This window comes from Euphorbia lathyris, chromosome 9 (genome assembly GCF_963576675.1).
Source record: "Euphorbia lathyris chromosome 9, ddEupLath1.1, whole genome shotgun sequence".
NCBI lineage: Eukaryota > Viridiplantae > Streptophyta > Magnoliopsida > Malpighiales > Euphorbiaceae > Euphorbia > Euphorbia lathyris.
Genome location: NC_088918.1, coordinates 58,467,465 through 58,539,553, shown reverse-complemented (window position 1 = coordinate 58,539,553; position 72,089 = coordinate 58,467,465). Strand labels below are relative to the sequence as shown.

Here is a 72,089-nt window from a genome sequence, read left to right as displayed (position 1 = left end):
AGTGCTTGGGTTATACCCAAGAATGAATCTGGCGAGGAATCGGACGGTGGAAAACGACAGAGATAATGCAGTTCTGTTTTTAAAGATTCCAATCATTTATTTTTATTTTTATTTTTATTTTTGTTTCTTTAAGAAAATGACAATTACGAACAAAAACGAGCGGAGGAAATGTCCAAAAGAGACAAACATCTCTCTCATATTCAAAACATTGGTTGCTTAATTAGACCTTTCATTTAGTTCAAAGGTCATCATCTAACATAGAGGAAGATAATGTGATTCTTAATTATATGGACTGCTTTTTACTTTGGATAAGACATAGAGGGAAAGCCACGGAGGTTCAGGAACGATTGGACAGGACGTTCGGTTCTGATAGTTGGAATTGTCAATTCCCTCAAGATTTTTGTTATAATACTGTAGCGCCTACTTCAGATCATTCGCCTATAATTCTTCAGACGGACAGGCAAGCTTTATCTTATTCGGCAAGAAGGTTTATGTTTGAGAATAAGTGGTTTAAAGAAAGTGGATTCTGGAAGGAGGTGAAATGTATGTGAAACAAATATCTGTTGCTTCCTTTAACTGATCGAATTAACTGTTTGGCTGATCTACTTTCTAAGTGGAGCAAAAATGTATCAGCTGATTTTAGAAATGAAGTAAGTTTGTGTAATCAGAATCTTGAGCATGTTAGAGACTCGTCGGCGGCTTCGGCAGCAGTCGATTACGAGATGGAAAAGGACAGATTGATTAATATTTTGCGGAAGGAGGAGATTCATTAGAAACAAAGAGCCAAGGCTCATTGGCTTCAGGAAGGTGACAGTAACACAAAGTTTTTTCATGCTTTAGCAAGTGGTAGGCGTAAGAGAAATAGGGTGAAGAGATTGCTAAATGCGAATGGGGAGTGGGTAATGGACAATGATGAGATGTCTCGGATTGCTTTTGACTACTTTACATCCTTATTCTCAAATAGCAATGGTAATATTCAAAAAATGGTTCCTCTAATCTCTAAAAAGGTAACTGATGATGATAATGTGAGACTCCTTACTTGCCTATCCAATGACGAGTTCAAAGAACCTCTTTTTCAAATGCACCCGGTCCGGATGGTTTTAACCCAAGCTTTTATCAACAATTTTGGCCCATTATAGGTGATGACATTTTCAAAGCAGGGGTCCAATGGTTTAATCAGGGTAATTTTTCTATGGGTTTAAATGATTCGATAATTTGCCTTATTCCTCCTAAGTGTGTGGATCCTCAAACTATGGAAGATCTTAGGCCAATTGCTCTTTGCAATGTCCTCTATAAGATTTTCTCTAAAGTGTTGGCAAACAGGCTCAAAATTGGGCTTTATGTGTAGTAACAATGTTGCCTCTGAACTTCATATAACTGTTTCGGCTTTACTTGGGGTGGACAAGCCTATTGATACGAGGCGGTATTTGGGACTTCCTTCTATATGGGTAGAAAAAAAGGGTTATTTTGCTCATCTTCGGGATAAACTGTGGAACAAATTACAACTTTGGAGGGGTAAAACAATGTCAAAGGCGGGGAAGGTTGTGCTCATTAAGGCGGCTGCTCAAGCTATTCCGGTTTATTATATGAATGTTTTCCTTTTTCCTATTTCTACTGCTGATGAGTTACAAAGGATGCTCAACTCTTTTTTGTGGGGTTCGAAGAAGGAGGATGAACGTAGTCTAAATTGGTTGAGTTGGAAGAAGTTATGTATTCCAAACAATAATGGAGTACTCGGTTTTCGTGATTTCACGGCTTTCAATTTGGCAATGTTGGGGAAGCATGGATGGCATATGTTGTCAAACCCAAATTCTCTTGTAAGTAGAATTTTTAAAGCAAAATATTTCCCTGGTGGGGATTTTCTTCAAGCTCGTTTGGGTAATTCCCCGAGTTTTGTATGGAGGAGTCTTTGGTGCTCTCAATTGTTGCTAAATGAAGGTTTTAGGTGGAAGATTGGAGATGGAAAATCCATTAATATTTGGAATGATCCTTGGCTCCGTGACAAAGGAAAGTTGAAGTTGGAAACGCCAATCATTAATGCTCTTGAAGATTTGAAGGTTGGTGATTTGTTTATTTATGGAACTTCTGACTAGGATGTTGAGTTGTTAAGGGGGCTATTTTTGGAGAGAGACGTTAAGGAAATTCTGAAACTCCCTCCTCGAGTTGGAATTGCGTCGGATAGTCCAATTTGGAATGAAAGCAAGTCGGGTTTGTATACGGTAAAGAGTGCTTACGCATTGGCAACGGAGGTGGTGGCTCCGAATAATCATCTGATTGTTATGGGTGATTGGGATAAAATTTGGATGGCAAATATTCCTTACAAAGTTAGATTTTTTGTTTGGCGTCTTGGTAGAAATTGTTTGCCATTGCGTTTTAATTTGTGCAGGAAAGGATTATTGATCTCGGATGATAGGTGTGTTGTATGTGGTAATGATCTTGAAGATGCTTGGCACCTACTCATTTTATGTCCTTTTGCTGTTAGTGTTTGGTAGGATGCGGGTTATTGTTGCTTTTGCAACATTTGGCGGAAGCGGCTGATAGTTTTTTGGATTTTATTTTTGCTGCTATGACTGTTTATCCAGGATTAATGGGGAGAAATTTCTAATGATATTGTGGAGTTTATGGAGAAGCGGAAATAAAAAGTTGTGACAGAATGTAGCAGAAAGTTTATTTCAAGCTATTACAGTGGCTGCCGAGGTTCTGAGGGACTGGAGAAAGGCGAGAGCTGCTGCAAGGGGTAGTATTTTGGGGGCAGCAGTGGGTCTGTCTGAAGTTTAGTGGCGAAAGCCGTCTTCAGGCCTAAAATGTAATATGGATGCGGCCTGTTTTGGAGATACCATGCAGGTTGGGATGGGCGTTGTTTTAAGAGACAAAGATGGAAGGTTTGTTGCAGCAAGAACCGCAACTGTGGTTGGATTACCGTCAGTACAAGAGTGTGAGGCTTTGGCACTTTTTTCGGCGTTGAAATGGGTGACGGGGGAGGGATATAGCCAGGTAGTTTTTGAGTCGGATGCGAAATCTGTGGTCGATGCTATTAATTCCAAAATTGACGATGTATCGGAGTTTGGTTCGTTGGTGTCCTGTTGCCGTTCTCTTCTTCTTACAACAATTATTCTTTTTGTTTTGCAAGGTGACAAGCGAACGGGGTGGCTCACTCTTTAGCGAAGTCTTCTCGTTCTTATTCTTGTCCCATATTTTTTGATGTTGTTCTGCCTTTTTTGCAATCTGTATATAACATTGATTGTCCGGTAGAGGCTTATTAAATGCATTCTTTTCGAGAAAAAAAATTATATGGACTGCTTTATTAATGATTGAAATTTAACTCGATTTACAAATAGGATATAATTATACCACATCTTTAAAGGTAAAATTATTCTTGATTTAGTGTTCTTTCTTCACCTTGTACTTTTTTAAATTATTTATCTTCTGATCATGCTAACCATTTTGTATATTTTTCATTTAATTTATAAATTCTAAGGATATCCTTGACTGTTTAGAAAAGTGCAAATATACTTTTAATATAAGAAATTCCTTATAGTTTTTAATTTGGAGCAATTTTAGACCTAATTAACACAATTCATAAACAAGATTTTTACATGGGGTTAAAGACGGAGGAGACATTGCTTACATCTAAAATTGCTCTACGATAAAAAAAAAACGTAGAGAACAAAAATTTATCATTTCTTACGTTATGGATATATCTGCACTTATCTAAAAATGTAAGGAGAAAATTTAAACTTTATCTTTAAAGTTATTATTAATGTCAGTTAAGATGTGGTTTAAAGATTTCTTGATGGTCTATTTATGGTTATGATATTGGATCAGTTTAATCATTCAACTAGGATTCAAATCTGAAAATAGGAATGCATTTGTTATTAAATACATGATAAGAGAGTTTGTTTTCCGATAGAACCTATCCAGTTCAAATCTAGATTAGTCTGGGTTATTCACCTAGGATAAGGGATGGAACAGAACATGATATTGGGCTCCTCTCATTACTTAAAAGCTTATTATTTCATGTTCTATTTCACTCCCCGACTGGGGTTCTTTTCACCCTTCCCTTACGGTGTTATCGGTCACCATGGAATTTTTTTAGCTCAACATGTTCTCTTCGCGGACTCAGTATTCTTTTCGTATCAAAACTAAAGCTACGTACAAACTCTCGATAAAAAAACGCGCAGAAAAAAAACATTTTCGATCTGATCTCTCCGTGCAAACTCTTATCTCTGTAATCGGACAATAATCTACACTCTTCAGCATCATTCGACTTCAAATAGAGATTCAAAACAAATTCCAAAATAATCCAGTAAAAAAACTCGAAAAACAAAAAGACATCAAAAAATAGAAGAAATCGCAATTCTCATATATTATAGAGGTACTTGGACCGAAGAAAAAAAAAACTTCATCAACTATGACATCATAAATACTTTGAAATCATTAAGAGTGAGTTGTGCAACAGAATGTAACCCCTAATTATGTCATTTTATGTAAATTCTCCTATCAATTATCAGCAAAATTTTAAGCTTTTATTTTTATATGTAAATCATGGTGTGAAATAAAAAAAAACAGATGTTTCGTGAATGGTTAAAAGAAGTGAAATATAAATAATATGAACGAGAAATACCAAAGCTGAAATCATTTTTGTGGCATTTGTGTCATGGTTTAATAACTCGAATTAGCAAATGAGTTGATTCCATATATCAATTTTCATGTATATAAAGGCAATCCTTGTGTGAGGAAGTGAAGAACATAAACACACATGGTCTATCAAGAATCCACAACCTTGTTTATGGGGTCACCTGGAGAAATTAGCAGTTGGACCTTGAAAAAGGGGTAACATCATTATATTTCATTACATAACAGAACAGAGCAGAACATCTATCCCACCTCTACAAGAGGCTAAGAAGAAGAGGACTTCTACAATGTATACATATAAAACTAGAAAGAAACTGATTCAGATTCTAAGTACAGAATACAATCAATCCTACTAAATAATTTGAACAAAATTCTTCATCTGTAACCTTTCTTTGGTCTTCTTCTCTCCAGAATACCTCCAAGAGTAGCCAATGCATCTTGGAACTTCCGGATTTTGATAAAACCCCTTACCATTCTCACTTCATTTTCTGTGAATTTTGCTTTCTCCATCACTATATCAACAAGCTTAATCAATGTTTCTTCCATTGCTAAAGCAGATAGTCCCTCAGCAAGCATATAGAATGAAGAGAACTCCGGTACATACCCCTTCTCTGTCATCTCAATCACAAAATCAACAGCTTCACCAATTGGTCCTCCCGAGTTGCACAGCCCCCGGAAAACAATCTTGTAGGACAACGCGTCCGGAGTTGCAGCCGTTTTCTCCATTTCTCTGAAGAGCCTCATAGCTTCTTTATTCCGTTTCTGTCTAAACAGTGCTTGAATTACAGGGTTATAAGCATGAGGAGTTAGAACCATGCCTTTTATCTTAAGGGATCTAAGGAGTCTATTTGCTACCTCAACTCTACCCGCCTTGCACAGCCCCCCAATCAGGGTACCGTACGTGACAATATCCGGTTCACATCCATTGGAAGTCATGGTTTGGACAATATCGGCTGCTTTCTTAATATCTCCCTCCCGGCAGAAGTGAGTAAGCATAGAATTGTAGGTGAATTTGTCTGGCTTCAACCCTTCCATGATCATCTGGTCCATTAGTTGAGCAGCTTCTTCCACCCTCCTGCTCTTAGAAAGACCATCAATAAGGGTATTGTAGGTAATAGAATTTCTCGAAACTCCGTGAAGTTCCATCTGGTCAAAGATCTCCTCTGCTTCTGCAATCTTCTTGCTTTTACAGAACCCATCAATTAATGTATTATACGTTATCACATTTCGTGCACAGCCGCTAGATTCCATTTCTTTAAGCAAGACTAAAGCTTCCTTCAATTGCCCTCTACAACAAAGACTGTCAATCAACATATTGTAGGTGAACTCATCAGGTTGGCATCCTTGATTCTTCATATCCTTAAAAAGTTCCAACGCAACAGTATAATTCCGTGTCAAACACAGACCTTGTATGAGAGAATTAAAGGTACAAACATCAGGTAATATACCCTTGTTAGTAAGAGCATGAGCCAGTTTCGTAGCCTCTTCTACTCGATTCTCCTTGCACAAAGTACTAATAAGCGTGTTGTAAGTAACTGTGTTTGGAGAACAGTCCCTCGAAACCATTTGATCAATGATCTCTACTGCCTCTTCTACTTCACCCATTTTACACAACCCCGAAATCAAAATGTTGTATGTATATAGATCGGGATCAAAACCCTCCTGAAGCATCATATCCATAACTTCTAAAGCATGCTTAACATGTCCAGCCTTGCACAATCCATTCACAACGGTATTAAACGTAAGCTTATCCGGACAAAACCCTTCATCCGACATCTCATCAATAAACTTGAATGCTTCTTCAAGTTTTCCCTCTTTGCAGAATCCATGAACCAAAACATTGACAGTTACATGGGAAGCAACACATCCTACACTCGCCATTTGTTCTTTCAGTCTCAGAGCACCATCAAGATTTCCTTCCTCAATAAAACCCTGCATTAGAGTAGTGAATGTTTTCTCATCAGGAGATAAACCATAGCTTGGCATCTCCTCCATCATCAAAATGGCAGGCCTAATTTGATGAGCTCTACACAAAGCTTTTATCAAAATATTAAAAGTCGAAACATCCGGCTTAATTCCTCTGCTAACCATGTTAGAATGCGCAGTTTCAACTAATTTCAGCTTGTTCCCATCAACAAGCACATTCAACAAGAAATTAAAAAGATAAGTGTCTGGTTCTATCCCGAATTCTACTTCCATATTTTCAACAATTCCAAGAATTTCATCGTATAATTCAAACTTGGTATAACTTTCTACGAAAATCAACAAAATACCTCTATCAATCTCGCAACCAGAACGCTTCATCTCTTGCAAGACGTCCTTCATAGAATTAAAGGAACCGACTTTGCCAAGTTTACGAAGGATTTCCTCGTAAATTGATGAATCTGGCTTGAAATTGGGCTGCTTGGATGCCCAATCAAACAAGCGAAGAGCGGCGGTTTCATCGTTTTGGCGACGAAGAGTATGAAGCAGCTGATCTGGAGTGAAGTCCGGAGAGAGAAGGATTGAATTGGAGACAGACGATTTGATAGCGAGTTCCGAAGAGTATTGGTATGTGGAAGCGAAAGAACGAGTGGAATTGGAGATGGGTTTGTAAGAGAAAGAGAAAGAATGATGTGGGTGAGGTAGAAACCAAGGGTAGGAGCACTTGAGGCACGAAGAGAAAGCCATTGAGGCAATACAACAAACAGGAAGAGTGCAAAATGAGTGTGGTCAGTATACGCAAACATATAGAAGGTAGCTTTATGCACTTGCTATTGAAGTTTCCATAGCAATATTCTGAAAGTAGTAGAAAGCAGCTAACGAAGGGAGCAGAGAAGAGCTACTTGCAGTAGATATGAATACCCCCCAACCCAAGAAGAGAGAGTTTTTCACTCAAGATTGAAGGGCGCTAAGGATAAATGCAAATCAAAACCCCAATACGACACCACCTAATCAATTTTGATCTTTTATGTCTACCAAAGAGGATTTCTTTATTGTGTTCCTACTAAGGTTAAAAAAGAAAACATTTAAACTTAAAATTTTAAATTTTAACGTTATCAATATTTAGCAACTATAATTCATAGTTATTAACACCATGTTTGGTTTAAGCATTAATTAGGTAAGATACGATATGTGATATGTGTAAATTGGGATGACAACGGATACGAGTTTCGTGGGTGCTCAATACTATCGGATCTTAATGAGATTATTTGAACCTTGTGTAAAAAGATATGGGATGAGTTGGGATTCAAAACATTACCCGTGACAGGTATGAAATTACTCTTCCAAGAAACTGCTACTTGGTGCTCGTCATGTACTTGGAACAAACGAAGATTTCTCGTTGTATCAAAATGAACTATTTATTTTTTATTTTTACTGTGTTTTAATTTTATGATAATTTGAGTGTTCTCTTCTCCCTTAAACTTTTGGAACAAATTTGCACCTAAAAAAATTAAAATATTAAGAGTAGTACAATCTAGGGATATAATATCAATTATTGAGGCAGCTTCATGATGATATATCTTAATATTTGTTTTCATCTACCTTCTTGATAGTTTTTATAAGAGCAACTCTAGTGGTTGGAGGGTTGTACACCCTCCAACCACTACACCTCACTAATTTCTAACAACTCTTTCCACAAAACAATTCCAATAAAAAATTCTCTCTAGTGGTTAGTCACAATCACGGATCCCACACGTCATATAATATTTATTTTTCTTTACTTTTAATCAATTAACTTATTTTATAATAATAATAAAAATCATTAATGAATTAATATTAATTAAATAAAAATCTATCAATATTTAATATTAATCGAATAAATATTTATAATTTAAATCATTTATTTAATTAGATTTAAAAATTAATATGCAAATATAATTTATTTTCTCAGAATTTTAATTGATTTCAGTAATTAACAAAAGTGCATTACATTAAGGAAACATACATTTGAAAAAAATGAACAATGTAAATGCCTTAAATTAAAAGGAATACATGATTGAAAGAGTAAATTTTTCGATGTTTAAGTAGTAAGGTCGGTGATTCCGAAACGTTCCCAAATGTGCTCAACTAGATCCAATTTTAGTTGATCGTGCATGTTTCTATCGCGGATTTGTAAATCCCTTGCGAGATAAGCAGCAAAATCCAGAACATGTCCATGTTGAATGTCATCAGGAACTATGGGCTGAGAAAATTCCTTAGTTGGAAAGTTTCTTGAGTAAGTGTGCCTCTCATTTTCAACAATCATGTTATGTAATATTACACAAGCATCCATAATGTCGTTGAGTTTTTTTTTTATGCCAAGTACGTGTTGGTCCACGTACTATTGCAAATCGGGCTTGAAGTACCCCGAATGGTCGTTCAACATCTTTGTGTGCGCTCTCATGCCTTTGTTTGTAACATATTCGTTGAGGGTCATTAGCATGTGGAAAGCTTTTCATAAAAGTAGCCTATTCGGAATAGATACCATCAGTTAGATAATAGCCCATATTATATGTCTTGTTGTTAACAGTAAATTAAATCGTCGGTGCTGTTTCTTTTAAATTATCTTCGAACAAATTAGATCTGCTCAAAACATTAAGGTCATTATTAGACCCAGCAACACCGAAATATGTGTGCCAAATCCAAAGTTCTACTGAAGCGACTGCTTCAAGCATGATTGTTGGATATCCATAATCTCCTCGGGTATATTGCCCCTTCCATGCAACTGGACAATTCTTACATGCCCAATGCATGCAGTCAAGACTGTCAAGCATCCTAGGGTACCCATGGTATTCCTCGTGCATCTGAATTAAACGTTGTACATCGGCAGCATTAGGCCTCCTCATATACACAGGCCCATACACCTCGATAATAGCACGATAAAAAATTTCCACACATTCTAACGCTATGCACTCACTAATTTTAATGTATTCATCAAAAGCATCAGTCGGAAATCCATACGCAAGTATGCGCATAGCTGATGTACATTTTTGGAGTGGAGATAAGCCACTTCTTTTTACTGCATGACCCTTTGTTGGAAATATTCTGTGTGATTTTTAACGTCTTCCACTATACGTATAAACTTCAGCTTAATAAACAGGTTCATGAGCAAAGTAGTCATTATACAGACGTTCTACAGCAACTTCTCGATCACGTCTTACATATTTTCTCCTTCGAGGTTCAGCAGTGTGGCCGACTTGTTGTTGTACTTGTTGAAGTAAATAAAGATCAAGTTCATCATCCTCTTGAATCATTTCAATCGCACTCTGTATCATTAGCTCGTATTCTGCACTACTATCAGAAGACATTTTGGTGAGATACTGATGATATTTTAGATTATGAGTTTTTGTTTACGAGGAAAGTATCCCGACATCATTGGTCGATTACCTGCTGCATTCACAAGAGGGAACTAATCGTCGGGATTATAGTACATCGGTGGACTCGAAGCATATGACATATTAGGATCATATTGAAAATTATGCGGAATAGGTCGGATTGAAGAACTTTGAGATTATAAGTATTTGGGGTCGGGTTTTGAGAATTTGGATTCGATGCGTTTTGAGAATTTGGAACGTAAGAGTAATATTAACTGTATTCATCATTTGAATCCATTTCAAATAAATGTGCTAAGAGTAGAATAATGTTTAAATTGAATGTGATTTTTATGGGTTAAATGAGATGTTTTATAGTATATAAAAAAAATTACTGTTTGAATTCTACCGTTATTGGAAATAATAAAAAAACAATTAAAAACCACAACATCAATATTAACATTGGCTCTCAAATAATTTTGAAATCCAAAAAAAATATTATATTAAATAATCATTTCAAAATTAGATACAACAACTTTTTAATTATATTTTATATTATAAAAATAAAAAATTGAGATACATCATGTTGGAGACATAGCAAAAATGGAGGGACCTACCACTCAGTCCTATGAAGTCAAATAAATCGGAGATGGATGCGCCAAATTGATTTCGTGAATGGGACATTGCTTGGAGATAGGCGGTGTAGAGCCATTTCTTTGCTGCGCGTCATCTCATCTTTCAGGCTTTTTTTCCTAGAGAGTCGCTGGATTAGGCGACTCGTCCAATCCCAACGACAACAAATTTTTCATTTCTAGTGGTTGAAAGTGTCTAGTTAATTACAGATTGGTCCAATTCAGCACCACTAGAGATGCTCTAAACATCTCTACATAAATTCATATTTAATTATATTATTTAACACTTTCAAGACTACTATACTGAAGACCCGAAAAACCTTCTTTAGCTAACTACTCATTTCTTCTGTAAACAATTAGGAAAAGTGTGTAAGCTTTTTCTTTAGTGCTTCAAGTTTAAAGATGTCTCTCCGAATACAAAAGTTTCTGCAGATTGAATAAAAATAAATAAATGTGATACATGTGAATTTATAGAATGAAGTGAACTAATCATACTTATGCTCTGGCCAAATCTTTCATTTGATGCCCAATTGAAATCTTTGTTAGTATTAGTCCATGTTTCATTTTTTCTATTTAACTATATAATTTACAATTGGTACATATTAGGAAAGCAAACAATCCTTTGAATTGATACATATTAGGAAAGCAAACACTCCTTTGATATTCATTCATTGTTGAAATATGAAGAAGATTCACTTGAAACAGAATTCCTACAAATGAATATACCAATGCATAAGACCATTACAATATGAAATATTAGAATCTTGAAATATTCAAATACAAACCAAATATTAAAATACAAATCAAATATTAAAATATTAACTGATGTCATTGGAAATATGCTACTGTTTCTTTTGGAGAAATTCTTTCAAACCAAACATTGCTTTGTTAAATATATCAAAGGTAAATACAGAGCTAATCATTCAATATGGATTATCTAAATCGACCTACAACAATAATAATCAAAATTGTTGCTAAGAATCACCCCTAAACTATATTTTCTTATTTTCATGCTCTTTGATTGCTCTTATATGAATTGGGTATTTGAAATTTCTTACCTTCAGTTTTGAAACACTTATTTAATTTTAATTACTTGTTCTACCAAGTTACAATCAAAAAGTGAAACTTTGTTTGTATTATTATTTATAAAACAACAGCTTATAAGCTTATAGATGAATAGATATAAAAACTCAATCCCAAAATTATGATAGGTAACAAAACATAATACATTCAACTTTTGTCTTTATGGAAGATTTAAGGTTGGAGTTTTATCAAGATTATATATTTCTATACTTGATAAATTACATACAAACTTAGCTCTATGAATTTTATTGCATACTAGAGATATGATCTTTTGTTAATTAGATTTAAAATTGACTCATGGTAAACTTTAAGATTAAAATTTTATTGTTTTGTAAGTGGATAGAGCTAAATTTAGATAATAAAAGATGAGAAAAGATATCAAGAAAATGAATACCCATTTCTTATTGCACAAAAAAAAAAAAAAAAGGAGTTTTGAAAAGAATATGAAATAACATTATTTCTCTACCCTAAGTGTAACCTACAAAGAGTTCAACAACTTTTAAATTGATAAAATCAGTGATATTTTCATCTAAAAAATAATATATATGCAAACCCACCTACCATATTTTTTTAAATTCTGTCAAGTCCCTAAGCATTTTCCTTGGCAATTTTCTCTGCCTTTGCAATGACTTCTTCTATGCCACCAACCATGTAAAATCATTACTTAGAAAGATCATCATATTTCCTATACAGTACTCCCTATCAAATGTTAAACACCATAAATAATATCATATGAAAATTGGAACTTAGAAGTAAAAGAGAAATAAAGAACATAGCTAAAAGCCTTACTCATCGCCGTCCAATGAAACCCAGAAAAGACCTACGTCGTTGGAGAACGATCACAGATTATCGCTTCTTAGAGACACCAATGGTCTTTCCTCTACGTCCAGTAGTCTTAGTGTGTTGTCCATGAAAACGGAGACCCAGTAGTGATAAAGGCCTTACTAGTATCTGCAACAACAATTTAAAGCCAGAAATTAATCTTATCTTAGGATTAGTTATGAGTAATTTTCGCTGAAAGGGATAACTTGAAGAATCAGATTAATTAGAAATTATAAAAGATATAGATAAACATAGAGTCCCAATTGGAAAAGAAATTGGAAAGAGGGAGAGAGATTGATTCCGTTAGGGTGGAGATTGAGAAAATGAAGGATGATCAGTTATGAGTAATTCTCGCTGAAGGAGATAAAGTGAAGAATCATATTAATCTTTTTTCAACTTAATAAACAGAGGTTAATCATGTTATTAGATATTCATTTCGTATTTATTTTGGGGGAAAATGGGAGGAGTTTGTTGCTATATTTACTCTTCGGTTAGGTTATTGGATATTGGATATTCATTATCACATTTTACATCTAATATTTTTTCGTGATCTAATATTTTACATCTACTATTTTTAATCAATTTTTTATTAATATTAGCAAAAATGGAAGAAAAAAAAAAGATAAATAAAAATATTATTTTTAATCAGTAAAAATCGAGGCGTTGGCACCTCAGTTCCATTATATTATGGCCCTGTTTTGGAATTAGCTGTTAGCTGTTAGCTGATTACATTAGCTGATAGCTGATTACATTAGCTAATTTGACTAGCTGTTTGTGTAGACCTGTTTGGTAAAAATTAGCTGATTGATAATAGCGATTTGTGCAAAAAGACGAATAAGGGCATTAATTTTGGCGTAGGAGAAGAGGGAGTCTATCTATTAGGGTTAAAGAAGTCCATTAATTTTAATATTGCAAAACGCTAATTGAAAAAGCTCCTTTTAAGAGATTTTTCTAAATTAGCGTTTTCATCCCAAAACTCTCTCCCAAACGTCTCTCCACCAAACACTCCAATCAGCGGTTTCAGTGGTCAAACCTCTAAATTTGGTCAAAACCGCTCTTTTTATCCCAAAACGCTCTTTACCAAACAGGACCTATATATTAGATTTGTTGGATATAAATAAATATATGTTTTCATATTTATCTTTTATTTAATAAGATATATATCTTTACAAATATTGTCTTAAAAGTATTATCTAAGAAAGTATGTTCTCAATAAGTTGAGAATACAAAATAAGTTTTCTTGTTAATTGATATGCTTTAAATTTTCATGTTCATAAGAACTAATAAATGTGCACTATTAATTTATAAATCATTACTTCTATTCATCTTCTTACAGGGTGTTTGTTAGAGGCGGGATAGGGATAAAAAAAACTGAGACGAGTTATCCCATGTTTATTTTAGAGATAGGTTAGAGAGATAAGAGCGGGATATAAGTCTTATCCCTCAAATCATATACCCAAGAGGGGGTAGTATAAGGAGGTGAGATAAGCTCATGCGATTTTAATAGGATTGAAAAGTCTATCTTATCCCTCAAATTAATGTTATGTAGTTTAAATAAGGTTAAAATAGTAAAATGTATTATTTTATCCATATCTCTATCCCACATACCAAACATTGAATAATAATTCTCGACTATCATATTTTTATCCTTATCCCAACCATTTATCCTTATCCTAACCTATTGATGCGCGCTTTACGTATACGTGCATGTGAAGGCAAGTGTACCTTAGTCGTGTATCAAGTAATAAAGTGAAAGTAGAGTATCATTCCCACGAGGATGGTGATTATAAGTACTAATCTCTTTGCTTACTATCTATTATTTAAACAATCAAAATGTAGAGTTTGTTGGACAATCAAGCTAAGACTTAAACAAAAAGTGAGATGAAAATTGTACAAAATTAGATAAGAGAATACTTATAATGAAAGAAACTAAGGCTTCTAGCTTCACTTAACCTCTTTGCTTGGTAATAACACTTAACCCCTTTTAAGTTGTTTTATCCTTTTTAAGATGACGATTTTTCTTATTAACTAATAGTTCTCGAGATTGGTTTTAAACTCTCGACTAATTACTTTCCCTTGGTACGGCTTAAGTAATTAATCAAGATAAGCATTAAGTTTTCTTAGTTCCAAACCTTCGATTTATTACTTTCCCTTGGTCCGGCTGAAGTAATAAATCTAAGATTTGTAATAAGATTTAATCTAAACCTTTTTAACCTACTTTACCTTGGTCCGGCTAAAGTGATTACTTAAGATTCAAGAAAAACCGCTCGAGTAATTAGTTCTAAACTTTCAATTAATTACTTTCCCTTGGTCCGGCTCAAGTAATTAATCTAAAGAAGCATTAAGTTTTCTTATTTCCAAACCTTCGATTTATTACTTTCCCTTGGTCCGGCTCAAGTAATAAATCTAAGATATGTAATAAGATTCATGAAAAACCTTGGAAAACCAATAAGCCACACTAAATGGTCATTAGGACCAACTTATGAATTTCGATTAATCAATTTAACTACGGTCAATATAAATGATTAATTATATTCAAGTAGAGAGTTGGCCCATCTCCTACAAGCATTAAGAATCATAAGTTAGTTCTTAAAAAGGATAAAGATAACTTAAATAGGTTAAACGTAATTACCACATAATTAAAGTTAAGATCCGCTTTTAGCCTTAGTTAAGGGGGTTTTAGCCCATGATTAGATTAAAACACACCTTAGAAAGATAGATAATAGAATTCATATTAATAAAAGAGATTAAAGTTTAGAAGAAACCGTGATGACGATTGCCGAACGAACTTCTTCCGTAACTTGAAACTTACTTTTATTAGATGAACTTTTGCACAAACAACACTTTAACAACAATAACAACACCACAAACAACTGATTTTTAAGGAGAAAAATCAGCAAAATAACATTATAGAGGGAGGAATTAAGCCTAAGTTTGGTGTGTCTTCAAATGGCACACAAGGTCTCCTTTTATAGTAAAATGGCACACATAATTCCAAAGACCAAGTCTCCTTATGGCCTCCCACTCCCTTATCTTCTGAATTTAGCATTTAAGAGAGCATGGTGGAAGATTTTAATAATTTAGGAGTTAAAATGTGTAAAGGTGTGAAAGGAATCTTAGGCTTCAACATATTCATCAACTTTGGATAATTTTCTGGGCCTGATACACTTCGAATTTGGAGATGATTATTATTAGTCATTTGTTTATCTTTCTCTTAGCTTTCCAACGCATTTTGAATCGCCTCAATCCGAGTCCGTATGAGGGAGATAAGTTGAAAATACGAAAATGTGTCAAATCTGTCCTAGTGTGAACAATTAGACTTTTATCTTACAGCACCTATCCGTGACGAAGTGCACACTAGGTGTCACTAAAACTCCTTTTTTTGTCCCTTTTACTCCCGAGTTGCCGCCTTAAGTCCCGACTTGGTTATTTATGTCGAAAACCTTGCGAAAGTGCCTAAAAAACACACAAAGTGGCTTAGATACATAAAATAAAGAAAATATACAAAAACCATTATTAAAATTTATTAAAATGATACAAAATAACTAGTAATTAAATACTAAAAATGCTACAAATTACGATGATAACACCTATATCCTTATCCTTATCCCAATAGAATATCAAACGCCCCGTTAGAGAAATAGTGAATCTCATACTACTTGACATGAGATATCAGATGCATATGTAGATACTCATAGAGATGAGTTGATTGAATTGTGATTTTAAACGATAATAGCATGGAGTTTCTTGACTTGTCAAACATTTATCATTTAGATCATATTGATACATATAATCCTTTGATTTGAGGTGACTTACTTGTCCGTTCATAGGAGAATAAGGTTTATTGTTGCTTAGCACCATGTTATCCATATGTAAAGATTCGGCATGTAATGGTCTTATTCTATTATGTAGTGTGACGAGAAATTAACTAAGAAAGGAATTCATTACTGTGTAAGAACAGGATAAGATCTTATCACTTCCATTGATTAAACCCTTGAACTTTACCTATTTTAAGGATCAAGTCCCTAATCAATTATTTTTCCACATTGAGCCATTGATCATTGATTTTGTTATAGATTTGACCCTTATTTAACTTTTCTGTCGAGCTTGGAGAGGAGAAGATCGATTTGGCGATTCTAATACTGAAAATCATAAAATGGGAGAGGAGAAGATCGAGTTTGGAAGAACCTGCTGAAAATTAATTTCTATAATTTCTTGTTACTTTTTACTCTCGATCTATCCTAGTCAATAAACTCTTATTTTTATTTGTTATTGTCAATAAGACGAATTGCCCTAACGATGTGTACCATCCAAACTCGATGGAAAAGTTAAATATAAGGACCGAATCCATAACAGAATCAATGATCAATGGCTCAATATGAAAAAATAATTGATCAGGGGCTTAATCCTTAAAACATGTAAAGTTGATGGGGCTTAATTATGCTTTTTGCCTTATTTTTATGAAATAAAGCTTGACTATGTACAGGAGATTTTAGAATAAGTCTTATCTCATTAGGGAATTACAATTAAGGGTGAAGTCTTAGTATCTTGACAGTTAAGGTTTTTATAGACTATGACCCTAATCAAGATCGAGATCTCGTAATGAAAAGGACTTGGGTATTTGGTAATTATGATTTTGGTTCATTATAGACCTTAAGTTTATTCATTTTTAGTTGAGTATGTTAGGACTTATTTGGGTTATAGGCCGAATAAATAACCCGCTCGAAATGGAATCGGGCCAAGCCCTTACAAAAAGATGGACGATTAGGGTAAGGGTTTTATAAGCTAAACCTAGATTATAAATAGATAGCCTCCTAACCCTAATCACAAGGCTAATCAGAGTTGATCCTAGAGAATACACAATTCTCATGTGAATCTCCCTCATCGTGCGTCACTCTCTCTATCTATCTCTAACGTCTACTTTATGGGTCGTGCATTTTAGTATGTAAAATCGAATGTTCTACACCAAAGTGTGATATGAGGCAAAAGTTGTACATGATGTATGGAATTTACCAAAAAGGTTGATGATAGTATCAAAATATACAAAACTCGTCTGATTGCTAAGGATTATACACATTAGGAGGGGATAGACTTTAAGGAGACCTTCTCAACTGTTGTGATGTTCATATGAATGAGACTAATTCTAACTATTGTTATTATATATTGATGACATCAACATAGCTTCAAATGTCATTGTATATGTAAACCAAATCAAAGCTTGGTTAAGTTCACTTTTGGAATGGATTACAGGGGTTAAGCAACATATGTTCTTGGAATTAAGGTTTCAAGAAATTGTTCAAAGAAATTGTTGGCCTTGTCTCAATAGACATATGCTAACAAGATTCTTGAACAATTCAATATGCGAGATTCTAAAACCGTAGATTTCCCAATATTCAAGGGGTATGACCCGTAGCTTTGAAATGTGTTCCTTAACATAACAAAAAGGATAGAATATATGAGAAATGTCCCATATGCTAACATTGTAGATAGTTATGATGTATGTTATGAAGTGTACAAGAATGGATATCTGTAATGTCATTGTGATAGAGAATAGATATGAGTCCAACTCAGCACAAGCGTATTAGATTTTTGCAAGAGAGTACTTAGATACCTTAGAGCAACTGCAATTTACTTTATATGTTATCTAAAAGGATCTTAAATTATAATAATACACAAGTGCAGATTAGATAGAAGACTGCATATGAGAAAATCAATGTCTATTTGAACTTTCTCATTAGGCTTAAGTGTGATACTAATTAAGCAGTGAGAAAAATGGGGAGTCTTTATCTGCCATAGGAATGGAGTATGTGTGATACTCGTCTGCAGTACAACAGGTAGTATGGTCAAGTTGGTTTGCAAACCATTTAAGTATTAGCACCTCATATATATAGTCTTGTAGTAACTAATAATGATAGTGAATCTACTATGAGCTTTTGCTAAGGATCAAAGGATCTATAACGATCCAAAGCACATTGAGATTAAGTTTTGTTAAAAGTTTAATTGCACGTAAAGAAGTCAATATATGAAGTATGTATCTACTCATAACAAGGTACCAGATCCACTTACCGAACCTGTCATATAAGATGTTAGTGTGAAACATGTTAGATCCCAAGATTTGTGTTGGATCTAAACATACTTCTATTTCATGTATTTTGAAAACATGATTATTCAATTAAGGTTAAATGTTTAAAATACACAAGTGTGAATGTCGTTTTTTTATATTTGTAGTTATTCTATTATGCATGTGAGACAGAGAAGTAGCCCACACACATGAGTGTTTACCCTTATTTTGTTATAATGGTGACAAAGGGAGTGAGGATGATGCTTTTTTTATCAAATTGAGAGCTTGTTCAATAAATATAAGTCGTCTTGCATAAATGATGAAATTAGTTTCCTTTAAAGCGCAAGAGGGATATATACCTATGATCTAACATATAGACATATAAAAGAGTTATATGATATCAAGATCACAAGTTAAAAGTAACTTGAGATATTTTGTCTTTACAGACAGAAGTATTCTTTGTGTGGTGTAGACTGATGTTTAGATGTACTGAAACTTTTGTATGGTGTTATTGAGATAGACATCTCTTATTTCAAAATGAAAGGACAGAACACCATAACACATGATTTTATATGGTAAATTACATACGTGGTGTAGAACTTTTACCTTTTTTCACACTTTGGTGTACAACCTTTAATTTTGAATACTAAAATGTACAACTTTCTGTTGACTTCCCACTAAAGTATACAGCAGGTAAAATTGATTAGTCAATCCTGTTAACCACTTGGTCAACATGACACCTCATCAATTTTTATTCCTTAAAAATTAAAAATGGTCCCCACATATTATTAAATTACTTTTATACCCTTAATAAAAAAAGAATTTCACAATTCCCTCTTCTAATTTTTCTCACATTTTCTCTCTCATAAAATTTATTTTGTCCAACATTATCTCTCTAAAACCTCCCTTCTCTCTCTCTTCACTATTTTTTCATATTTAGGAATTATCTGAGAAAAATCATTGTCACTCTCTCTACCTTATTTCTCAATTTTACAATTTCAAGTGGGTAAAAATTCTACCAAATATAGATTTTGGATCCGACTAACATACCAAATAAATTCTCCTTCATTCTCAGAAAAGAAGATATGGCAACCACCAGGATATACCATCTTTATTTTCTTTCATTCTACATGAATTGGGTGTAGAATTTTGAAAATAATCTTCCATTGAGGGTTGTCTACCTCATAAGAAGAAAATGGAGGTTTGTTGGCTGGAAGAAGAGGGAGAACGAGGATAGAACGAAGATGGAGGTTTGTTCACTGTTTTCATAACCACATTCGTTTCCAAAATCTGCAAACAACACCTAAATTTAATTTCGCCATTTCATTAGGAGAAGATTTATGGAGTAATGGATTCACCCACACTACATAGAACGAGCAATTGCAACTCCGTCATGCAATCGCAGAAACACTGATAGCGGCGAAGCATGATATAGTAAGGCCACCGATGCTGAGACTTGAACATGAAGAACAAGAAGATGAGGAAGAAATCTCAGAGGCGGCGGAGGTGGGGGCACGGGAAAGCATTCAGAGTTGATTTTGAAGCTAAGTTGGATTCAACTTCCATGACAGCCGGAGAGATATAGGAGAAAGAGAGGTTTTAGAGAGAGAGATATATATAAGTGGGAGAGAATGGATTTAAAAAAAATTAAAGAGACAAAATGTGAAAAAAAAATAGAAAAGATAGAATTGGGAAATTTTTTCTATTAAGGGTATAAAAGTAATTTAATAATATATAGGGAATGTTGAAACACCTTTCCACATGATTTTGATTTGACAAAATTATTTAAGTTAATCCCATGATTAAAACAATTAAATTTAAGTGCTTTGATTTAATTGTACTAATGTGTTTGTTCAATGTTGAGTAAGTTAACTAACAAGAACAGGAACCGAGAGTTTATAAAAGAAAGACAGAACAAAGTCAGCATGAGCAAGTCACACGGCAGAGCTGAGTAGAATGCAACTCAGCATTACGAAAGAAATGTCTTCTTCAGGAAAGCTTGAAGGCGAAGCTGTGAAGTCAAGCTGAGCAATATTCAAGATGCCGCTAAGTCAACCTGAGTGATAATCAAGTCAGTGTCCAATTATCCGTCAACTTGTGAGACAAAGTCTGACACATTTCAGAAGCCTCGGAAATCCATTTCAAAGACCTTTTCGAGACGCATGGTCCATCTGGCGTTTGGCAAGAAGACAAACCTGGCGCTAGAAGACGAAACTGGCAAACATGGCTCCTGCGAAAATCAGAAGATAGGACTGGCTTGTGGTTCTGGAAGCTGACCACATGATGACGAAGAAGATCGTTCTTCTCAACGGCTATGTCGGATTTTCAAATCATTGAAGCTTCAGAACTCACTATAAATAGACAAGTTTATCATTTGGATCGACATACACATACAAAAGAGAAACAGACAAGCAAAATTTCACTAAGTCAAAGATCCAAAAGAGAAGCTGTCTGAATAGAAAAAGCAAGTTCTTACACCCAATTCCAATCATTGTGTAAAAGTCTAGAGTGAATTTTATTCATCTAAAGTGTTCTTCGTTTTGTGAGAACAATCTTGTATCAATTGTAAAGGATAGAAGAGTGAAGCTGAGTACTCGGTTATAGTACTCAGTGGTAGAGAAATTTTGGATGCTCGGTTATAGTATTCAGTGGTTGATGGGATTGAGTAGACGAATAGAGGATGGTTGCATACTCAGTTGCTATTGTAAACGGTTTGTGCTCTACCTTTAAAGATCTCAGTAGTGGATTGAAAAAGCCCGGAGGGATTCTGGGGACTAGATGTAGGCGGTGAGGCCGAACCAGGATAAGTCTGCTGAGTAATCTCTAACCTTTTCTCTTGATATATATGTTTATGTATGTGTTGCTTGCTTAAATTGCTTAGTAAATAATTTGTACAAACCGACGCTGAGTAATCAGAGTGCTGAGTTGGAAGCTGACCTAAAGTGTTACTTCCCCAACTAACAATTGAAACAGCTCTAGTCAATATCTGATTAAAGCTGTCCCACACCTCACTCAGCCTTGCTGACCTAAAGGTGAGTTAAACCGTCAAACACTTAATTAAGTCAGCATTATTAAGCGAAAAAGTTACATTAGTTCCTAACCCCCCCCCCCCCCCTTAGAACTAATCCTACTACGTTACACGGGACCAACAGGGACCACATTTAATTTTTAAGTAGTGAAAATTTGATGAGATGGCACGTTGACTAAGTGGTTAACATGGTTGATCAGCCATTTTTACCTGATGTACACTTTAGTGGGAAGTCAACAGAAGGTTGTACACTTTAGTATGCAAAATTAAAGGTTGTACACCAAAGTGTGAAAATGGGTAAAGGTTGTACACCACGTATGGAATTTACCTTGATTTCATATCATGTGTGTGTTGCAACCACGATATGAAAAGGTATTATATATAATGGATCTCAACCTTTCCTAATGTGAGAATCACATCGTGAAATTCTCGAACTTATTCTATCCTCAGAACCCTCAACTTGTTCTAGAAATATGCTCTGATTTTACTTATTGGAAGAAAATTTTGAAGGTCATGAGATAATTCAAGAGGTAAAAGAACCTAGCCATTTAAGCAAATTAAATCATGGTAGAAGGAGCAAAGTAAGAGGAAAAGATTTCTATTTGATCATATCTAAGTGTTTCTATATTTCACCGTCATGACATTTATGTATATGTGCATACTTGTGCAAATAGAAAATTGTAATAAGATCAATGTATTACATATGGTTGTGAAATGGAATCTGGGATAGAGCATACAACCTGTAACGGTCCATGTTTAATCAAAGGTTTATATATCTCCAACGACTATATAGTTATAGATTTGATACATATCCATCGAGCAATTATATATCTCTAATGAATATATAGTGTTAGAGCTCACGAGTGTATGTCGGTCGCACAAACTATTTTTAAGTACGAATGAGAATGAGAAAAGATAAGGAATATGTTTCGTTACATGCGAATGGAAGATGTTGAAAATATTTGATATGTGTCAAATATAATCCGTCCATAAGTGAAATGGACTGGATACAAGTTAAATAGGGATTTAGGTTTAAGGCTTAGTTGGTGGCTATAAATAGATAGCTACACGCATAATCTAACCTTAATGGAGAAACTTAGAGAAAGCGGCTCGATAGCCTCCTTCTCCTCCCTCGGCGCCTCCCTCTTCTTCTCTCTCAACGACTACTCTTAGTTCGTGGATCTATTGTGTCTTCTCCTAACTAACCTCGACGTAGTTGATATGTGATCGATAATACGAAGATCGTAGTTTATGTTCTTCCGTTATTCTTCCACTGTAATCAACTCAATGGATTTCTGCCCTACAATAGGTAATTTGATAATCTCATCATCTGCATTATATATATATATATATATATAGAGAGAGAGAGAGAGAGAGAGAGAGAGGGATATGAATTTGACGTACTTAGAGCATCTCCAAGAGACTCTTAGTTCACTCCCTAAAAATAATATAAATAATTGACTCTTAGTAATTTAAGAGTGACTAAGACATATCATTTCCAACAACACTCCTTATATTCACACCTTATTTATTATTTTATCATTAAAATTATTAATTGTTGTTATATTTACCAATAGTGTGAGGAGAGAGACTCACTAATAATAAAATATTAATAAAAAATGAATTAAGAGGCACTAAGAGGCGGAGAGAGGCTCTCTATTAATAGAAATGATGGGGAAACTCTTAGTGATTTGAGGAGCCACTAAGAGGCTGTTGGAGCTGACTTTTCATTCTCCCTCCTCAAATTTTAACTTAAGAGCCAATTTAAGAGGCTGTTGGAGATGCTCTTAGAAACAATGAGTGTTTTTTTTTATGAATGACCATCAAAGTGTGAGGAGGGAGACACATCAATAATAAATTATTAATAAAAAATGAAGTTAGGAGGCACTAAGAGGTGGAGAAAGACTCTCTATTAATAGAGAGGAGGAATAGACTCTTAGTGATTTGTTGAGCAACTAAGAGGCGGTTGGAGATGAATTTTCATTCTCTCTCCTCAAATTTTAACTTAAGAGCCAACTTAAGAGGCTGTTGGAGATGCTCTCACACCCTCTTAATTTATTTAAGGATTGTCTTTTCTTCTTTTAAGTTAGATATATCAAAACTTTTTTATTCAACGAATAAAAAAAACTCATAAAATTCTTCAAAAAAAAAACCCCATAAAAACTATGTTTGAAAATTACCAATAAGCCAATTCAATTTGAAATAAATGAAATTTAAATAATAACCAACAATACTAGAAAAGAATAAACAACACTAGATTTAAAAAAAAAAAACAATATCATAACGAAGAAAAGAAAGACAAGAACAAAGTATTTGCTAACAACACATGTTTGAAAAAGAAAATGAAATAAATAAAACTGAAAATTAGCCATATTCTATAATTTCATCTTAATAAAACAGCATAAGATAGGAAACGTGCAAGCACATAGACAGGAAAAAAAAAAGGCTACCATCAGCTTCCCTCATTTTCCAGCTTGGTTAATAATAGTATTTAATTTGCTATAATTGAACTCTTTAACCATCTCATTTTATTTATTATTAGAAAACACCATTTCTTATTTTGACCCAACAAATCTAAAGCCGGCTGCAATCACTGCTTAAAGTCTCAATACCAAAAATAGAAATGGAGAAAAATTATAGAAAAGATGACAACAAAACAGCTAAATATCTACCAAAACTTTTGCCATAAACTTACAGACAGACAGTATCTCCTCAGATTCTATAATTTTGATCACTCACGTTATGGGACCCAAATCAGCAGTTAATATCTCATTGTTTACAAACCCCAAATTCTACATTTTTGTCCCTGTTTACTGAAAATGACATTACCTCATTGCTGACAAATATTTCACATAAACCATAATTAGTTAAATACCAGTATTTTAGCTAGTTAACAAGTCGCAAACTATGGCTGTCACCTACAATAAAGCCATAAAGGTTCTTCAGTCAGGTTAGTTCAAACATCCCAAGAAAAGATGTTGTAAGAACGTCGTGAGGGAAACGGGTATTCTACATATAGCCAGTGAAGTAAAGATAGCTCATGAATCTTTAGTATCACCCATAGGAATCAATGCAGAAAACTGAACTGGTTAAAAAAAAACACCAGAAGATTTCTCTTGAAACATTGAACTCATCCAACATAAAAGAAGCCAACAATTAGTAACTGGAATTCAATAAAAAAGCATGCCAATTAGCATTCCAAACTAAATGACCAGAGGGTCAAATACTTTAACTTGAAAATGAACTAATGTGTCGTCTAGCCCCTTCGCAAACAGTTACATATTAGCTTGTAGACAAATGGCTACAAGAAGACACACATAGGTTCTATAAAAACAAATCACAAGATATACCAGAAACCATAAATCCAAGCTCCAGATTAATAAAAAAAGAAACTTTATGGAAAAACTTGGAAAACCAATCACAATCGACTTGGTTCACCATCCCACAAACTATAAACATTTCACTCCATTAAAGAAGAGACTGAATGGAGGAACACCTTGCTTGAATGTCTATAGTCACATTTAATTGGCGCGGCTTTTAAACACATCAAGCCCCATCTCAGTTGGATCAGTTGCCTGCAATTCAACCTGAATTCCATCAAGCTCTCTCTTAAATCTGTCTTTGGAGCTGGCATAGATCATCTTGCTTCTGACCCTTGCTGTGTCAGGGGCCCTACATGGAATCGTCAACAATTATGTAAAATCCACAAGCGAAAGCCAAAAATAAAAAAATAACAATGTTGCATAAAACCATTGAATAACGTTTTACCATGCTATGAAGAATATTCTGCTCTTTTGGCAATTCTCTTCTGTGACAAAATCAAAATCATACACAGCATATCGGCATTCATCAGCAGGAATACTAGCTGCAAATTCCTCGTAGCTTTGTGTTGGATCACCAAGCTTCTCCACAATGACTTGCTTTTGCTTCTCCTCAATCTTGAAAATTATGGAACGGTAGGTTCTCTTCGCCTTGAGCTCCAAGAACTTCAGTTTGCATTCATCATGGACTGCCATGCCAGATGCAGCGTTGGCCTAAAAATAGCACAAACATCGTGATAAGTAATTAATGCAATTCTAGAACTCTCATGAGATGCACATGGGATAGATGTACCAAATATATGAGGTAACTAACCGGTTGCTTATTAAACTTAAGAAGAACAATTGAAGCAGTAAAACATCAGAACAATAAGGCAAAATAAACATATAACACAAGGATTAGTTAGAATGGCATCAACCTGAACATCATTCCACTTATTTAAATATTAATTACATTTTCCATGTAACACAAGGATTAGTAAGTTCACTTCTCCCTGATCGCAAATCAGAAACGCTGCCAACTATTCCGACAACCTAACTTAGTAATGTAAGCGAATTCCCAGATCATATGTTGCATTAAAGTGATTCCACCACAATTTACATGGTTTAAAAGATTGTTTACCAATTAAAAACCAAAATGAACTTGTGTTCAGTTTCTAGCTATATCCAATTGCAGAAGGATTATGTTGAGAAGCTAAACTTTGACCATCTTGTTGCATCATATCATTTCCTAATTGGTCTAAACACATTGTGAGAACAGGTCAAAATGGCTCCTAAAGTTAGCATGAGGAATCAATTTAGCCCAATCGAATTTCAGGTATCAAGTATCAACAAGGCCCTGAAGTTTGCAATATTTTGACAAATTAGCCCAGGTTTTACAAATTTTTAGGTATTAGAACTGATTGTATATTGCCAACTTCAAGACTGAGTTGATACCAAAGATTGATTTGGGCTAAATTGACCCCTGCCAACTTTAGGGACCATATTGACCGTTAATTCAGCTAGAAACAGAAGAAACAAACAAACGAATATAAAGGAAAAGGCATACAAGACAGATCGAGTAAGCGTATTTATAATAAAACGACAGAAAAATAAACTAAAATAAAATCCATAGGCAAGATCAAGTTAAATCGAGGAAATGCAACCACCATCGCTAAAACAAGGTCGATCGCATCTCATTTGAACTACAAAACTCAGCACTAAAACAAGCATATATACAACTTTCACCTCCCAAAATACAAGATCGACCATACACCTGTAATAAATCACGGCTAAAGATTTAACATCTAAATAAAACCAGTCAATTTCACAAGTAAGCAAGATCAAAGCAGATCTACAAGCGAAGAGAGCAGTTGATGAACCAAAAATAACACATAATCACAAGAAGAACAATAGCAAACTATCCGTGATCAGATCGACACTGGATCAAAAACTGATCAGACCAGCCAAAAACAACAGGTAGAAGAAGAAAAGAAGGAAGATCCAAACCCTAGACAAGCAAAAGAGTAGAAAAGGCATAGATTAAGAAGACTCACCATTTTGTTGAAGTCTGGGAATTGAGCAAATACACAGTAAGTAAAAGGGAGGAGAGAGGATATAGGGAAGAAGAAGAAGAAGAGTGTCTCCTCCGAAGGCGAGGCCGAGAGCTTCTCTCCTGCAAGATGTTCGATTCCTCTTTTTTAGGTGGCTCTCTGTCGGAAGGGAATGATATGGTGTTTAGGTTGTATTTTGAGATTATAGTCTGATGGGAGAACTTACCAATCACCTTTGTACACGTCATTCACAGATGACTTAGAAACAAGAATGTACTGTTGTTGTAGGCGCTTTGGCTCATTGACTCTTCTCTTTTTACCTGCTTCACTTAACTTTTTTTTTCTTTGAACTTCTGTTGATTTTTCCTTTTTAATTTGTAAAAATGGCTACTGGTCAACAAAATATCCGATTAACAAATCGATAACCTTTTTTTTATTTAAATGTCTTATGACATAACCGAACCAAAATTTTAATTCAGTTATTTTAATATTTTGATTCGATTTGATTTTAATTTTGGTTTACTTTAGTAATCGGTTATCGGTTTGGTTCCTAAAAAAATTATCGATATAATCGATAACCGAACCAAACTTAATATATAAATATAAAAAATATAATTTATATTTACATATATAAATAACTTATATAAAGCCTAGCACCTAAAAAATGCAACTTTATCTTTATATATATAAATTTTGGTTTAGTAGCTTTTAATTTCTTCAATTGTAACTTTTGTACAAAAGCATTATTTAAAAATTAATGAAACAAAAATATATAAATAAATCAAATATTATGAGTTTTCAGTTATTCGGTCGACAATCGAACCAAACCAAAAAGTTTCGGTTTAATCATATTCGGTTACCAATCCTATTCAGTTCGGTTCGATTATGAAAATAGAACAAACTTCGATTCGGTTAATCGATAATTCGGTTCGTTTAGTAACCGAACCGATACTCATCCCTAAAAATGGCGGCATTCTTCTCCCTTAATAAAATCATAAAATTGTTTAAAAAGCATTTTTGATATTTTTGTCCAAATTAGTTCAGTTTGAGTATTAAACAATATACATTTAATAATAAAATTGTTCAATTTGAGTAAATAACAAAGCAATAGCGGTCACCGATTACTGTCTGCTTGGCTCTCTTTTCACTGGTCGGTTTGTGCATTTTACCTTGATGCAACATAACTTCGTAGTATCTAGCCTGCTGGTAGGAGTCTGTGTCTCCATCAACTTCCCAAGCAGTGATACCTATTCTAGTTTTTTCATGTCGTAGATGTTAGGGCTGCACAAAACTAACCGGAAAACCGAAAAACCGATTTCCGAAACCGAAACCAAACCGAAAAATAGGTTAACCGTAACCGATGGACTAGTGTACGGTTTTTATTTTAAAAACCGATGGTTAACCGAAACCGAAAAATAAACCGATTATGTATTAATATACATAAAGCTAGTATAAATATATATAGAAATTTAATTATCAATCTATAAATATACATATTTGTATTTAATTTTTAAGTTAAAAATATCAAAATCACTTAAAACTTATTTGTTTTGGCAATTTTGTTAATTAAAATTGAAGTTACATATTTTTATTTAATATTTAAATAATTATATACTTATTTTAAAGTGAATAATTATAAATGTAAAGTGATATTTGCTACGAAAAGTCACTAATGGTTAACCGACCGAAATATAGGTTAACCGGCCGAAGTTTATATTAACCGAAATATGGTTAACCGAATTAAATGGACTGGTTAATGGTTTTTGTTAATGGACTGGTTAACCGACCATGTGCACCCCTAGTAGATGTCAATCGAGTCATGAATGGGGTCTGTGGGCTTTTGATAACCCTCCCGTGATTCTACAACAATTGCAACGTGGTCACGATGCTAATACAATGGAATTATTTATAATTCCGATATAGTTGCAAATAGACAATCTTCATATGGGCAGGGCTAGCCATGGGCCTTGATTTATGCAATCCTTTTTAGTCCTTAATTTATGCAATCCTAAGCCTTAATTAGCCCCATTTATATCACATAAGGTCTGTTTTATTAGGATCAATTATACACCTATCAAACATCTATGTGGGTGATACGTGACCGGTGATATGGGATCGTGGTTGATTATATTCTTCTGATGTTAATCTTCTCAATGGGTTCTACCTTAAAAGAGCTAAGACTTAAACTTATGTTTGTATCAGGATAATCCCTTCATTAGTATCACAGCCACAAATCTCATGTTCTATATGTTTTGATCCGCGAATATGAAGAAAAACATGATTTTTGCATGCTATGATTAATATTTGTATTAAATATGTGCTATATGGGCATGAATATTCGGACTGTTATTGGTGCAAAGTGGCATCGAAATCATAGAAAATTGCATTTTTTTGCGTTTAAGAGTTTTCTGTTTCGAATTTATACGAATTCTAATCTCAGCCGAAAGTGTTTGAGTCTCAAATCATATTTTCCATTTATTTGGAATCTCAAATGAAACAAAGGTTGAGGTTCTAAATTTTCTGAGATCTAAGTTTGTTTTGATTTTGTTTCTATCTATAAATTGCATCTAGAGAGAATAATGAAGAGGGAGAAAATGAGACTGAGAGAGACAAGAGAATGATCAAGAAGAGAAATTATAGGAGGATATAAAAGTAATTTAGTTATTAGTGGGCCCTAATTTGAATTTTGAATGAGTTAAAAATTAATGACGTGGTGGTTTGTCAAGGTTAACCAGTCATTTTTCCTAATTGTACATTATAGTGGGAGGTCACTTTGGTGTAGAACATTCAATTTTACATACTAAAATGCATGACCCATAAAGTCATGCATTTTAGTATGTAAAATTGAATGTTCTACACCAAAGTGTGATATGAGGCAAAAGTTGTACATGATGTATGGAATTTACCCAAAGGTTGATGATAGTATCAAAATATACAAAACTCGTCTGATTGCTAAGAATTATACACATCGAGAGGGGATAGACTTTAAGGAGACCTTCTCAACTGTTGTGATGTTCATATGAATGCGACTAATTCTAACTATTGTTATTATATATTGATGACATCGACATAGCTTCAAATGTCATTGTATATGTAAACCGAATCAAAGATTGGTTAAGTTCAGTTTTGGAATGGATTACAGAGGTTAAGCAACATATCTTATTGGAATTAAGGTTTCAAGAAATTGTTCAAAGAAATTGTTGGCCTTGTCTCAACAGACATACGCTAACAAGATTCTTGAACAATTCAATATGCGAGATTCTAAAACCGTAGATTTTCCAATAGTCAAGGGTATGACCCCTAGCATTTAAATGTGTTCCTTAACATGACAAAAAGGATAGAATATATGAGAAATGTCCCATATGCTAACATTGTAGATAGTTATGATGTATGTTATGAAGTGTACAAGAATGGATATCTGTAACGTTATTGTGATAGAGAATAAGCGTATTAGATTTTTGCAAAAGAGTACTTGGATACCTTAGAGCAACCGCAATTTACTCTATGTGTTATCTAAAAGGATCTTAAATTATAATAATACACAGGTGCAGATTGGATAGAAGACTTGCATATGAGAAAATCAATGTCTATTTGAGTTTTTACATTAGACTTAAGTGTGATACTAATTAAGTTGTGAGAAAAATAGGGAGTCTTTATCTGCCATAGGAATGGAGTATGTGTGATACTCGTCAGCAGTACAACAGGTAGTATGGTCAAGTTGGTTTGCAAACCATTTAAGTATTAGTACCTCATATATATAGTCTTGTAGTAACTAATAACGATGGTGAATCTACTATGAGCTTTTGCTAAGGATCAAAGGATCTATAACGATCCAAAGCACATTGAGCTTAAGTTTTGTTAAAAGTTTAATTGCACGTAAAGAGGTCAATATATGAAGTATGTATCTACTCATAACAAGGTACCAAATCCACTTACCGAACCTGTCATATAAGATGTTAGTGTGAAACATGTTAGATCCCAAGATTTGTGTTGGATCTAAATATACTTCTATTTCATGTATTTTGAAAACATGATTATTCAATTAAGGTTAAATGTTTAAAATACACAAGTGCGGATATCATTTTTTGATATTTGTAGTTATTCTATTATGCATGTGAGACAGAGAAGTAGCCCACGAACATGAGTGTTTACCCTTATTTTGTTATAATGGTGACAAAGGGAGTAAGGATGATGCTATTTTTTTTTTATCAAATTGAGAGCTTGTTCAATAAATATAAGTCGCATTGCATAAAGGATGAAATTAGTTTTCTTTAAGGCGCACGAGGGATATATACGTATGATATAACATATAGACATATAAAAGAGTTATATGGTATCAAGATCATAAGTTAAAAGTAACTTGAGATATTTTGTCTTTACAGACAAAAGTATTCTTTGTGTGGTGTAGACTGATGTTGGATGTTTTGGAACATCTGAACTGAAACTTTTGTATGGTGTTATTGTGATAGACATCTCTTATTTCAAAATGAAAAGATAGAACACTATAACAAATGATTTCATAGGGTTAATCACATACGTGGTGTAGAATTTTTACCCATTTTCACACTTTGGTGTACAATCTTTAATTTTGCATACTAAAGTGTACAACTTTCTGTTTACTTCCCACTAAAGTATACAGCAGGTAAAAATGATTGGTCAACATGATACCTCATCAATTTTCACTCCTTAAAAATTAAAAGTGGTCCTCATATATTATTAAATTACTTTTATACCCTTAATAAAAAAGAATTTCTCAATTCCTCTTCTAATTTTTCTCACATTTTCTCTCTCATAAAATTTATTTTTCCAACATTATCTCTTTAAAACCTCCCTTCTCTCTCTCTTCGCTATTTTTTCATATCTAGGAACTATCTGAGAAAAATCATTGTCACTCTCTCTACCTTATTTCTCAATTTCACAAATTCAAGTGGGTAAAAATTCTACCAAATATAGATTTTGGATCCTACTAACATACTAAATAAATTCTCCTTCATTCTCAGAAAAAGAAGATATGGCAACCACCAGGATATACCATATTTCTTCTCTTTCATTCTACATGAATTGGGTGTAGAATTTTGAAAATAATTTTCCATTGAGGGTTGTCTACCTCATAAGAAGAAAATGGAGGTTTGTTGGCTAGAAGAAGAGGGAGAATGAAGATAGAGCGAAGATGGAGGTTTGTTCACTATTTTCATAACCGCACTCATTTCCAAAATCTGCAAACAACACCTAAATTTAATTTCACCATTTCATTAGGAGAAGATTTGTGGAGCAATGGATTCACCCACACTGCACAGAACGAGCAATTGCAACTCCGTCATGCAATCACCGAAACGCTGATAGCGGCGGAGCATGATACAGTAAGGCCACCGATGCTGAGACTTGAACATGAAGAACAAAAAGATGAGGGAGCAATCTCAGAGGCGGCGGAGGCGGGGCATGGGAAAGCATTCGGAGTTGATTTTGAAGCTAGGTTGGATTCAACTCCATGGCAGCCGGGGAGATAAAAGAGAAAGAGAGGTTTTAGAGAGAGAGATAAGTGGGAGAGAATGTATTAAAAAAATTTAAAGAGACAAAATGTGAAAAAAATAAAAAAGATGGAATTGGGAAATTTTTTCTATTAAGGGTATAAAAGTAATTTAATAATATGTAGGGACCACATTTAATTTTGGGTAAATAATTATGAAGTCCTTATATTTTTACTTAACACACTAGTAAGTCCATCATATTATTATAAGGTCCTTAAGTTTTATCTTAATCAATTCTTTAGTCCTTCCATTTATTTTTGTAAATGAAGTCTAAAATTGCCCCTAGGTATATACATAAAAAAAATTTATCTTTTAGTTTCAAATTTAATCTAATTAATTTTATTGAAGTTTTTGAAGTACATGTACACCGAAATTAATATACTTAAAAAATATATTATTAATTTTCTTAAATTGTAATTTTTTTTTTCTTTATTTTTTTTCTTTATTTTTTAATATAATATCTTTAAACATTAAATATTATTATAATTTTTTAAGAATCGTATATTTTTTTCTTGATTCGTAAAATTTATTATAATTGTAAAAACTTTTTACAATAATAGTCTTACTCCTATTTTAATTATTTTTTGAAATATTTTTCATTCATTTTTTAGTCAATAAATTTTACGTTATTAAATTAAAGTTTTATAATTATATAAAAATTATTAAATCAATTACTTTATATTGGAGAGATTGTGATTATGTAGGAAAAAAGAGAAAAAAATATAAAATAGTAAAAATAGATGTTTTATTATTAAAACATAAAGTAAAGGGTAATTTTGGTATTTTAAATTTTATTTAGTATAATTTGACCATTGACTCAAGCATAAGGACTAAGGAGTTAACAAAAACAAAAACTGGAGGACTATTTAATTATTTCTAAAAACATAGGGACTAAATAGTGTATTAGGGAAAAATACAAGGACCTTATAATTATTTACCCTTTAATTTTTAAGTAGTGACAAATTGATGAGGTGTCACGTTGACCAATTGGTTAACAGGGTTGATCAGTCATTTTTACCTGATGTACACTTTAGTGGGAAGTCAACAGAAGGTTGTACACTTTAGTGTGCAAAATTAAAGGTTGTACACCAAAGTGTGAAAATAGGTAAAGGTTGTACACCACATATGTAATTTACCCTGATTTCATATCATGTGTGTGTTACAACCACGATATGAAAAGGCATTATATATAATGGATCTCAACTTTTCCTAATGTGAGAATCACATCGTGAAACAATGATTTCTCGAACTTATTCTATCCTCAGAACCCTCAACTTGCTCTAGAAATATGCTCTGATTTTACTAATTGGAAGAAAATTTTGAAGGTCGTGAGATAATTCGAGCTATAAAAGAACCTAGCCATTTAAGCAAATTAAATCATGGTAGAAGGAGCAATGTAAGAGGGAAAGATTTCTATTTGATTACATCTAAGTGTTTCTATATTTCACCATCATGACATTTATGTATATGTGCATACTTGTGCAAATAAAAAATTGTAATAAGATCAATGTGTTACATATGGTTGTGAAATGGAATCTGGGATAGAGCATACAACCTGTAACGATCAATGTTCAATCAAAGGTTTATATATCTACAACGAGTGTATAATTATAGATTTGATACATGTCCATCGAGCAGTTATATATCTCTAATGAATGTATAGCGTTAGAGCTCTCGAGTGTATATGCACAAACTATTTTTAAGTACGAATGAGAATGAGAAAAGATAAGGAATATGTTTCGTTACATGCGAGTGGAAGATGTTGAAAATATTTGATATGTGTCAATATAATCCGTCCATAAGTGAAATGGACTGGATACAGGTTAAATAGGGATTTAGGTTTAAGGCCTAGTTGGTAGCTATAAATAGATAGCTACACTCATAATCTAACCTTAATGGAGAAACTTAGAGAAAGCGGCTCGGTAGCCTCCTTCTCCTCCCTCGGCGCCTCCGTCTTCTTCTCTCTCAACGACTACTCTTAGTTCGTGAATCTATTGTGTTTTCTCCTAACTAACCTCAACGTAGTTGATCTGTGATTAATAATACTAAGATCGTAGTTTCTGTTCTTCCGTTATTCTTCCACTGTAACCAACTCAATGGATTTCTGCCCTAGAGATAGAGAGAGATAGAGAATGAATTTGATGTACTTAGAAACAATGAGTTTTTTTTATGAATAACCATAAAAAAAATTATCATAATCAATGATTTTTTTATAATAACAATAACCATAAAAAAAATCTAATCAATGAGTAACATTAGAAATAAGTTTTATTATTTTTATATTGATTATATGGAACAAGAATTATATAGGTTGAAAAAAATTTAATTATGAAAATAAGTCAGATTCCACCATTTAAACAGACATGAATTCAAAGTCATTCATTTCTTTTCTCTTTATTTCCCTTTCTGGAAAACCTTCTATTACCCCTACACCCTCTTAATTTATTTAAGGATTGTCTTTTCTTCTTTTAAGTTAGATATATCAAAACTTTTTTATTCAACGAATAAAAAAAACCCATAAAATTCTTCGAAAAAAAAAGCCCATAAAAACTATGTTTGAAAATTACCAATAAGCCAATTCAATTTGAAACAAACGAAATTTAAATAATAACCAACAATACTAGAAAAGAATAAGCACTAGATTTAAAAAAAAAAAAACAATATCATAACAAAGAAAAGAAAAACAAGAACAAAGTATTTGCTAACAACACATGTTTGAAAAAGAGATTGAGTTACTAAAAGTATATATATAACAGCTTGACTGAAACCAGTTTTATCTATAATTAAGTCATTACGATTAAAGGCAATAATTATGCAGGTGGTAGATAGATTATTGCTTGCACTTAAACTAATCTTGAAGGTAATAGATTTTGCATTTTGTTGGACTATCACTTCAATATATATAGTTGAGTGTTGTGTTGGCCAAAAGGCAAAATGCACCATTTTATTTTCCAAACTGGTGTTATCCGTGGAAAAGAAAAAGATATCAGATAGAGAAAGCATAGAACAAAATAAATAGGTACACTTGAACTTGAATTATATACATACATACATACATACATACTGGAACAAACTAGAAATCATCAGTGCCTGTGTTGTTTTCATATATGTATATGCTCAATAAAATGATAAATTTTCCAAAAAGTAATCTGAAATATAAATGAATGTTGGCACATAAGAATAAGGAAGGGCAAAAGATCTCTCTCAATCTCAAGAATTAATAAGGTTGATGTAAGAAGATTGTGTGGCATTTATGAACTCCATTATGGTTGATCCATTGCCACGCTTCACAACTCTCCCATTTTCCATATAAAAAGCACCATCTGCATACTCGAGTTCCTCCAGTCGATGGGTCACCCACAATGCAGTCATTTCACCAGAGCCACTCACACTATTCTTCACTGCTTTAATCACCCCAATCTACAAATATAACACCACACACTGTCTTCAACTCATCCAGCTAGACTACACAAACTGAATTAATAGTGCACCCAAAAGCTGTTTCTTGTGCTGTTTTAATACAACCCAGATATTACCACCCCGTGCATTATCTATAATTTTCCTTCCAATATTAGAGCATCCAAACACCAAAATTTTCAACTATGGATTTTGGCTTTTCATTTCATGAGCATTTAATTTTGAAACACGGGAAATGCACCACAATTTGTACAAACACTAACAAATCCACAAAATATAAACAAGTTTCTGTTATGAAGCTCATAGCTGCCCAAGATAGATAGAAATATTAAACATGAAATGCAATACTCTTATCTGAAAATGATATACCTGGTCATTCTGGTCCAAGAATGTAGTCAGTTCATCCAACAAAAGCACCTTGCATGCTTCAGCTAGAGCACCAGCTATGGCAACCCTTTGCTTTTGACCACCACTCAGAGTTTGAACTGGCCTCTGATGATTGCAGAAGAAGGTTATTATGCAACAAAAATGTAATGAGATTATACCCCAAAAAAACTATGTAACACATGAGCCTACTTGCGTGTAGGTTGACATGCCCACAGAATCCAGTGCTTTTGACACCCTTTTCCTAACTTCATCCTCTGTTAGATTGAATTTACCAAGGCCAAACGACACATCCCCTTCTACTGTAGGCATAACAACCTGCGATCAGGATATCAAATTTATCACCCATGCATCTCTATAACATCCAAGCTGCCGTTTGCCTTCTTTTCTGATAATTTAATTGTTACACATAAACATCCAAGAAACACTTGAATCACAAACATGACTTCCGCTTTGCCTCGTATAAGATTGGAATAGAATGAGGATAGAAGATTATAAAGAAAATAAATGTTAAAAACAATACAAGTGAAAATGGTAACACAGAAAAACATTTCACTGAATCCTCCAAGAAAAACCAGTGTAGACTTTAAATAGAATAAATATAAGATGCTAGCTAAATAATAATAAAGATAAGAATAATGAAGAGGATTGCAAGATGATCATCTGCACAAAGAAGCAAATGAGATACCTAAAGGGTGCTCCAAGACATGGTATGTTATATCAAAACCATGGTCATCACACTGTATAAGGTTTCATAAATGCAAATTATATTGGAGAGCTTACATATAGGTATTCTACTTCTACCACTAGTTATTGTGTATTTGTTGGAGGTAATATTGTATCTTGGAAGTGTAAGAGGCAAAGCGTGGTTTCTAGTTTGAGTGTAGAATCCAAATACATGGATTGCGAACTTGTATGGTTAAGTCATCTACTTGGTGAGATTAGAGCTAAGACAGAACCAATGGAATTATGGTGTGACCTTGTGTTTGATGCAAGAACCGAACACATAGAAGTTGACTGTCATTTTAAGCGAATAAAGTTAGAAGATGTTACAATCACAACTTTACATGGCTAGAACAGAGACTCAAGGCAGATGTGTTTACTAAAGCATTACTAGGAAGTCGGATCAACCATATTTACCAAGTTAGATGTGATTAATCTCTGTGCTCCAGCTTAAAGGAGAGTGTCATGGAATGTTATAAATGTATATAGCTATTACCTTGATTATAGGAATCGAATCCCTCAATCATAGGGATCATAGAGAAAATGTAATTATTCATTTCCTAGTATAGGTTGCTCTCTTGGTACATATAGGTGTGCCTTTCACCATATGCAAAACAAGATACATCGTTCTCTCATTCTCTCAGCTTTACAGCACAACATTAGAAAAATCAACATCATAACGAATGATGCCCAAAAAACACATGCCTATTTCCTCTCATAATATGAGACTTTCTAAGAGTTGAAGAAAATTACAGAGAAGAGAAATCAGAGGACACAACCTGATGGTCGGGATTTTGAAAAACAAAGCTCTTAGGTCCTTGTACATACAATGCCCCATTAGTTGGGAGTAAAAGACCAGCTAGGATCTGTACAGTTTACAAGATAGAATCCATCATTAATTTGCTCTAAACTGGTATTGTATTATTAGATCAGCAACACGGTCACATGACAGCAGCAATTTTTAAAATCAAACCCATTACTACCGAAAAGATCTCAATACCTTTAAAAGGGTAGATTTTCCAGAGCCATTGGGTCCAAGAAGCATCCAAAGCTGACCAGATGGAACCCGTAGGGAGCAGTCCCTAATAATGGGAACTAATTTTCCTTGTTTTGTTTTGAATGAGAAGCTGAGATTCGTACCTTCTATCGCAAAGTTCTTAGTGCTGTTACTCCTGCGAATATAACAAATTCAAATGTGAGATAAAGAAAAAAGAATAAGCAGCAATCTGTTCCACGAATTGGCTAACAGAGAAAAAGAGATACATATCTTGTACCTATCAACTGGAGTGGAGCGAAGAGGGGAAATACGAGTAGAGGGACGAAAGATAGTCGGAAGCTCTATTTGCTGTTGCAGATTACACCATTTTTGCATTTTTTTTCCTTTGTTTTATATCTTTATCTGTATCAGGAAGAAAAAAAAAAAAAAAAAAAACAACAAAAAACACATGAATCACAAAACAGGAAAACTGATTAGGAAAATAGACAATTATATATTAACTTATAATGGTAAAATGAGCAAATGTGAAATGCTTTCCAATTAGTAATATAATATTATTGGCAGGGATGTGATTGAAATTGAATTTTGATATAGATTGGCTTATATTTCTGGCCATATGTCATCCCACACTTATTCAACAACATTTATTTGATTATCTTTAGGTGTTGACTATGGAACCCAAATAAATACAGTTCAGAATCCGATGATGGCACAAAATTAGATAATATCAAACAGAAACAAAAGGAATTACCTAAGTCAGAATGTTGAAGGATCAATTCTTTAATTCCTAATGGAAAGAAATACTACTACACAAGTCGAAAAGAGATTTTTTCCTTGCAACTTCAATCATCAAGATATTGAGCAGTGAGCACAAAAGCGACTATTAAGATATCGTCTGATATTGAATAAAAACAGAATCTATTAACATCATGACAAAATATTGGAAATAGTAACAAAAGAAAAGTCATTTTTTTGCTTTCCATGTCTTTTGCAAAGGTCAAAAGATTTAGAAACAACATCTCCCTACTAAAAGGCACTTTTTACGATTAGAATGAAAATAAGTTCAGCAAAAATTCAACCATTCAAGCTAAACAGATAAGTACGAAGATGATGAGCAGCTTATACATTATATGAAATAATAGGGACATAGAATCAAATCTATTTTTGTTATCTCCAAGAAGCAAACTTACAATGTCAGTAGGTTTGTTCGGCGGCAAGGAGTCGGCCGGCGGCGGCGGAAAGGAGTTGTCGGCGAAAGGTTTGAAACAATTTGAAGGAGAAAGGGAAATGGGAGAAAGGAGAAAGAAATAGGTGGTGGCTGCTGGATGATAAACAGTAGTTTTCACCTGGTAAGTGATTGGCCAAGTAAATTTGGTTAGTCACCGTTAGATTTAGAAGGTGTTAATCTAAGCCATACGATTGTTTTAATCTCGACCATATGATTTTAACAAGCCTAAATCTAATGGTGACTGACTAAATTCACTTGGTCAGTCACTGACCAGGTGAAAATCACCGGGATGATAAATTAGGGATTCCCTAAAACCTAGCAATGCGTTAGGTATATATATGGGATCCTAAATTACTATTATACCCTCTCTAAAATCTGAAATTTCCACCAGATAAACGGGTTATACAGGTTACATGGGTCGGGTTTGGCGGGTTCGTGAAACAGGTTGACCCGGCACGTTAACTCGTCTAAAATTATACGGGTTGTAACGAGTTTGCGAGTCATCCCGCGACCCGACCCATTTATTAACCGAGTTTTGCGGGTCGGCCCATTTAACACTTTGACCCATTTAGCCCCAACCCTAACCCGCTTAATTTGCCGGTTACGCGAATCGTGTTATCGTGTCATGACCCATCTTGACACCCCTGCCAGATGCAGCATTGGCCTAAAAATAGCACAAACATCGTGATAAGTAATTAATGCAATTCTAGAACTCTCATGCGATGCACATGGGATAGGATGTACCAAACATATGAGGTAACTAACCGGTTGCTTATTAAACTTAAGAAGAACAATTGAAGCAGTAAGACATGAGAACAATAAGGCAAAATAAACATATAACTATCCCCAAGTTAGAATGGCATCAACCTGAACATCATTCCACTTATTTAAATATTAATTACATTTTCCATGTAACACAAGGATTAGTAAGCTCACTTCTCCCTGATCGCAAATCAGGAACGCTGCCAACTATTCCGACCACCGAACTTAGTGATGTAAGCAAATTCCCAGATCATATGTTGCATTAAAGTGATTCCACCACAAATTACATGGTTTAAAAGATTGTTTACCAATTAAAAACCAAAACGAACTTGTGTTCAGTTTCTAGCTATATCCAATTGCAGAAGGATTATGTTGAGAAGCTAAACTTTGACCATCTTGTTGCATCATATCATTTCCTAATTGGTCTAAACACATTGTGCGAACACACAGTGCTAGCTAGAAACGAATTACAGGTCAAAATGGCTCCTAAAGTTAGCATGAGGAATCAATTTAGCCCAATCCAATTTCAGGTGTCAAGTATCAACTAGGCCCTGAAGTTTGCAATAGTTTGACAAATTAGCCCAGGTTTTACAAATTTTTAGGTATTAAAACTGATTGTATATTGCCAACTTCAAGACTGAGTTGATACCAAAGATTGATTTGGGCTAAATTGACCCCGCCAACTTTAGCGACCATATTGACCATTAATTCAGCTAGAAACAGAAGAAACAAACAAACGCATATAAAGGAAAACGCATACAAGACAGATCGAGTAAGCGTATTTATAATAAAACGACAGCAAAATAAACTAAAATAAAATCCATAAGCAAGATCAAGTTAAATCGAGGAAATGCAACCATCATCGCTAAAACAAGGTCGATCCCATCTCATTTCAACTACAAAACTCAGCACCAAAACAAGCATATATACAACTTTCACCTCCCAAAATACAAGATCGACCATACACCTGTAATAAATCACGGCTAAAGATTTAACATCTAAATAAAACCAGTCAATTTCACAAGTAAGCAAGATCAAAGCAGATCTACAAGCGAAGAGAACAGTTGATGAACCAAAAATAACACACATAATCACAAGAAGAACCATAACAAACTATCAGTGAACAGATCGACACTGGATCAAAAACTGATCGGAACATCAAGTCAGACCAACCAAAAACAACAGGGAGAAGAAGAAGAAAAGAAGGAAGATCCAAACCCTAGACAAGCAAAAGAGTAGAAAAGGCAGAGATTAAGAAGACTCACCATTTTGTTGAAGTCTGGGAATTGAGCAAATACACAGTAAGTAAAAGGGAGGAGAGAGGATATAGGGCAGAAGAAGAAGAGTGTCTCCTCCGAAGGAGGGGCCGAGAGCTTCTCTCCTGCAAGATGTTCGATTCCTCCTTTTTAGCTGGCTCTCTGTCGGAAGGGTATGATATGGTATTATTTGGCCCCTACCTATCTAATATTGTGTCATGTGGCTCTTCATCTATTACTACATTTGACCCTTAATCTATCTCATTTGATGAAATTTCACTTAATTTGTATGAATATTTAACGGAATCATTATCTCATTGATAAGTAACGATATTTTGACACTTAAACTTGAAACGTGATATTTTTTAAAATTTTTTTTCCACTTTATATGAAAATAATTAATTAGATTAAAAAAATTAAAAACAAATCCTAAACTACAATCTATTAAGTTCAAGTGTCAAAATATCGTTACTTATCAATGAAATAATGATTCAGTTAAGTTTGAATTCAAATTGGGTGAAAGTTCAGGGACCAAATGTGAACAAATAATAGGTCAGAGGCCAAATGACAAAATTTTAGATAGATCATGGGCCAAATGGTGTTTTAAGCCTTTGAGATTATAGTCTGATGGGAGAACTTACCAATCACCTTTGTACACGTCATTCACAGATGACTTAGAAACAAGAATGTACTGTTGTAGGCGCTTTGGCTCATTGACTCTTCTCTTCACTTAACTTTTTCTTAACTTTTTTTTCTTTGAACTTCTGTTCATTTTTCTTTTTTAGTAATTTGTAAAAATGGCTACGGGTCAACAAACTTTCCGAATACTAAATCGATAACCGAACCAAAATTTTAATTCGATTATTTTAATATTTTGTTTCGATTCGATTTTAGTTTTGGTTTAGTTTGGTAATCGGCTATCAGTTCGGTTATTAAAAAAAAATTATCGATGTAATCAATAACCGAACTGAACTTAATATATAAATATTAAAAAATATAATTTTATATTTACATATATAAATAACTTATATAAAGCCTAACACCTAAAAAAAATGCACTTTTATTACTTAAAAAAAAAATACACTTTTATCTTTATATATATAAATTTTGGTTTAGTAGTTTTTTTTTTTTTTGTAGAAACAGGAAATAAAACAAACCAACACCGAGACAAAAGCTAACCTGGGATCAGCCTAGGAAAGCTAACCCCAACTTTGTCCTCTAAAAGGAGGGAAGAAAGATAGATAGGAGGATCAGAAAGGGTAGAAACAACTAACATCCCCTCGTGCCCAGCCGCCGCCAAGCGATCTGCAATTCGATTTTGTTTTCTGTAGATGTGGCTGAACTCTAAGGACTCAAAGGAGGAGCCAAGACTTCTTATTGCTTTGATAAGGTTCTGGCTACTAAGACAAAAAGCATGATTATTAGAGATCATACTAATAGCCTCCATATTATCAGACTCCACAGCAAGCCTTTTAATACCCAGATTTCTGGCAAGCTTGACTCCAGAAAGAATACCCCAAAGTTCCGCTGAAAAGCATGAGCCCAAACCCAGGTTATGGGTGAATCCAGACAACCAGGCACCTCCCGCGTCCCTGAGCACGCCTCCAGCCGCGATCTTTCCATTGTTGAGACAGGAGCCATCCGTGTTCAACTTAACCACCCCATCCTTCGGCCTACACCACCCAACGAGTTGAACCTCTTTATTTTGGGTAGAATTGGCAAGGGGGTCCCCTTTGAAGCTCCCCGTAATGGTAAGGAGCTTTTTAGAGAAGAACTCGGGTAAGTTCTGAATAAAAACAGTCTTCTCACCAAAGATCTCCTCGTTTCTCCACTTCCAAAGGTGGTGGCAGATAATAGCAAATAAAATGTCTCCCTGCTCCATGCTAGCCATTAACCTACCTTTAACCCCATTGGAGAACCAGTCATTCTCAGGGTAGGCAAAGAAGGAGGGGAGAATGTGGTGCGGAAGAACTTTCTGCCAAACCTCCTTACTCTTAGGGCAGTCCCTAAGGGCATGGCACAAAGATTCAACTTGGCCTCTGCATCTACTGCAAGCACTTGAATCCGCCAAGTGACGTCTATGTCTATCCGAATTAGTCAACAACCTGTCCTTGACTCCAAACCACAGGAAGCTCCTCATTCGGTAAGGGATTTTCAGAGCCCAAATGGATTTCCAAGTGTCCGAAAGAGGGTCGGATCTGTCAAGAGTAAAAGCTTCAAAGGCAGACTTGCAAGAGTAAGCTCCATTTTTTTTCAGGGCCCAGCAATGCCTATCCTTGTCCCCCTCAAGGTTACTAATCTTCACTCCCCTGATTCTGAGGAGAGAATCAAGGCTCAAGAAGGAATCAAACATAGACCAAATCCAGTCCCCATCAGAGTCCACCACATCGGCAATCCTCCAGTTGCGGAAATTGCTAGGCGGGGGAGAGCAGCAAACCTCTATAAGAGGTTTATCTCCGATCCAGGTGTCATACCAGAAGCTTATGGACTTACCATTACCCACCTCCAGGCCAACCCCCGTGCAGAACTCAGCAAACACAGCACTGAGCCCTTTCCAAAGGAAAGAACAATTGCTCCTCTCTTTAGGGCCCCCAAAGATTTTGTCCTTTCGATACTTGCCACAAAGCAATCGAACCCAAAGAGAAGAAGGGTTCTGCCACATTCTCCAGAGGAGCTTCATCAACAAGACCTTATTGTTATCTTTAGCTTGTCTGATGCCAAGACCCCCTCTGCTTTTAGGCTGGCAGACCTCCTTCCAAGGGACTAGGTGAATCTTCCTACCCTCTCCAGACTCACCCCAAAGAAAACGCTGGTTGATTTTATCAAGCTCATTGAGAACCGGCTCAGGCAACTTACATGCTTGCATGATATGATTGGGAGCTGTGCAGTTGACAGACTGAATTAAGGTTAGACGGCCAGCCAAGGAAAGAGAATTGGCCTTCCAACTAGCACACAACCCATTAGTTTTGTTCAGAGTCTCCTTAAAGGAGGCTTTGGAAACTCTGTCACTATGAAGGGGGATCCCAAGATACTTTCCCAAGGATTGGGTAAGAGGGATACCTGAAAGATCGCTAAGCTTATTACAGAGGCTTCTATCCATGTTCTTAGAGCAAAGCATCCGGGACTTGTGGATATTGATCTTATGGCCAGAAGCAACGCAAAAGCACTCCAGGATATTCATGACCACACCAATTTGCTCCTCATTCCCTTCCACAAAGATCATCACATCGTCAGCGAAGAACAAGTGGGAAATAGGAGGGCAAAATCTGTTAATGGACACAGGATGGAGACTCCCCTTATTCACAGCTTCTTGAATTAGGTGAGCCAGCCTTTCCATTGCTATCACAAAAAGGAAAGGGCTCATAGGATCTCCTTGACGGATACCCCTAGAAGGAGAAAACTCATCAGACATATCTCCATTGATCAGAACCTGGAAAACAGGAGAAGACACGCAACCTTCAATCAAACTCCTCCAGTTCTCAGGAATACCAGCTTTACTTAAGCTATCCAAAAGAAAGCTCCAGTTTAAACGATCATAAGCTTTCTCCAGATCAAGCTTGAGACCCACGATCCCTTTCTTACCCTTCCTCATTTTCATGTAATAGACCATCTCATGGGCAATTACCACATTGTCCATCATCTGCCTACCAGGAACAAAGCTACTTTGATTTTGGCTAATAATCTCAGGAAGGATCCGCCGGATCCTATTCGCCACAATCTTAGTGATAGCTTTGTATAAAACATTACATAGGCTGATCGGCCTCATTTGTAAAAAAAGGAGGAGGGCTTTTCAACCTTAGGGATCAGAACCAGGAGGTTTTTATTCACCAGGCTAATCTCGTTGGAACCGCGGAAGACTCCAAAGATAAAATTATAGACACCTTCCTTCACCGAGTCTCAGTGTTTATGGTAGAAACTAGCAGGGATACCATCGATCCCTGGAGCTTTAGTAGCTCCAATACTGGTGAAGGCAAGATCAATTTCTTTCCGGTCGATAGGATGAAAGGCATCAACAATTACCTCCTCCTCCAGCCTAGGAAAGGTGACCCCAGAGTGGGCTTTGTCTAGATCCACAACTTCCTCTTTAAAGAGGTTTTTATAGAACTCAAGAGCAAGGCGACGAATATCTTCTTCCTCATAAATCCAATCACCATTAGAATCTTTAATAGCATCGATCTGGTTCATTTGCCTTCTAATAATAGTAGAAAGGTGGAAGAATCTGGTGTTCCGGTCACCATCCTTAATCCAAGCCTTCCTAGATTTCTGGAACCAAAGGAGCTCTTCCTGTCTAAGGACCGCTTCCAGCTCGTTCTGGAGAGATCTAAGATGACAATTCATACTGTGGTCAAAACGGATCTCCAAACAGCGTTGAATGCCTTCCATCCTCCTTAAGAGTTTATTTTTCCTTCGGATAATATGGCCAAAGATGTTTTTATTCCATCCCACCACATTTCTTCTAAACTCCTCAGCAGCAAGGAGAACATTAGAATGGGGTTGCCAATTATCCTTAACAAAGTTCCTGAACTCAGGATGGGTGTCCCAAGCAACAAGGTACCTAAACGGTCTATTCCCTTTGGGCCGATGACCTTTAACAGCTTAACGAGGATAGGACTATGGTCCGAGTTGCGAAAAGGGAGGTTCAGCACGTTTACCTCAGGAAATCTATAGATCGCCGCTACATTCGCATACACTTTATCCAACCGAACAAACACGTTGTTCCTTTTCCAGGTGAACTTGTGGCCAGCCGCACCAAGGTCCGATAGCCCGCAAAGATCCATATTCTGATTATGGTTAAGGCACCGGTTGATATAATGATTGCCCCCCCCTTTCTGATCACTCATCCGGGCAATATCATTAAAGTCACCAGCCACCAACCAAGGATCCATCATATTCGTACTAATAGAGAATAGGATCTCCCAAAGCCTCTTCCGGTTAGTCAGGATCGGATCGGCATAGACAAAGGACACAAAGAAAGGTTTGTTGCCAGGATAACACACCTTGCTATGAATGAATTGGTTATCAATAGTAATAATATCAATACTTACACGACCTGGCTTCCAAAAAAGTCAGATCCCCCCTGCTCGACCAGTCGCCTCTGACCTGACACACTTCCAATTCTTAAACTTTTTAACCACCTCATCTGCTTTAGAACCACTAACCTTGGTTTCAAGAAGAGCAAAACAAGAAGGGTTAAATTGCTTAATAAGATCATTAACATGGATGCGGGTTGCCTTGCTAGCCGCACCTCTAACATTCCAAACAAAGAAATCCATCAGAAGGAAGACAACTGATCACAGGCACACACCCTAGAACAAGTATTTATTCGGGGCTCCTAAGAGCCTAGAAGAGGTGCCAGCCGACCCTCTTTTATCCCAAGAATCCAAAGAACCAAGGTTCTTTTTAAGGTTAGCCTTAGGTTTCTTCAAAAGAGACTTATTAACTCCTATAGACTTCCCAATTAGGGGGTCTACAAGGGGATTCAGGACACTAACCTCATTAAGCTTTGCTTTCCCTGTCGAGCCAGTGATCTGGGATTTCCCCTTGGCATAAGATTTGGGATCGAATAGAGGATTAATAGAGTCACCAAGGATGGTAGCTGGCTCAGCAGATTCCAGGCTTGGCATACTTAACTCCATGTGTTCAGCTGGTAACTCCGAATCCTCACCATCCACAATAGACAGGGCTCCGAATCTAGATCCTGAACCGGAAGCTGAGTCCCTACCAACACCACTCTTAGTATCAGGAGGCCTAGCCTTGATCTCAGGAGCAATTTGGAGAGAGGTCATCTCCTTGCTGATGTCTAGAACTTGATTCCGAGAAGCATAAGCACGTGGCTTCCTTCGGGCTGACCTTTTGGCCAACATCCATGGCCCAAAATTCTTCCCCTCACCTTTGCTACCTTCATCTCTGCCTATGATAGGCACCACCACCTCCTTGACCACTTTCCTTCTTCTGGGGCAGCCATCATAGGTATGGCCAAACATACCGCATTCATAGCAGATATTGTGAATACCATCGTATTCAATATAAAAGACCTTATTCTGAACGGAGAATTTAGACAGAAGATGCTTAGCAAGATCAATGTCAATACAAACCCTGGCAAACTTGCCTCTTTCTGCCCCCACGGTAGTCTTGTCAATGTGGTGAACTTTCCCAACCAGGCCACCAATCTTATTCAAAAATCTTTCATTATAGTATTCAATGGGTAGACCTGGGAATCTAACCCAAGTAAGGATCCTATTAACAGAGCAATCATGCGGATTAAAATTTGGTACCCAAGGCCTCAGCGCTAAAACATGATTGGATATGATATAAGGTCCACCATTAATCACTGAATTGTAATCTTCTGCCCTTGTAAATTTTATGACATAATAGTCATTCTCCAGATCCGTGATGGTAACCTTCCCTTTCTTTGCCCATTGGGCCTGGATCCTCTGGGCAAAGTAATTGAAGCTTATCCTTTTCCCAAGAACAGTGACAATTAAGGAGAGTTTCCATTTGGATCTAAGAACCCGTTTGTCTTCCGATGAAAGCCGGATAACAGGATACAAAGGGTCCTCTTGCTCACCATCCTCAATATCTGAGTCAGAAACATCTCCCTCAAAAACCTCCTCGATAATGTCATCCTCAATCATGGGTTCTTCCTCTACCACCCCCATTACCTTGTCTTTCCAGGATAAATTCCCCAGCCCTAATCCAGGGTTACCATGAATACCGGGATTAGACCTAGGAACTGAGATTTTTAGGCAAGCAGCCCCCTGGGCCAAAGCCCCGCTCAACAGGGGAGCCACAAAATCCACAACATCCCTAAACTCCGTGCCATCCTTCGGGGCCTCGCCTTGGGCATCCACCTTTAGTGCCGACAACCTCGCGTCGCTGCCTACACTCGTAGGAGCGCCAGGTGAAGGCCTACCGCCCTCCCCAACCGGGGCGATAAAATCTGCAACGCAGGCCAAGGATCCCGCCCCCCGCTCATGGTCTCCCTCTCCTGCAGCCGGTAGAGAAATGGAGCTAGCGCTCCCGCCTACACCATCAGCCAGTCCCAGCGACCCCGAAGCCGCGGCCGTAATCTGGCCACACTCCGAGCCACCAAGCCCCGCCCCAGCAACGCCTTCCTCTGGAACAGAAACCCGTTCCCTCGACCTTTCACGGATACGGTCGGTACTGATCCGTCTAACCCGCGGAGAAATATCCGCCGATCTCCTATCCTCCTCCGCCAATCTTCCATCCGGATCCAGATCCACGCCCAGCCCCTTCACCGCCACACGAGCCGCCGCCTCCTTCGCAGCCCGGCCGCCCGCTCCTCCCATCGTCACCCTAGACCTAGCCTCCCGTTCCTTCGCCATGAAAAATCGCCAAAAGAATCGCCCGATTGTTTTTAGGATTTAGGTCTTAAATTCTACTATTAGTTATAGTTAATTTAGCTATAACTAATTGAGAGAGAGAGAGAGAGAGAAATTTGAGTTATAAAATTGATCCTGTGTTTTAGAGAGAAAAGAGAGATCTGAAAGAGAGGAGATAGATCTAAAAGAGAGAAAAAGATCTAAAAGAGAGAAATAGATCTGAGAGAGAGAGGATAGATCTCAAAATTCTCCATCTTCATAAAAATTCTTCACCATGACAACAAATCTGAGAGAGAGAAGACAAATCTGAAAAAGAGAAGATAGATCTAAAAGAGAGAGAAAGATCTAAAAGAGAAGAGATAGATCTCAAAACTCTCAATCTTCATAAAAATTCTTCACCATGACAACAGATCTGAGAGAGAGAAGACAGATCTGAAAAGATGGTTTAGTAGCTTTTAATTTCTTCAATTGTAACTTTTGTACAAAAACATTATTTGAAAATCAATGAAATAAAAATATATAAATAAATCAAATATTATGAGTTTTCGGTCATTCAGTCGACAATCGAACCAGACCGAAAATTTTCGGCTTAATCAGTTACCAATCTTATTCAGTTCGGTTCGGTTATTAAAATAGAACAAACTTCGATTCGGTTAATCGACAATTCGGTTCGGTTAGTAACCGAACTGATACTCACCCCTAAAAATGGCGGCGTTCTTCTCCCTTAATAAAATCATAAAATTGTTTAAAAAGCATTTTCGATATTTTTGTTCAAATTAGTTCAGTTTGAGTATTAAATAATATAAGTTTTAATAGTAAAATTGTTCAATTTGAGTAAATAACAAAGCAACAGTGGTCACCGATTACTGTCTGCTTGGCTCTCTTTTCACTTGTCAGTTTGTGCATTCTGCCTTGACGCAACATAGCTTCGTAGTATCTAACGTGCTGGTAGGAGTATGTGTCTCCAACAACTTCCCAAGCAGTGATACCTATTCTAGTTTTTTCATGTCGTGGATGTCAATCGAGTCGTGAATAGGGCATGTGGGCTTTTGATAGCCCTCTCGTGGTTCTACAACAATTGCAACGTGGTCACAACGCTAATACAATGGAATTATTTATAGTTCCTATATAGTTGCAAATAGACAATCTTTATATGGGCAGGGCTAGCCATAGGCCTTGATTTGTAAGGCGCCTGCCTAGAACCCATGATTTTAGAAGGTCCAATTTTTTTAGATACTAATTATATTACAATAGCTAAGGTTCTCCTTCCTCTTATTGTGTTTTCATTTTTCTCTCCCACCACATCTTGCATGCGATGCGATGCGATTCTATCGCTTTTTCTCTCCTCTGCTCTCATCTGATGTGTTTCCTTCAATCTTCCAATGCTCTCTGGTGGTAGTACTATTGATGAGGTCTTTCTCCTTTTCTGTTTTGTTGTTATCTCTAATTTATGCACAACTATGTTTTTTTTATTTTGTTGAATGTTGTGGTTTGAATATTGTTGCTACAAATATTAGGAGGGAAATTAGGTTAAAAATGTTCTTTATAATTTGTAAGGAAAGAAAACTGGTTTGGTTTGAATTTTTTTAGTAAGCTTAAAGAAAAATGGTGTTATGGTTAAAAAAATTGAATGTGATGTGGTTTGAATATTATGATTCGAATATGTTGTTATTGTGGTTTGAATATTGTTGTTGTCGTTGTTGTTTTTTTAATGTTTGTTTCAAGATAATAATTTGAACATGTAACCATTCGCTTTCAAGGAAGGAAAGTACAAATAAAAGATTTGACAATTCTTATATATTTTAATTACTAAATTTTGAAGAGGAAGGAAAAAATAAATGAAAGTATAAATGAAAATTGGTTTTTGATTTTGTGTTTGAGGGTTAATATTGTTTTTGGATTATATTCTTCTTTATTTACATTTACATGTTATAATATAATATAATTAAAAATTGATTAAAGTCAACAAATACTGTTATGAAAGGTTGGAAATGAAGAATATCAACATAGAGACAACTATTTAGTGCTTTAGAGCAACTTTGGTTTTGTTTAGCCTCTTTTGGGATTGTATTCTTAACTGATTTGTTCTTTTTCATTCTGTACTAATAAAATCGGAGATATGTGTTTTGGAGGGTTCACTACTACATGGTGTTAGCCTAGTTTGGATGTCCGACAATCTCTATTTCATCTAAGCACCTTCAACTTTTAATAAAAAAAATAGAATTTATGTATGAAGGGGCCCAAATTTATTATTTCGTCTCAAGCCTACAAAAGGTTAGGACCGACCCTGCATATGGAATACTTGTATGTGGCTGTTGGCAAGCAATTGGGAGGTTTTGTTGAGACCTTTCTACAGTATGATCCTAATAATAAGGTCGATGGTGGAAAAGCTTCATGAAAGTTTGGGTACTGTTGGACATATGTGTTCCCCTAAAACGTTGGAAGAAGATCAAGATGGTCTTTAGGGCATCGCAATTAGTACAGTTTAAGTACGAGTGATTGATGTACTTTTGCTACTGTTAGTGATATTTTGCGAATATGCTAATTTCAACCTTGTCACGTGTGGTTAGGGTGCGGGCGTGCCAGAGAAATTATTTCTCAATTGTTAAAGACGGTTAAGTATATGGATTTGCGCCCCAAAACTTGAAATGTAAACGAAGCGATTGGCGAGGGACGCAAGGATTGAAAAAGTCACTCTTTGGTCTCTAGCGCAGTTATATAAACTTTGCCAGATAATTATTTTTATTTAAGCAACTGCGAATAAATTGATGACGGGTAAAATAAAGAAATTAAAGGTGCGAAATTGACACGAGATTTGGTAAAAAAATTGGTATTTTATTGATAGAAATCAAGGTTTGAATACATATGTTCAAAGTAAGCATAAAAATGAAATTAATTACAATTGAAAATTTTATATACTAAACATATAGATAATCAATTGAATTGAGAAAAAGCAAATCAATACAAGGAATCGAAATGCAATGAAAATAAAAATTGAAATTCAACGAAAAACTCGGAGCCATAATAGCTATCTCGGTTGGACGTTGAATTTTGATGTCGTTTTGAAGTCCTCGGAGCACCGCGGTTAGTTGGCACGTGCAGAATTAATTTTGAAAATCTCTGACTTATGGTAGGCAAAATGGGGCAGACTTAACCTTCAACTTCGGAGAGATTGTATGAATGTTTAAGAACATGGAATTGGATGATTAAAAAGGCTAAACTTAATTTCAGAAAGTCAGGAACAAACTTCTATAAGGGACCGAAGGCTAAAATGAATTGTAAATGGACGAAATTGGGATTGAAAATAACTGGTCGAATCTGTAAAAATCTGGAAACAGAATATCTAAAACGATTTGGGTTGCAAAGAATGACTTGTAAATGGAGTTTCTAAACACGGAATTGGGAAAATTAAAATGCTAAATTGAACATCAGGAAGTGAGGAACAAATTTGTTGAAGGGATTGAAAGCAAAAAATGACTTTAAATGGACCAAATCGGGTTTTGAATATAATTGGACGAATCTGGAAAATTAATTTGGAAATAGAATTCTAGCTAAGGATTGAGCAAACTAAAGGCTTAGGGATGCTAAATTGAATTGAAAAACTTGGAAATAGGCTATTAGAACTTGAATTAAAGCTAAAGGCAAGCTAAAAGAAGGACTTAAAGCTAAGAAAAATGAAGAATAAAGAGGAAGAACTCAAGAACTAAGAACTTACATAAAGAGCATTGGAAGGGACCTTAGGAAGAGGTTTTATTGTGTTGAGTGAGTGTCTAGTTATGAAGAATGGAGGGTCTATTTATAGCATTTGGAGAGAGCATTTTGAGTAATTAATCATCAACTAAACCTTATTTTTCTCTCTAATTTTGACCACTAACTTGCCACCTCACCAACTTCCACAAACCACCACTAACTTCCTCCAACTTTCATGCCACATCACCCCACTACCTTGTGGTTAGAGAGACTTTTAAGGCTAGGCATAGGTGTGGGGATGGACTAGGCTTCATGGGTTAGCTCGTGGTTCCGTTCAGATTTGGAGAAGTCGGATGGACCGAAATGGGTTCCGAACAAGGACTGGCCTCCAACTTGCCGAGCTGACTGCCAGTTCGCCGAGCTGGAGGTTAGTTTATATATATATATATATATATTATTTTTATTTTTCATATTTTTCATCCTTTTTATTTCTTTTATTTAGAAAAATGAAAACTATACCCTAAAATTAAATATAAGCTTTCTATATACATAAAAATAAAATTTATTTATTTTGGGCCAACAGTTACATATGTGGCTTGTTAGGGCATATTGATGTGTTTTGCCCAAGTCTATTTGGAGATAGTGGTGTAGAGCCAGTGAAAACGCATGGACTTTGGATTAAGGCCCAGCCTCATCATGTTATAGGAACTAGGAGTTAGAAGTGGCTAAGAGGGGCTAATGGTAGCCCTATTACTATAGGTAAGGGTAATGTCTTTTATTCTCCAGGTTCCATTGATTCTAACATTGGCCCTTTTACGACATTGTTTATGGAAATATCTACAGATGGCAGTGAGGAAAATATGGTTAGGCTTGATCTCCTTAAGAAGGAGAAGGAGGAGGAGAATGGGGAGGAGGAGGAGGAGAAGGGAAAATTGATGACTGGGAATGGAGGAGGTAGTGTTCATGGTGGTTACATCGACATTGGATTTGAGACTAAATCTACTTCAGAAGTTAATGTATTGGCCAGATTTTAGGTTGAGTCCCGCGAGGCATAATGATAGGCATTAGCTCGAACTGTCGTGGGTTTGACATCCTTGTGTAGTTCGTATTGTTTAAGAGTTCTAGGCCATCTTTTATATTTTTAGTTGAAACCTTAGTGCATGCTAATAAATTTGACCAACTTAAATAGACTATAGAGTTCGACAATTTCTTTTGCGTAGACTGTGATGATCGTAGTGGCGGTCTTGCCATTGTTTGGAATAATAATATTGATATTTACATTTTGAGCTACTCAAACTCGCACATTAATATTGTGGTTATAGATTCTGTTTTGGGGAATTAGAGATGTACCGGTTTCTACAGCCAACCTGGCCACTCTAAGCATGATATTTACTAGGATCTCTTGAGGGAATTCATACTCACTCTTCCCTTCCTTAGTGTGCCATATGCAATATGAACTGTATTCTCCATACTAATGAGAAACACTGAGAAAGTGACTACTCCAGTCACTTGATCTGTAATTTTCAGAATGCCTTAACAGATTATGGTCTCTTTAATTTACATTTAGAGGTTATACTTTATTTGGGAGCAGAGTCGGGGTTCCCAAACATCATTGAGAAACGTCTAGATCGACGCCTTATATCTCAAGGTTGGCTCTCCTTTTTTCCTAATTCTTCTCTTCATAATGCACCATTTTCATCATCATACCATCTCCTTTTGATTCTTCATACTTACCTCGCATCACAAGTTCCTGCTTGCTCCTTTACTTTTCGATACAAAAATTAATGGTCGAATGAGCCTCATTTTGTCGACCTCATCACGCTTCAGTGGGGCATGGGGGTCTGATTTCTAGATAGGCTGAATGATTGCCATGAATCGACGGGGAGATGGGGTAAAGTGTTTCGCTGCCAATTCTCCATCAAGGGAACTGATATTGTGATTCTGAAGATGCTACCTTGACATTCGGAAAAACATGGTTTGAGGAAGCCTTCATAAAGCTCATGGTTTTAAGATGATTTTTTAATTGAAAAGTTCATTTTATCTATAGGGGTGTATGCAGAAAGAGGGTTATGTATCTAATGCGATGTGAAAATTCAATACAATTTCTTATAAGTCAAATTCAATGAATACTAATAAGAATAACGATGCTTCTGTTTATATCATTGAGTCATTTAATTTATGGCGAGGTAGACTTGGACATCTCAATTATGTTGTTCTGCGTAGATTAATTAATTTAGAACATATCCCTCATTCCAAATTGGTTATAAACATAAATTTGAAAGTTGTGTAGAGACAAAATTAACAATGTCTTCATTTCATACGGTGGAAACTACAAAACCGTTTGATGTGATACATAGTTATATTTGTGACTTAAAGTTTATAAAAACTAAAAAATGTAATAAATATTTTATTACTTTCATTGACGATAGTACAAAATATTGATATGTATATTTAATTAAAAGAAAGGTGATGCTTTAGAAAAGTTTGTCCTAAAAATAGTAGAAAATCAACTTAATAAAAAAAATTAAAGTGGTTAGAAATGATAATGGTGGTGAATATGTTGAACCATTTGGTGAGTTTGTTTTACCAATGTCGAATTATTCAAGAGGTAACACCATTCTTTAATCAAATGGAGTAGCGAAGCGTAAAAATTGTACCTTAAAGGAAATAATGAACGCAATACTAAACAATTATGGGTTGCCATAAAACATATATGGGGAATGTTTTATCAGTTAATCACCTTTTCAAATACCCCCACAAGAAATTAGAAAAGAAACTATATAAATTATGTAAATAAAGGAAATCTTTGTATAATTATTTGAAAGTGTGGGGGTGTCTTGCAAGGGTAATTGCTTCGTTGCTAGAGAAAACGAAAATAGATCTAAAAATTATGGATTATATTTTTATTGGTGATGCACTTTAAAGTAATACATATCTTTTTTTTTCTATATGAATATAAAAATCTTGAGATTCATAAGAATCCCATCATGGAATCAAAGAATGTCTTGTTCTTTTAAAACATTTTCCATGTAAGCAAAACGATGGTGGATCAGAACCAAAATGGACTCTATAAACTGTGATGAAAATAGTTAAACCCTTCAACAAGAAGTTGAGGTAGAGCCTATAATGAGGAAAATGGGTGAAAAAGTCTTTTGGACCAAAATTTCCAACATGTATGGTTGAGGCTGAACCTTATAATTATAGAAAATCTAATTGAAACCTTTTATAGAAACATGCTATGAGGTGTGAAATTGATTCCATCATGCACAACCATGCATGAAAATCAGTGTACATTCCTCTAGGAACGAGACCATTAAATTCTAAATGAGTTTTCAAACAAAAAATGAAAGCATGTGTAACAATTGATAAGTATAAGGCCATGTTGGTTATAAAAGGTTATAGAGAAAAAGAAGGTCTTGATTACCAATGGCTATATTTTTAGTATAGTTGGTGGAAATGTCTTATGGAAGTTTAAGAACATACTATTTTAGCTCAATCAACTATGGATTAAAAAATAATACCAATAGCTACAGTTACTAAATAACTGGGTTAATTGAGAGGTATGTTATATGAGATTCCCTTATGAAAAAGATCGATTCCAGCTGTATTAACCCACTGTGATAGTTCGTGGTTATTGCCGAAGTTCAGAACTAGTATTAACAATAAAGAACGGTAGATACGTTGTACATAATACATTAAGGAGTTCCTCTCTATAGGAGATGTTAGCGTGGATCATGTATGCACTAAAGATAACTTAGTTTATCCTTTAACGAAAGGATTAATTAGATAGAAATTCTATAATATTTCGAAAAGTATGGGACTTATGTCCCTACAACGATGAGTTACACATAATGGTAACTCAACCTATAGACTGGAGATCTCAAGAAATAAGTTCAATGAATAACAACAAGTTATGATGTAATATAGGATATAAATCACACATATTGAAGTATGAATTGTTGATGAGATTTATACTCTGTTTAAAGAGAAGCATCTAGCAATAAAAGTACTTCTAATATATTCACCTACGCGAAAGTGATAATGAGGCTGCTTCCTATAGATTTTTGCGCAAAAATTATGGAGCATTTACTATACCGGAATAGACGTACACTGTAAAAGCATAAGCTTTTTTGAACCATACTTTAAAAATGTTTGGTGTCCTATAATATTAGAGATAGAGTTCAAGGCTATGTGTCATTCTAGTAAAATCTAAATTGTAATCACTACACAAATGTTCAAGTTAAAAGATACTTTTATTTATTCTCAATCTTACATTTTAAAGTTATTGTTTAATAAAACGTTTTAAAAATTCAAGTGGAGGATTGTTGGGCTTAGCCCTATTGTGAATTTATATAAGTATTGTGTTGGATTGATTCCATTTGATATTTGATCATATTTGACTAATGACCTGTTTGGTTCACATGCTCCTGTTTGCTGTTTGTTGTTACTGATAGATACTAGATATTAGTTGATTTTTTGTAAAAGCAACTGTTTTGAATTTTTACCAAACATTTTTTATCTCCTACTTAGAATTAAAAGGCAAAAAACAGTTCCGAAAAATGAAAATAAACGAGCACTAAGTGTCTCAAAGCTCATTTATATACCCACTAAGTCCCATAAAGGATAAAGAAGCGATAAGAATCTCACATAAGAAACTTATCACTTATGAGTAGAGTTTACAAGGTGGTGCATACTCCTAGGATGTGCTTCAACGGATACCATTTTTATAAAAGGAAAAAGATTTACATGATGTTTATTTGACCTTTGACCACCATATACGTGTCGTTGTCCGTCCCGAACCGAGCCGAGTTGGATTGGTGTTATGTGGACACTTATATTTTTAGAGAATTTTTTATTTAATTATATTTTTTTATTTTATATTAGTTATGTGGTGAAACTCTTAGGCCTTGTTTGATAAACCACTTAATTGCTTAAATTAAAATGTTAAGCACTTATTTAATTTAAGTGCGTTTGATAACTGTTGTTTCTCCACCACTTAAATTAGTTAATTAAGTTAAAAACCACTTATTTTGATAGGTAAAAATATTTAACTTAACATTTTAAGTTCAACATTATCAACTAATATTTTTATATAAATTAAATCATTCAATATTTTCAGCACTTATAATATTCAGCACTTAAAATTCAGTACTTATTTTTTCAGCACTTAATTTTCAGTTTTATCAAACAACACCTTAGTCTAGTGGCTGAGAGCATACCTATAATTAAGGAAGTCATGGGTTCGAATCACATCCGGATGAGGTGGGTATTTTTATTTCTTCTTTAATGTAAGTGCATTATGTGCAATTTTAGAAAAAATATTAGTTATTTAAACCTTCCCAAGTAAAATATTCTCTTTTCTTCTTTTTTATCCTTCCAATAATTTGATTATTTTATTATAGAGATACCGATTGATAGTTTGTTTGCACAATCTCAAAATAACCCAGGACGTTTTAAAAAAAACGACCTCGTCCACCGATCATCTCAAATTTTTTCTGTTCGGTATTTTCCTTATTCTTCCAACTGTGCTACAACTTAGTAAGAGCGACAATTTTGTAACACGGGTTTTCAGAAATAATCCGATTTACATCATTAATATTTTTTCTAATTTTTATATCCATGTATAACTATATATTTAGGGATAGGGTACCAAAATAGGTCTAAGGTTTTTGAGGAAGTACCAATTTAGGCTCAACGTTCAAAATAACACCAATATAGGCTTAACGTTTACAACATAATATCAATGTAGGCTTAACGTTTATAATATAGCATCAATTTAGGCCTCATGTACAAAATAGCACCAATACAGGCTTAACGTTTACAAAATAATACGAATTTAAGCTTAATGTTTACAAAATATATCTAATTTAAACTAAACGTCACAATTAAATTAACCAATTATATTCTTTTCCTATTAACTTTATATGTTATCTTTTTATTTAGTTATATTTTCTTATTTATTATAATAAATTAATTAGTTTTCTTGCCCATTATAACTTTATATTTGTTTTTCATCAAACATTCCATGAGTCCTAAATTTCATGGCTCATATAATATATGCAAACTAAAAGTAATATTCACAATATTTTAAACACTAGTTAAAATAATATTGATACATATATAATGAAATGACCTATAATGACCTATATAATGGAATGGATGGAGTATAAGATTTTAATGGATAAAAATACTAATCAATTGTATTATAATAAATAAGAATATAGGACTAAATAAAAAGATAACATATAAAGGTAAGGGATAAGATACCAAAATAGGCCTAAGGTTTTTTGAGAAGTGCCAATTTAGGCTTAGCGTTCAAAATAGCACTAATATAGGCTTAACGTTTACAACATAATATCAATTTAGGCTTAACGTTTACAATATAGCATCAATTTAGGTCTCACGTACAAAATAGCACCAATATAGGTTTAACATTTACAAAATAATACGAATTTAAGCTTAACGTTTTGCAAAATATATACAATTTAAGTTAAACGTCATAATTAAATTAATCATATTATATTCTTTCTCTATTAACTTTATATATTATCTTTTTATTTAGTTCTACATTCTTATTTATTATAATACAATTAATTAATATTCCTGTCCATTAAAATCTTATAGTATTTGTTTTTCATAAATGATTCCATGACTACTAAATTTCATTGCTCATGTAATATATGCAAAAGAAAAGTAATTGAATATCCATAATATTTCGAACACTGACATGTATCAATATTATTTTAACTAGTGTTCAAAATATTGTGGATATTCAATTACTTTTAGTTTGCATATATTACATGAGCCACAAAGTTTAGGATTCATGGAATGGTTGATGAAAAACAAATATAAGATTTTAATAGGAAAGAAAACTAATTAATTATATTATAATAAGAAAATAGAACTAAATAAAAAGATAATATATAAATTTAATAGGAAAAGAGTATAATATGATTAATTTAATTGTGCTGTTTAGCTTAAATTGGATATATTTTGTAAACATTAAGCTTAAATTCGTATTATTTTGTAAACGTTAAGCCTATATTGGTGTTATTTTATACGTGAGCCCTAAATTGATGCTATATTGTAAACGTTAAGCCTAAATTGATATTATGTTGTAAATGTTAAGCCTATATTTGTGTTATTTCGAACGTTGAGCCTAAATTGGTACTTCCCCAAAAACCTTACGCCTATTTTGGTACCTTATCCCTAAAGTTAATAGGGAAAGAATATAATATGATTAATTTAATTATGACGTTTAGTGGAAATTGTATATATTTTGTAAAATGTTAAGTTTAAATTCGTATTATTTTGTAAACGTTAAACTATTTTGTACGTGAAGCCTAAATTGATGCTACATTGTAAACGTTAAGCCTAAATTGATATTATATTTTAAACGTTAAACCTTTTTTAGTGATATTTTGAACGTTGAGCCTAAATTAGTAGTACTTTCTCAAAAACCTTAGGCCTATTTTGATACCTTATCTCATATATTTATAAAGATAATATTGTCATCTACTAATTTATATGGCAAACTTTCATTGGTTTAATGTAGAAATTCTCGTGATTGTGTTTTTAACTCAGCTACTCCTGATTCTAGATAGAAAAGGTGATGGGTCATAAAAGTTCAATGGATATCGTTCAAATCGAGGTGGTGGGATTAATTTAGAATATGGGAAAAGGAGTGGTGAGAAAAATTAGCTATTAAATAAAAACAAATTCATAATTTTCATCCAAGCAAATCCCTAGAAACGGATGACAAGTGTAATAAAATTGAATAAAGATTTATAATTTATAAGGTTAAATTAATTAATTTTGAAAATTTTATAAAGGAAAACCTTCCTATCCACCTTTTATTTAAAATTTAAATTTTCTCATACATTAAAATTTAAACCTTCCCAAGTAAAGTTAGTAAATTTACAACAAAAGTTATGCTCTATCTACAAAATAAATAGTAGTAGTAGAATCTTAATACACGTTTGTTTATCGGAAAATATTGAGTAGAAAAATATTTTTCTTATTTTTCGATGTTTGTTTAGAAAAATAAGTAATGGAAAAACTTTACTGATATCATGTGAATAGAAACTCATCAGGTGACACTTGAAAGAGCCGAACCAACACTCGGAGAAAGAGAACGTTGATGCATTTTAGTCAAACAGGACAATACGACTTCATATTAGAGACTTCGGTGGAAGTCTAAAAAAGCTCGGTGAAATATCCACCCGCTACAACAATCATGTCGATCCCATGAATCACGAATCTAGTAGGTTTGAGAAATATCAGGTAACGATATTCAAACATACGTTCACCTATCATTAGGTAACATGTAACACACCCCGGTCCTAAACTCATAACCGCATTTTACAGCTCGATGACAGTATAAATAGAGTAAGCTCAGATCAAGGTACACTACTTCATTCATTCATTAATCTTACATTACGAATTTAATTTACTGTTATGTTCATCCCCAAATCTTACATCAAATTGACTTAGATATCAGAACAGATCAGTCGAACAACGACCTCCATTTAATATTATTTCTGTCCAATTACAGGTTTCCAAGTGAACTTAATTTAGTTAACAAAAATATATATAAATTTATCTTTTTAAGAGTATTTCTAATCTTTTTAAAATTATATTCCATTTCTTCCTACAGTAACCACGCATCACTTCTTCTCTTCTTCAAGTTCCATTAACCATCTATTTGTTCTTCCCTTCTACAGCATAATGTAGTCAAATGCCCGAAAAATATTTTACTTTTCAAAAAAAAAAAAAAAAAAAACTTCAGTACCATTATTTTCCGAAAAACAAACAGAGCGTTTAAACTTATATTTTTTTTACCAAACAGTGCAGTTTTAAATCTGCTTAACAACTTGTCCAAAAAAAAAAAAAATTGCTTAACAAAATGGTAAGTTTTATTCATATGAAATTTTATATTTTAGTCACCATCTAATTTCTAACATGTTGAAATTACACACATGAAATAGACTATATCACCATGTCAGCTTTGAAGCTGCACATCTTGTAAAATAATAAACTTAAAATTCCGCTATTTTATGTATTAAAGCTTAATCTATTTTCTCAACAGCCGTGATAATCTCGGTTTGGTTTGAGAATTTCATCAATCATTCTCCTAAAGTTTTACTTTAACCCCTACTTTTAATTTTCAATTTTATAGTTAATTTTATTTATAACCTTTGACTAATTTCAATTTTAATCCTTACATTATTCTTTTTATCTAATTTCACTTTTAATCCTTATATTATTCTTTTTTATTTTTTTACTCTACACTAATTTCACCTTTTTATTTTATATACATTTTTTCCCAAAAATTGTTTTTGACCAAAATCTTTATTTTGACATTTATTCTACTTTACTATTTACTTTTAATTATTTTAAAAATATTTTGTATACATTTTAAAAATTAATTTGATCTCAGTTTGTAATAATTGATTAGCTTCTACAGTAAAGGTGATTAATTCATTAAAATAGAGAACACCTTCTTCTCTTCTTCAAACCCAAGAATCACAGATTTCCTTTATAGAAAGGAAAAGAACAAACAGGAAAAACAACATTAATTCAAAACCAAAGAATCACAGATTTCCTTTCTCTAAACCTCATCTATATTTTTCCCAAAAAACTAAAAGCCTCACATTTCAATTCATCATCATCAGAATATCAAATTCATATGCTAAATTGCTAATAATTCTCTTAGCCACTGACATTGAACCAAAAATGAAAAACAATATTAATTCAAAACTAACCCAAACAAGTTTTTCTTCTTTCTACTTTGCAATAATTCTCCTAATTGATTCTCTTAAGTTAACTAACATCGATCATCATCAACAACATTTAAAATGGAAAATTACATTTCTCTAAGCAATTAATTAATTCAATTTAATTCCCCACACCTTTCGCTTTCTTATCATGAGCTTTTCCGACATTCTCCTCCGCCGCCGCATCATCCGCCGCTGCCGGAGGAAGTTGATTTCGAATTTGCTGCCGGAGCTGAGTTGGAGGAGCAGTGTTAATCTCTGTTGCGCCATTGATGATATCGTCGGAAAGAGGAGCAGAGAAATCGTCCGTGAAGACGCTCTGCGACGGCCTCCTGCGGTGGCGGTTTGGCTTGTCGGACATATTTGGAGGTGGTGATGAGAGAGAGAAAATGAAAAAGGAAGAGAAAGAAGGGTAGGGTTTTGATAAAAAAGAGAGGAGAAGATACGATCTTTATTATAAATTAAGGAAAGGTGTTAGGTGAGAAAGAAAGAGAGATTATTATCCATATCCTAGATTTATGAGCGTTACATGAATCTGCCCATTTTAATCTCTCTCCATTTTATTCCTTTTCATTGATAATGTAATAAATATATAGATATTCTTGGTGTTCTCTATCTATAGAAATAAGTATTACATATATAGATTAATGGATTAAAATAGAGTTAAGTGAAAAATTTAACCTTGATGTTTTTAACCCTAACCTTTTTAAAAAGGATCAATTTGAGTTATCGTAAATTTGAAAAAATTTGGTTGATTATTATTTAACTGTCATATGGACCTTTCAAACAAGTTTATCGATAAATTGAAACAGTTTTGTATATTTTTCTATAACTATATTAATAACTCGGTAAATATTTTAGGCAGTTTGATTAAAAAAATATGATTAACTAATATGCAATAGATTTATTTTTCAACTCGATAAATATTCTAGACAGTTCGATTAAAAGAAATGTGATTAACTAATATGTAATAGATTTATTTTTCGGTATTTTAAGAGAATTTTTGTAATTTTGTTAGTGACACACTTAAATATCTTAGAGATAATTGATATTTAAAAAGTCTGAGATGACAGTTAAATATTAATCAAATCAGTTTTTCCTAATTTTCTATAATGTATGGCTAAAAGTGATTTTGTTCATTAGAATTAAATTCATACAATTTCATATGTTACGAATAAACGTGTATTTCTCTAAAAACGGTGGAGTTAAATTTAGTCTTTACCCATTAAAAATAACTCTAGCTCTTCATAGTTATCCATAAAAGTGCTTGTTACTTATATTTTGAACATGCTCTCTTTACTCTCACATTTTATCTAGAAGTGTCTTTCTGATTTTCTATAATATTAAATCTCTAATGGAATATAATGAACCACTCATTATATTTCTTTATTAAACTCACTTTCATTAGAATGAGTTTAATATATTGAGCACTTATCAATTTTTGATTATTTTTATAATATATTTTTTATTTTTAAAATAATATTATAAAGTTTAATTAAATGATGGATCCATTGTGATTAGGGATGGCAACGGTTAGGGTACGCGCGGGTTGTGTCAATCCCAAACCCTTACCCGTTTATTTTTTAATTACTCGTACCCTTCTCATTACCCTAATATGTATATATTTTGCATCCCATATCCGTCCCATTTAATTCACGGGTACCCTTACCCGTTAAAAAACAAGAAATAAAACAAAAAATATTACAAATTTAACAAAATATAAATTTAATAAATCATTCATCTAAAAATTGAACAAATTGAATCTTAATCAATAAAAATAAAGTAGCTTAGTGGTATCATTTAATGGTCAAAAAACAAAAGGCTGGTGTTCAAATCTCACATCTTACATCTAAAACACAATAATATTTTTTAATATATAAAAAAGTTATGACGGGTAACGGGTACCCTGTGGGGTCTTCCTATACCCGTCCCATTATCCTAACGGGTAATGTTTTTGATCCCATACCCGTCTCATGCCCTTTTATACATGGTATGGGTAGTCCCATTAGGATCAGATAGTGTCGGGTACCCACGGATAGAGTACCCGTTGCCATCCCTAATTGTGATTGGTTGATCCTTTATGATTAAGTGGTTATAGAGTTTAACTGTTGCAGTTAGATAGTTTAATAAAATGCAGTTTACTAAATGGATGATGTGGCATGTATATTGAGTGGTTGTGGATATGAACTATTGGAGATGCTCTTAGCTTTCCAAAACTTGCTTACATTAGCAATTTTCTGAAATTGTTTAAAGTTAAGGCATTTCAATTGATCTAAAATTTCATTTTATTCGGTCATATTAATTTTAGAAGATTAATAAGCACTTTAAGCAAGTTTAAGGAATAAATAGGTTATTTTTAAATATATAGTGTTGAAAAAAAATGAGTTCAATTTGACATTAATAATATTAATTTGTATTTGATGTCGTGATATCTGAATGATCTCCTGGAACCTTCTTTACATTAGATTTTTTTTCAGCAGTGAATCTTTTTGTTCTCTTCACAACCAAGTCCATGTAAGTTCTCATGTTTCATTGAAAGAAAAACTTAATACAATTTGAACGAACTTTATTTTGTGAGAATGAAACGTTTACCTTGAGGTAGTCCAGTGTGATTCTCATGCTTCATCTTCTTCCAAGGTGTACAGAATGGTGACATTGATTTTTCTTTTGGTTTTCGAGATGGCGGTACACCAATTTGAATGATTTCTTGATTGATTGGTCCATGGAATTGTTCCTCATGATTAGGCTCCACATTATCTTTGTTGACATAGTACAGATAGTCAATTTCTACCACAGTCATATCAAATATACAAACATTGAAAGTGCAGATTTTGAAATATTCATATTCATATCGGAAAAGTAGAAAGGATCCATATGATAAAGAGTAATAATCAACAAATTCTTGCCAGCCATTTCCTAACAGAATAGCAACACCAGTTTTGACAAGCTATACTTGCCATGTTGCACCAGTTGGGACCTTCAGAGATGCCTTTTCTTGAAGATGGTTTCCATATCTTCTCACAATTTTTTTTTGGGAGTTGTTGTTTTATAAAAATAAATAAATAATATGCAAAATAAACAGAATGTAGGCAAATATTGAAAATAATGGCAAAAGAAAAATACAATATATGTAAAGAGAAGAAGATTGACGAGCTTTCCTTGTTGAATGGTATCTTCAAGAATAATCTTGTAAAAAGGGAATGTTTGTGCTATAATTTATCTTCAGTGGATCAAATATCCCTTTTGGATCTCTTGAACTATAAACTGCATTCTCACATGGAAAAAGCAGTACCTTTGTATTAACATAATAATATCCTAATTGTTGTAAAAAAAACAATATCCTAATTCGTTTTCTTATGTTGTGAAAGTTAAGCATCACTTGTACTAGATAGGTGAACATCTAACAACCATAACTATTCGATTTAGGCAAAAAGCATCTTTCAATTTTTGTTTTCTTCAACAAAATCATCTCTTCGAAATCATCATTCAATATAGGATTAGCATTTATTTGTCAGGTGATGCTGATGAGTGTCATTTTTGTACTAATTTGATATCAAATTTCATGTTAAAGGCAGTATCCAACTTCAGCTACCAAATTGACACTTAATAAAATCAAACTAAAAAAACATTAATAAAATAAAACAAAATAAAAAAGTACAAAGTTTGAACAATAAGAATATCTCAAAGAACAAAAAGTGTTTTATCAGAATATAAAACTTAATGAAACGGAAAAATCATACCAGATAGAGTAAGATTGAACGGAAAGATATTGTTTTCTCTAACACTCTTGATTAATTAGAATGCCAAGCATACAAATGAAGCGCTATTATGCATTCACTTTTAAAAAAACAAAAAATCTAATTCAATTAGAAGAAATAAGAAACTTACATGATAAAATGAAGGCTCTTGTTATCCACACACAAATACCCGATAGCAGAAGAGAATGAAAAATTGAGTTGCAGAAGGAATGAGATAAGAATTGTAGGGTTTCGCAAAGTTGATGCTTTTATTAAGAAAAAGGACGACAGGAGAGATGAAAAAAAAATAAATATGATATGACATCACGTGCCTCGCTTGGAGGGAATGCAAAAAATTTGAGACCAAGTTGACTTTATTCAGGCACACACTATTAATGGAAGCTATAGTTAATCAGGGAGAGAGTAGAGAAGGACTGACGGTGATGATGGTGCGAAGAAGATAATCAGTGAAAGTTTTTATTTATTATAATATTATTCTTTCTGTTGTTCAATTAATGGCTGTGGAAATTGTTTTTTTTATTATATACAAACCTTCTTTGAAAATTGTTGCTTTTCTTTCAATATGTATTGTTATTTGTAATATTTTGAGTTTAATAGATATTGAGTAGTTGATTAAACTTTTTTTTGGTAGGATAAAGAAAATAAAACAAACACAACAAAAACTAACCCGGAATCAACCTCGGGAAGCTAACTCCTATCACATCCTCCAACAGGAGCGAAGAAAGGAACACTGGAGGATTAGAGTACGTTGTGACTCCCCACATCTCTTCATGACCAGCAGCCACCAGACGATCCGCCACCTGGTTCTGCTCTCTAAAAACATGACAAAAACTGATGGAAACAAAGGAAGGGCAAAGTCTATTTATCCCTTTAATCAAATTCTGGCTATTTAAGCAAATAGCTCTATTATTGGCAATCATATTGATAGCCTCTTGATTGTCAGATTCCACAATCAGCTTTTCCACACCCAGTCTCTTAGCAAGATTAATGCCTGAAAAAATGCCCCACAACTCAGCCGAAAAGGACGAACCTAAGCCAAGATTATGAGTAAACCCAGACAGCCAAGCACCCCCATCATCTCTCAAGACACCACATGCAGCAATTTTGCCATTAGTAAGGCAGGAGCCATCAGTATTAAGTTTCACCACACCTTCCCTTGGCCTTTTCCAGCAAAGGAGGTGAATAGCCTTTCTCTGGGTAAATCTAGCAAGAGAATCCTCTTTGAAACTATCAATAATATAATATAACTTCTTTGCAAAAAAATCAACCAAGTTAGGGACAGTAACTGTTTCAGCACCAAAAATCTCCTTGTTTCTCCAATTCCAAATTTGGTGACAGACTATAACAAAGAAAATCTCACCATGTTTCATATTAGTGAGCAACTTCCCACTAACCCCATCAACAAACCAGTCAAGATTGGAATGAGAAAAGAAAGCATCAACCATATGGCTCAGGATAATTTTCCTCCAAATAGCTTCACTTCTAGTACAATCTCTAAAAGCATGGCAAATGGTTTCCTCATGCCCTCTACATCTACTACAATCACCCGACTCCAACAGATGGCGCCTCTTTCTATCAGTATTAGTAAGTAATCTATCTTTAATCCCAAGCCACAAGAAGCTTCTAATTCTGTAAGGAACTTTAAGGGACCATAAAATTTTCCAAATATCAGAGTGAGGTCCCTCCTCACTAATGCTAAAAGCCTCAAAGGCAGACTTACAGGTATAAGCTCCATTATTAGTTAAAGCCCAACAATGATTATCCCTATCCTCTTCTTTGTTACTAATATTCACTCCCCTAATTCTTAGGAGAGTATCCAAGCTAAAGAAGGACTCAAACTTAGACCAAATCCAATCACCTTCAGAATCCACCATGTCAGCAATCTTCCAGTGGCGAATACTAACAGGGGGCGGGGAGCTACAAACCTCTAACAGAGAATTGTCACCAATCCACTTGTCATTCCAGAAACTGATGGTCTTACCATTACCCACAGCCCAACCAATCCCAGTACAGAATTCCGAGAAAATAGAACTGAGCCCTTTCCAGAGAAAAGAACAATTAACAACTCTCTCTTTAGGGCCTCCAAAAACCTTATCTTTTCTATATTTACCGCACAATAAGCGAACCCAAAGAGCAGAAGGGAGCTGCCACATTCTCCAAAGAAGTTTCATTAATAAAACTTTGTTGTTATCTTTAGCTTGTCTTATCCCTAGGCCCCCTATATTTTTAGGCTTACACACCTCTTTCCAAGGAACCAGATGGATTTTCTTATTATCTACAAAATCTCCCCAAAGAAACTGCCGATTTATTTTATCCAGATCATTAAGGACAGGATTATGCAATCTACAAGCTTGCATAATATGGTTAGGAACCGCACGATTGACAGACTGAATAAGAGTAAGCCGACCAGTAAGAGACAAAGTTTTCGCTTTCCAAATTGCACACTTATTAGAAGTTTTATTAAGAGTCTCTTTAAAAGAAGCTTTGGAAACTCTATCACTATGGAGGGGGATACCAAGATACTTACCCAAAGAGTTAGTTAAAGGAATACCAGACATATCACTCAAGTGTTTGAACGTTCTTATACTCATATTTTTAGAGCAGAGCATCCTGGATTTTTGGATATTGAGCTTTTGACCAGACGCATCACAGAAACAATTAATGATGTTCATGATCACACCCATTTGAACCTTATTCCCTTCCACAAATATCATAACATCATCAGCAAAGAATAAGTGAGTAATAGCAGAACAGAATCTATTAATAGACACCGGATGGAGAGACCCATTATCAACTGCCTCTTGGATAAGGTCAGTCAACCTCTCCATAGCAATAAAAAAAGAAAAGGGCTCATAGGATCACCTTGATGGATGCCCCGCGAAGGAGAAAACTCTTCAGACATATCTCCATTAATCACCACCTGAAAAGTAGGAGAAGAAATGCAAACCTCAATTAAACTCCTCCAACTATCCGGAATACCGACTCTTTGAAGACTATCGAGCAAAAAACTCCAGTTGAGGCGATCATAAGCTTTCTCCATATCCAACTTAAGAGCCACAATACCCTTCTTACCCTTTTTGATTTTCATATAATGAACCATCTCCTGGGCAATAACCATATTATCCACCATCTGTCTTCCAGGAACAAAACTGCCTTGGTTCTGGCTAATAATATCAGGAAGAATGCAACAGATTCTATTAGCCACCATTTTGGTAATAGCCTTATACAACATATTGCACAGGCTAATAGGTCTCATTTGTAAGAAAGAAGAAGGTTTCTCAACTTTAGGAATCAGAACTAGAAGGGTTTTATTCACAAGCCTAATATCTTCAGGACTTCTAAACACACCTTCAATAAACTTATAAATACCTTCCTTCACTGTATCCCAATGCTTATGATAGAACCCAACAGGAATGCCATCAATCCCAGGAGCTTTAGTTTCTCCCATACTAAAGATTGCTTGATAAATTTCTTCTTTTTCAAAAGGAAGGAAAGCTTTTAGAAATTTATCTTCCTCCATCCTGGGAAAAGTGATCTTAGACAGAGCTTTATCCAGATCCACATTCTCTTCTTTGAAAAGGTCTTTATAAAAGTTAAGGGCCAGGCGACGAATATCTTCATCTACATAGAACCAATCACCATTCAAATCTTTAATAACATCAATCATGTTTCTCTATCTTCTGATAATAGTAGAAAGATGAAAAAACCCGGTATTACGATCCCCATCTTTAATCCAAGCTTTTCTAGACTTCTGAAACCAGAGTAACTCTTCTTGCCTTAACACAGCTTCAAGCTCCTTCTGAAGAGTTCTAAGAAGACCATCCAAACTATGATCAAATCTATCCTCCAACCTGCGATGAATACCCTCAATTCTTCTCAATAAATTGTTCTTTCTTCTAATAATATGACCAAAAACTTTCTTATTCCACCCCAGAACATTCTTTCTAAAACCTTCAGAAGCTAGTAAGACATTAGAATGAGGCATCCAATTCTCTTTCACAAAATTTTTAGACTCAGGATGAGATTCCCAAGCCACCTGATACCTAAACGGTCTATTCCCTCTTGAATGTTGCGCTCTCATTAGCTTAAATAAGATGGGACAATGATCCGAGTGTCTGAAGGGAAGATTCAACACCGACACCTCAGGAAACCTTACTTGAGCAGAAACATTAGCGTAAACTTTGTCAAGACGAACAAAAGTACTATTCCGCTTCTAAGTAAACCTATGACCTGCGGCCCCCTGATCAGAAAGCCCACACAAATCCATACTTTGCTTATGATTAAGACAACGATTAACATAGTGATTAGCTCCTCCTCTCTGATCACTCATAATAGCAATATCATGAAAGTCACCAGCCACAAACCAAGACTCTGTCATACTAATACTTATAGAATAAAGAATCTCCCAGAGGTGTTTTCGATTAGCCATAACAGGATCAGCATACACAAAGGTAATAAAGAAAGGACTATTACCAGGAAAGATCACTTTACTATGAATAAATTGTTTATCCATACTAACAATATCAAAATGCACCCGATCTGGCTTCCAAAAGAGCCAAATCCCACCAGCCCAGCCAGTAGCTTCCGATCTAACACAATTCCAGTTTCTAAACTTTTTAACCACCTCATCAGCTTTAACTCCACTAATCTTAGTTTCCATTAATACAAAGCAAGCAGGGTTAAACTGTTTGATTAAGTCTTTAACATGGACACGGGTAGCCTTGCTAGCCGCTCCTCTAACATTCCAAAACAACAAATCCATAGAAAGGAAGACTACAAATCCGACCAAGATCCCTAAACTAGGTATTTATTAGGGGCTCATAAGAGCCTTCCTGAGGTACCAGTAGGCCCCCTTTTATCTAATAGATTCATAGAATTCCTTGAATTCTGAATACTTTTCTGCTTGCCTTTAGGCTTTTTCATACTAGTTTTATTAACACCCCTAAACTTCCCAACATTAGGCTCAATACTGGATATAGGGATACTAACCTCTTTATACTTGTCTCTTACATGTGAAACCTGAGCTTTTGATCCATTCTGGCCATCACCTTTGGAAACAAAGAGGGGGTTAACAGTCTCTACCACTTTATCAGATGGCTTGGCAGAAACTAAGTCTGGCATACTTTGCTCCAATTGCTTGTCTGGCTGGTTAGAGTCTTGAACTTCTATACAATTCAGTGCCCCAAATCTAGATCCTGCGGTGAATCCCGAAGCAACTCCATGCCCTTTATCAATTAAAGGGCTAGTCTTCTCTATAACAGCAGAAACAGATTTTGAATGGCTTGGAGAACTATGGATATTGATATCTGGAGGAATATTCTGAACAACTGCTGGACGAGTCCTATGTCTAGCCGACCTCTTAGCAACCATCCAGTGGCCAAAATTCCCCTCATCTTTTTGGACACCTTCAACTCTACCTTCAACCACCTCACTAACCTCTTTCAACTCCTTATCCCTTTTCGGGCACCCCTCATAAGTATGGCCATACATACCACATTCAAAGCAAATATTATGAAGACCCTCATACTCAATAAAGTAAACTTTATTGTGAACACAAAATTTTGACAAGAGGGGTTTAGCAAGGTCAATGTCAATACAAACTCTTGCAAACTTGCCTCTAATAGCCCCTATGGTAGTTTTATCCACATGGTAGACTTTGCCAACCAACCCACCTATTTTATTAAGAAAAATTTCATTGTAATACTCTATAGGAAGCCTGGGAATCTAACCCATGTCAGAATTTTGTTCACTGAACAATCATGAGGATTAAAATTTGGGACCCATGGCGTTAAGGCCAGAACTTGGTTAGAAATAATGTACGGGCCCCCCATTAATCACAGCATTAAAATCCTCAGCCCTTGTAAATTTAATTACATAGTAATCATTCTCCAGGTCAGTAATACTAACTTTCCCTTTCTTTGCCCACTGTGCCTGGATCCTTTGAGCGAAATAATGAAAACTAATTCTTTTCCCAAGAACCGTAACAATTAAAGAAAGCTTCCACTTAGCCCTAAGATCCCACTTTTCGGCTGAGGAAAGCCGGATCACAGGACAAAGCGGATCATCTTGATCACTGTCCTCTTCATCTGAATCAGAAAAAACTACTTCCGAATCGCCCTTGATAAGTGTCCAAAACGACAAGTTTATTATGTTCATTTTGTGAATATTACGCTCTTAATTGTGTCGTTTTAGGACCTTTTTACTTGTTTTGTTGCATAAGTGATTTCAGGGATCAAATTGGAGAAAACAAGGCTTGGAAGGCTGTTTTGGACCTTTTTCACTCAAGTTCAGCTTTACGGACGTAACAGGCTTAGTCTTGCCCAAGACTAAGAGGGTCGACTTA

The 72,089-nt window shown here is 34.6% G+C and overlaps 4 protein-coding genes across 8 annotated transcripts in view; all 4 read right to left on the bottom strand.

The window, feature by feature from the left end:
* LOC136206787 (UNC93-like protein 3) overlaps positions 1-66 on the bottom strand; it is a 4,825-nt gene extending 4,759 nt beyond the window's left edge. The window contains exon 1 of the mRNA XM_065997961.1: positions 1-66. This exon is cut by the window's left edge and continues 497 nt beyond it. The gene's annotated coding sequence lies outside the window, so the exon portion shown is untranslated.
* Positions 67-4,815: 4,749 nt separating this feature from the next.
* LOC136206061 (pentatricopeptide repeat-containing protein At3g53700, chloroplastic) lies at positions 4,816-7,558 on the bottom strand. The gene has a single exon (XM_065996973.1). It carries the CDS (start codon positions 7,303-7,305, stop codon positions 5,011-5,013), a length of 2,295 nt encoding a protein of 764 aa, XP_065853045.1. The 5' UTR covers positions 7,306-7,558; the 3' UTR covers positions 4,816-5,010.
* A 17,172-nt stretch (positions 7,559-24,730) lies between these two features.
* Positions 24,731-27,046, bottom strand: LOC136205987 (actin-depolymerizing factor 2-like). The gene is made up of 3 exons (XM_065996869.1): positions 26,888-27,046; positions 25,303-25,568; positions 24,731-25,206 (listed from the first exon to the last, which is right to left on the bottom strand). The coding sequence occupies exons 1-3, from the start codon at positions 26,888-26,890 to the stop codon at positions 25,056-25,058; spliced, it is 420 nt and encodes a 139-aa protein (XP_065852941.1). The 5' UTR covers positions 26,891-27,046; the 3' UTR covers positions 24,731-25,055.
* Positions 27,047-35,416: 8,370 nt separating this feature from the next.
* LOC136205443 (ABC transporter I family member 10) lies at positions 35,417-41,361 on the bottom strand. Of its 5 annotated transcripts, XM_065996033.1 has the most exons (9): positions 41,189-41,361; positions 39,124-39,279; positions 38,685-38,828; positions 38,211-38,335; positions 37,937-38,108; positions 37,716-37,802; positions 36,406-36,531; positions 36,199-36,321; positions 35,417-35,832 (listed from the first exon to the last, which is right to left on the bottom strand). In XM_065996033.1, exons 4-9 carry the CDS (start codon positions 38,306-38,308, stop codon positions 35,623-35,625), a joined length of 816 nt encoding a protein of 271 aa, XP_065852105.1. In that variant the 5' UTR covers positions 38,309-38,335; positions 38,685-38,828; positions 39,124-39,279; positions 41,189-41,361; the 3' UTR covers positions 35,417-35,622. The 5 variants fall into 5 exon arrangements, with proteins under 5 accessions (XP_065852105.1, XP_065852106.1, XP_065852104.1 ...); XM_065996034.1 differs by lacking the exon at positions 38,685-38,828; XM_065996032.1 differs by lacking the exon at positions 39,124-39,279.
* Between the last annotated feature and the right edge of the window lie 30,728 nt (positions 41,362-72,089).

Coding starts and splice junctions, on each gene's coding strand:
- LOC136206061 (XM_065996973.1), bottom strand. CDS start 7,305: ATGGCTTTCTCTTCGTGCCTCAAGTGCTCCTACCCTTGGTTTCTACCT.
- LOC136205443 (XM_065996033.1), bottom strand. CDS start 38,308: ATGCAAAAATGGTGTAATCTGCAACAGCAAATAGAGCTTCCGACTATC. Junction 37,803..37,936: donor GAAAATCTACCCTTTTAAAG/GTATTGAGATCT, acceptor TAAACTGTACAG/ATCCTAGCTGGTCTTTTACT. Junction 35,833..36,198: donor TCTTGGACCAGAATGACCAG/GTATATCATTTT, acceptor TTATATTTGTAG/ATTGGGGTGATTAAAGCAGT.
- LOC136205987 (XM_065996869.1), bottom strand. Junction 25,207..25,302: donor AGAATATTCTTCATAGCATG/GTAAAACGTTAT, acceptor GATTCCATGTAG/GGCCCCTGACACAGCAAGGG.